The 72,089-nt window shown below is 36.7% G+C and overlaps 2 protein-coding genes across 2 annotated transcripts in view; both read left to right on the top strand.

Moving 5' to 3' along the window:
• The first annotated feature begins 33,455 nt into the window (after positions 1-33,455).
• On the top strand, positions 33,456-37,969 carry LOC142611053 (putative protein kinase At2g41970). The gene is made up of 8 exons (XM_075783066.1): positions 33,456-33,628; positions 34,001-34,172; positions 35,208-35,464; positions 35,565-35,691; positions 35,780-36,053; positions 36,780-36,912; positions 37,020-37,106; positions 37,550-37,969. The coding sequence occupies exons 2-8, from the start codon at positions 34,079-34,081 to the stop codon at positions 37,673-37,675; spliced, it is 1,098 nt and encodes a 365-aa protein (XP_075639181.1). The 5' UTR covers positions 33,456-33,628; positions 34,001-34,078; the 3' UTR covers positions 37,676-37,969.
• A 32,797-nt stretch (positions 37,970-70,766) lies between these two features.
• Positions 70,767-72,089, top strand: part of LOC142610134 (uncharacterized) — a 10,441-nt gene continuing 9,118 nt past the window's right edge. Inside the window, exon 1 of the mRNA XM_075781859.1 lies at positions 70,767-71,289. Within this exon, the coding sequence (XP_075637974.1) occupies positions 71,164-71,289 (126 nt within the window). The 5' untranslated portion in view covers positions 70,767-71,163. The remainder of the gene's footprint in view (positions 71,290-72,089) is intronic.

Genomic DNA, 72,089 nt, shown 5'->3' with positions numbered 1-72,089 from the left:
GTAAAACTACGACAAGACAACTAATACTGCAAATAAAATAAACAAAGTTACAGCATAACAACTGATATAGTAAATAGAAACAAAGAAATCACAGCAGAACAACTAAAAAAAAGTAAAACACTACCACAAAATGAATAACAACGGAAATGTCAAATAAACCAAAAGGTACCACTACAGATTAGTGATGACGATTCTAAGCAAGTGTAATAGAGATGGTTTGCTTTCCCAGACTTGGGTTGGATCATTCAGCAGGAATAGGTCCAAGAAAGGAGCCAAACACCAACACGAGTAATCTCATTACGGGCTTTTGCCATTGAAATTACTCGTGTTGGGGAAGGGGCCTAAATGGTTTTGAATTTCGATTTGAAGAGTTTTAGAGAGTGGGAATGTCAAGAGGGAGAGAAAAGATGGTTTACTAATGCATGCCTCTATTTCTGTCATGTTTTCTCTCTTCCTTTTTTACCACTTAGTTTTCTTTTGTTCTCTGGTTCTTAGTTTCTTTCTTAATCTTCTCTCTCTCTCTCTCTCTCTCTCTCTCTCTCTCTCTCTCTCTCTCTCTCTCTCTCTATGTGTGTCCCTATTCATGGTTATGTCTTTTCCTTTTATACTACTTGATTCTATGGGATTTCTTCCTTTTGTCCCTAAAACTTTACCAACAATTTTTGGTTTCTTGTGGCATCTCTCTAGGATTTCCCACTAACCTGATGGTTGCCAAGCCACTACCTCTGCTCAGAGTGTGATTGCTACACCACTCTCCATCTCTAGACAAAATTCCTTATTTTATTTCTCTCCTCTCTCAATATTTGCCTTCCCCCATGGATAAAGATTGGAGGCACTCTCTATACCTATCCCTATGGCATGCATCAAGTGGCCCCAATCATTTGCTTGCCTCTTTTGGGCGAAATGCCATTCCAGCAAGATATTTCCCCAAAAGAAGCCTTAGCAAGAACCCCAGAATAGACCGTCTTTTCTCCCCACCACCAAACCACACCCTCTGAATCTCTTGACCAATGGCTCACCTCTCTTGTATTGGCTGGGTATAAGTAGATGGTGCCCTGACCCTTGTGAGTTCCACTATCCTTTGCGTTTGTCTTCTTTTACTTCCATGCCATTGCTATTCTTGCCTTGTCTCGTTCTACTATGTGTACTGGGTTTGTGCTTATCTCTCACGGTGTGAAGAGTGCGTGGGCTTTTGGACTTGTATTGCTTCCTTTCATTTCCTCATGGACTGGACATTGTTTGGGCATAAGTTCCCGCCCTTCCAGCCCACTAGGCTTCCATTTCTGTTGCTCATTTTCCTGTCATACCCATGGGTCTGCTGGCTGTCATTTCTGCCATGTTGGCCCATTGAATTTATTACCTCCTCTCTTAGGCTTCCCCGACCCATTTACTTTACATTTACCTTTTATTGTGCCCATGAGCCTATTGGATGATTGGGTTTATTACCTCTTTCCTTGGACTTTCGACCCACTTACTTCACTTTTATCTCTTATTGCGCCCATGGGCCTGTTGGCTATCATTCCTGCCACTTTGGCCCATTTGGTTTATTACCTCTTTTCTTGGGCTTCCTCGGTCCACTTACTTCATTTTTACCATTTATTGCGCCCATGGGCTTGTTGGCTATCGTTCCAACCACATTGGCCCATTGGGTTTATTACCCCTTTTCTTGGGCTTCCTTGCCAATTTTTTTTCACTTTTACCTCTTATTGTTTCCATGGGTTTACTGGTTGTCATTCTTGCCATGTTATCTCATTGGGTTTATTTAACTTACTTTTACCACTTATACTCTTTTTTCCTCTCATTTTCCTTATTGTTAGGCTTCTTTTGCCATTGGGCCTTTTGTCAAAAATGGGCATCAACAGATGTCAAATATTTTTGGATTGTAAGTGGGATAATGGGATGTATCATGTATGTTTAAGTACTGGGAAGTTTGTGAAGAAGTTAAAGATTAAAGAGTGGGAGTTTTTCAAGGGCAGATTTGGGTATGTAAATTTTGCTTATACCCTTTGTCATATTTTAGAAGTGAAATATGGAAAAATATATTGCAGGGTTATTTTTCTCATTTTACCAACAATTACTTTTATACCCGATTTCTTTGTGATGTGGTTTAAAAATCTTGGGGTCAATTTAAGTATTAAAAAAGACAATAACAAACTTTCTAAATTCTCTTAATATATGGAGAAGAGATATTAGATATATATATATATATATATAGAGAGAGAGAGAGAGAGAGAGAGAGAGAGAGAGAGAGAGAGAGAGAGAGAGAGGTGAAAAAATAGTAGTGGATAACTGGATATTCTTTTAGCTACATGAGATTATCTCATAAAAATAAATAAATATGTTAGAGACATATTTATGTAATTGGCTAATCCTTTGACAAAAAGCATTTTACTTGTAATTGGGTAGATCTAGGATGGGTTTAATACTTCAAGAAGTAAGTTTTCAAGTTAAGTATTGAAACCATGCAAGTCTAACCAAGAAACAAGTGAAGGAAGTGTTGTTCATTAAAACTTGACAGAAGTCTCGAGAGAATCATTTCTATCGAGATTTAATATTGAAGCTCGACATAAGCTGTATCTGTCGAGAGTTACAAAATTAGACTTTTCAGATCTGATTACATGCATATTCCTATGTATTTGTGTAGAGTTTCTTTTCTCTCAACCCTAGACATATATAAAGATTATTTTAAAGGCCATCGCACATGTATTGTGTGATTGAATGCAAAAAGTGACCTAGTTCATCATTCTCTCTAAAGAAGCTACTGCATCTGTATGCTAAGGGTTTTGTGACCAAGGAGCTTCCTAATCTTCATTGTTAATGAAATGAAGAACTTTGCAGCCAAAAATCTTATTCAAGTTGGTGATTTAGTCACGTACTAGGATCCGTGCATCATTGGTTAGTCACGTACTGAGATTCATGTATTGAACAGAGAGATTGCCACTACAATACAAGTCCAATTAGGTATTGGAGTATTGGTTCAACTGTAGATTGGTATTTTGGGATAGGCCAGAGGGTTTGGTAAGATTCCTTATACTTGTAACCGCTTGTGATTGATAATAGTGGATTTTCGGGAGTGGGGACCTTAAATTCACCTGGTGGAGTTTTGCCTCGGTAGTTTTCCCCATTCGTAAACAAATCACCTGTGTCAAATTTATTTTCTGCTACATTTAGTTATTTGGGAATTTGTTTGTGCTACCATGCTATTGCATTGGGTAATTAATTAATTTGTAAGGGGTTAATACATTTTAACCCAACAAGTGGTATTATAGCAGGCACACTTTGATTATATTTTAATCTTTGCTGTGTGATCCATTGACCCCTGTTTGTCATGGATAGAGTACAGTCTCTTATTATACCTCATTTATTTGATGGCACTAACTATGCATACTGGAAAGTACGCGTGAGAGCTTTCTTGCAGTCTTTAGATGAGAAAGTGTGGCAAACTGTGGAGATTGGCTGGACTAAGCCAAAGGAAGCGCTGGGTGATTGAGATGATGCAAAGGTCAAAGCGGCAAACTTCAACAGCAGAGCATTGAACGCCATATTCAGTGCGATCACGAATGAAGAGTTTAAGAAAATATCCTCCACTGAAACTTCAAAGGAAGCATGGACCATTCTCCAAATGACATATGAAGGAACTAAGGCTGTTAAAGATTCCAAGCTTTAAAGGCTTACTCAAGCTTTGAGAAGACCAAGATGAAGGAGGATGAGTCATTCTGCCAAACTCAAGGACATAGTCAACTCAGCCTTTAATCTCGGGGAAACTATTTTCGAACCCCAGGTTGTGAGAAAGGTGCTCAGATCTCTCCCTGAGAGATTTCATGCCAAGATAACAGTGATTGAAGAATCGAAGGACATTGACTCCATTCCTTTAACGAAGTTGATTGGCAACTCGCAAACCTCTGAATTGGGTTTGACTAAACTTAGGAAAGGAACCAAAAGTAAGAGTCTAGCACCAAAGGCCAAAAGTAATGAGACTGATAAGTATTCAGATGATGAAGATTCCAAGATGAAGTCCTACATCACTAGGTAGTTCAAGAAGTTCATGAAGAATGCTAATGTGAAAGGTTTTGACAAGGACCGTAAGCAATCCAGTTCTTCTCAATTCAAAAGTCAAGATAGAGGGAAGAAGGATGTTAAGGATGGTGGTCAGTATACTATTCCTTCCGGACCAAAGTGTTTCGGATGTCAAGGTTTTGGACACATGAAACAAGAATGTCCAACATATCTCAAGTCGATTGGGTAAAGTAAGGCTCTTGCTGCTACCTTGAGTAATACTGAGCCCGAGATTGAGTCATATGATAGTGATGACGAGGGAATCTTGAGTGCTTTCATTGCTACAGTGGATCCTAGTGAGGGGATCATAGAGGCAGTGGATAAAGAAAAGGACTTGGTGGAATCCAAATTTGAGAAAATGGACGATCAAGATGACATCTACACAGCTTATGCTACGTTGTACAAGGTTCCGGTAAGCATGAGAAACTGTATAGGCTGGCCACCAAGAAGATGAGTGATGTGGAACTAGAACGAGAGGAGCTCTCTACCAAGGTTGATGAAGCCAATCAAGTCATTGGAGCACTGCAATTTGAGAACAATTTCTTGGCTAAAAGAATCAAGAAGCTTGAAGCAGAATTGTTCCAAGTTTGAGCTCAATTGGAGAGGACTTCCAGTGCAAAATTGGATGAAATGTTGAACCTCCAAAAATCAGCTTCTGATAGAACCAGCTTAGGGTATGAACTCTCTAACTCTTCTCATATTGCCTCTTCTAGTAGAACTGTCTCACTTGCTAATAGTGAAAATCTTAAAAATAATGAAGCTAAAACTGAAATAGCTAGTGAGAACATAGACAAAAGGCAAATCTATTCTAGGAGCACCTTCTAAGATAGAGAAGAAAGAGAATAGAAACCCTAAGAACAATAAGGCTAAAAATAAGATGTCTCAACCTAAGAAGCCACATTTCTGTCATCACTGTAGAGCTTTGGGACACACTCGTCCAAATTGCTATAAGTGGTTAGCCACTCAACAGAGCAACAGTGTGTTATCATCTGGTGGTCAAGGTTAGATCTCACCATCTTTGGGTCCTCTTGGAGATCTTCTCAAAGCCCTCATGTTCTTTTAGAACTTGAATGGTTTCAATTCTTCCTCTCTCCTCAGGATAAAAGGTTCACACAAAGGAAAGGTCCTTCCAAGGTGTGGAAGGAAAAAGACTCAAAGTGATTCAGTCATTTTCTCTCTCTCTCTCTCTCTCTCTCTCTCTCCCCCCCTTTATGTTTATGCATTACTTGTTTTTTTTGCTTTCTAGCTTTTGAGTCAGTCTAGTTTATACTTTGTGTGTTTCTTCATGTTTTTGTTTGGTTGCTTTTCAGTGTTTACTTTATTTGTTTTTCATAAAAAAAAAAAAAAAATCAGAAAAATGCAAAAACAGTGTGTGTTTGTGTATATTGGTACTTGTGTACCCTGGATGGCCATTAAAACAAGGTTTTCTAAATTTTGTATCTCTTGTAACTTAGATGAACACTTTTATGCACAACTAAGCAAGTTAGCTTTGTGGCTCGTGTTTGTGATGAGTATGATTATGTAATCTTCCACACTTAATACTCATATCACTCTTTTTGACGAGAATGATTAGAAAATCCTAAGCAAAATACATAAATAACCATCTCACCACTGAAGCTCGCCAATCATGTATAACATCTGTGTGCTTCGGCATAGCAAAATTGTGATGTTTTGGCTTACATAATCGGGTATTTTCTTTTCTCTCTATATATGCCCATGCATGATATTTTCAAAAAGAAAATACGCAAAGAATATAAAAGAAAAAAGAATCAAGATGCTTTTAAATATGGTTGCAAGCGTGTTTCTAGGTGATGTGGAAGTTATAGGATGTACCTCGAAGGTGATAGTCCCCATCAAACAGTTATGATTGTGTGTATGTGTATAGATGTTATCATATCTAAAATTTTCATAATATGAGAAACTTGTGCACACTTGTTATGTTCTCACACGCAACATGCAAAAATTCTTTGCTACTTTTGATACATGTGCAGGAACAATGTGATTTGGCCATCACAGGAGATACATGTGTTGATATATGGTCATTAAACTGTCTTAACTTGTTTTTGAAATATAAAAATTGGTTAGACTTGTTGTGTGTGTGTGTGTGTTGTTGGATCTATGGATGCTTTGTTTGTATGTTGAGAGATGTTTTAAGAGCTTAATATGTTGCTTGGATCTTTGTTTGAGTAGCTTGCTTGTTGCATTCATCTTTATGTGTTTTTACTCCTTTCAAGCTCGGCAGCTCCTTGATAGATCCTCGACAGATTCCATTTCTATTGAGCTTTCTTTCTTTAGCCTCGATAGAATCTTGACAAATCTTCGATCCATTGAGATTTTTGGGTTTCTTCTCGATAGCATCTTGACAGTTTCTCGATCCATCGAGCCAAATTTCTGAGCATTTTCTTTGACTGACAGATTCTCGATAGCTTCTCGATCCATCGAGGTGTTTTTGCCGTTGAAAGATCCTCGACAACACCTCGACAGATTCATTTTTGTTGAGATTTAGTGCTCGACAGATCCTCAATATAATCTTCAATCCATCGAGCTGCGTTTTATATTTAAAGCTGAGGCGCGATTCAGACTTCACTCGTCTCATTCTTTCTGGACAAAACTACTTCTTTCTCACCCCAAACATTATCCTTTCACTTAAATCTCTCTACCCACTCAAGTTTCGGCCTAGATCAAGCTTAAATCACTTGGTAAGCTTCCTAAATCCCTTCATTTTCATGCATTCATGCATTTTTAGACCTAGGTTTTGGTTTTTTTGAAATTTTTTGGGGTTTTTGAGTTTGTTGTGAAATTTTTGGGTTGGGTTATGTTGATTTGGTGATATATGCTCATGCATTGCATTCTCATTGCTTTATAACAATGTTTCATGCATTTTAGATGTGTGATTGATTATTGTTGTTTGAGTGTTAGTAGGTTTGGATTGGGTTTTTACCTATGGTGTTTTTAATTTTTGCACGTCACATGTTCATGCATTTTTCATGTATACGTTTCTTTCCTTTTTTCTTTTTCTGAGTTGTGCTGTGTTTTGTTCTCTCCTTCTCTCTCTCTCTCTCTCTCTCTCTCTCTCTCTCGGATAGACTGCGCTATGGCACTTGAAGCGTGCAAATCCACTCCAGCTCGGAATCCTCTTCAAGGTTCCGGGTCTTCTTCTTCTTTTCCCCCTTCTCACATTCGGTTCTGTGATGAGAAGGCCTAGAAGGACTTCTTTGAGAACTTCCAAAAACGTGGCATTCATCTGGAATGTCAGGTTATCCTGTCGGATTTTGTCGACACTCCTCTACCCGATTTCATTCGGACTCGGGGATGAGATTCTCTTTGTGAGACCCTTGAGGTGTTCCATTGTGTTTATACAGGAGTTTTACTCCAATATACATGGAATCAATACCACTGTACCTTGGTTTGCTACCACATTCAGAGGTACACGTATCATAGTTACTTCGATTCTTATATTCGAGGTACTACATGTTCCCAGGGTAGCGCATCTTGACTACCCTGGCTGTGAGTGTCTTCGGACAGTGTCTAGAGACGAGCTTCTCTCTCACTTTTGTGAGACTCCTTCCACATGGGGTGGTAAGCTAAACACCCCATGCTCGAGCTTTGACAAAGGCCTGAGGTTCCTTAATATGGTGATGGCATTCGCTCTTACTTCTTTGTCTCACTATAACTCCATCACTGAGCCTCGTGCTCGTTTTCTTCTTACTTTGATGGAGGATCTTTCTATCGACTTTCCCTCTCCCTTCATTACATCTATTCTAGATTTATACTGGGACATTGCTACCCGTGATAAACTCATCTTTCCTTCGCTATCACGTGGATCTTGCAGCACTTTCACATTCCCATTCATTCCTCTCATTTCCTCACCACCATGTGTGCCATCAAAGCGGGTTCTGTTCGGCGAAGCGAGGCCTAGCTTCAACCGAAACGGCCACGAGTGGAGACGACTGATCCTGCAACTTCTGTTGTTCCTTCTTCTTCGGCTCCTTCTACCTTCGCAGCTGATGGATGACTCTCGAAGCCATCATGGTGCAGCTTCAGCGGATGGAGGCTAACTTTGGTGGTTGTCTTGACTATCTTACTGATGAGATATGTCAGATGAACACCCAAGTTGGTCGCATTGCCTGCAGACAGGTTCGCATGGCTAGCTTTGCACCTTCTCCCTCTCCTTCTCTGGAGGCGTACGCTAATGAGGGTGATGTTGCTGATGATGATGAGGATGATGCTAGCTCTTTCAATGATAATAAGATGACAACCTCTTAGTGACTTGCCCTTTGTCATTCGTGACAAAAAGGGGGAGTAGTTTTGGGTTTGAGAGTAGTCTTGTATTTAGGGGGAGAGTTAGTATAGGACTTTTTTTTTTTGTTAGGGGGAGTGTATATATCTTTTTGAGGGATGTAGTGAGATTTATATATACTTCTCTTTCTTTTAAGTTACATTAGACCGGTGTACAAGTCTTGTGACCATTTTATTATGACATACATTGTACTTTTATGTTCAAATATATGATGATGATGTATGTTTTTCGTCACCTATCTCTATATGTGGTGTTTCTTTTCTTTCTTTATCCACATGTTTCTTTATGTATGCAATCGTTAGTTCTGTTTCACATATGATGCCTTGATGAGTTTTGTTTAAGTGTTTCAGAAAGACAGGTTGTGAAAGTCTATCTTCCCATGAACTCTCTTCTTGCAAAGTTTTTCAAGAGTTTATGTTAGGATAAGATTTATGTTGTAATACAACAAGTGGTTATGAGTTTAGTGATTTAGGACTTCTCTCATGATTAATTGTTTTGTTGTGATTTTGTCATGGATTGCCAAAGGGGGAGATTGTTAGGGACATATTTATGTAATTGGCTAATCCTTTCACAAAACGCACTTTACTTGTAATTGGGTAGATCTAGGATGGATTTAGTACTTCAAGAAACAAGTGTTCAAGGTAAGTATTGAAGCCATGCAAGTTTGACTAAGAAACAAGTAAATGAAGTGTTGTTCATTAAAACTCGACATAATCCTTTCTATCAAGATTTAGAGTTTTAATGTTGAACCTCGACAGAAGCTATATTTGTCGAGAATTACGAAATTAGATTTTTCAGATCTGATTACACGCATATTCCTATGTATTTGCATAGGGTTTCTTTTCTCTCAACCCTAGAAATATATAATGATTATTTTAAAGTGACCTAGCTCATCATTCTCTCTGAAGAAGCTACTACGTCTGTACGCCAAGGCTTTTGTGACCAAAGAGCATCATGATCTTCATTGTTGATGAACTGAAGAACTTTACAGCCAAAACTCTTCTTCAAGTTGGTGAGTTATTCATGTACTAGGATCCGTGCATCATTAATTAGTCACGTACTGAGATTCGTGCATTGAATGGAGAGATTTTCGCTACAATATAAGTCAAATTGGGTATTGATGTAAGAGTTCAACTGTAGGTTGGTATTTCGGGATAGGCCAAAGGGTTTGGTAAGATGCCTTATACTTGTAACCGCTTGTGATTGATAATAGTGGATTCTCGGGAGTGGTGACCTTAAATTCACCCAATGGAGTTTTGCCTCGGAGGTTTTCTCCATTCGTAAACAAATCACCTGTGTCAAATTTATTTTCCGCTGCATTTAGTTATTTGGTGATTTGTTTGTGCTATCACGCTATTGCATGTAATTTGACTAATTAATTAATTTGCAAGGGATCAATTCATTTTAACCCAACAAAATAAATAAATAAAAATTAAATAGGATGATGGGATGGGGATAAAAGTTTTTTTTTTACCTATTTTTTTAATAATAGTGTAGAAAAACTTGCGGCAATTTCATTTTGGAAGTTAGGAAAAAGAAAGAGTACATTAGTACTGGAAAAGAAGTAGTTTTATTTTTATTTAAAAAAATTTGAATTATCTATACTACTAACTACTAACTAACATGAGAGAGTTTTCTAAAAAAATAAAATAACTAATGTGAGAGAGAATTGTCACATACCAAAAAAAAAAGTGAGAAATTTGTGGAGGTGGGAGAAATGTGGTTAGAAAAAACTGAAATTTTAAATTTAGCTAAAATTTAGGATTTTTTTTAAATTAGTAATTTTACATATCTAACCCTATTCTTTAAGCTTTACAAACTGGTAAATTTGAGGGCATTTTGAGCATCAAAATTGAGGATCTCAAACAGGAGAAGCCTCTTAAATAGTAGTAATATAGAAAAAAAAAAAAAGCATGAAATATATGTTTGGTAGGATCAGCTGATCAAGTTTGTACCACTGAACAATGTTTAAATTTCCATGAATCAATGGGTTGGATTGCGTTTTTTACAAAGCTTGGATTAAGTCGGGTTCAAGTTGGAGAACTTTTTATTAGAGTAACTTGACCTAACCCAAACTGTTGATATTTCTAAAAAACTTGGTAGTTTGATTTATTATAAATATTGAGATTGGGTTTGGAATTGTTTGCTTGATTTATTATGAAATTTTGAGACTTTTGATAAAATGGTAATTTTAGACCAAATTATGAAATTTTTTTATTTTTTATTCCATAATTGGTTTAAATAATTGAATGTAAAGCTCAATTTTTTCACAAGGCCTAACAAAATGACCTAACCCAATCCCTATAGGTTGGGTTAGTATTTTTCAATCCAATCTGATTTAACCAATGTCTACCCCTACTTATAACATTTTGGGCTACAAACCCAATCTAACTCTTAGGGTTAGAAGGCCTAAGACTAAGCTACCATTAGTATTTTGACTTAAATTGAGACTTTTGGTTGTATAAGCATTTCCATAACCTATAACCATATGAAATGAGTGAAAATATTGGGTTTTTTTGTTTGTTTATTGGTGTTGTGTAATAGGGAATGATACACACACACACACATAATTATTATTTTTTCCTTTTACTCGGTAGGATGCATGGTGTAATGTTTTGGCGTTTGTCCTTTTGCTTGGCAGAATGCATTATTGTTTGCATTGATGGAATGATGCACCATATTGCATAGTGGAATGATACACAATATTGCATTGTGGAATGTAGATGGTGATAGTGGGATGTACTTTTTGCAGAATGCATTATAGGAGCATTAGTATTGGTGGTGCTAACAAGCTATATTGCTATTTTTAGCACTACCAATACTAAAAAGGATGCTACGATGGTGGTGCCATAGTTAAATTTTTTTAGCTTTTTGCTACAGTGCATAACCATCTATAGTTGTGCACTGTAGCAAAAAAGCTAAAGTAAAAAATTGTATTTTATTACACTTCCAGCTCTCTTTCTCCCTTGCACGCTCTCATCTTTTCTTTTCTTTTCTTTTTTTGCCTCTTTCTCCCTTGCATGCCATTTTTTAGCCAATGACTCTCAGCTTTCTTCAGTTTTCAGATTTGGTATGTTGGTTGTTTATGGGTTTTGTAAATTGGAGTTTTGTGAATTTTCTTTTTTTGCAAAGTTGTGTGTTAGTGTGTTCAGATTGGAAGAAAAATAGAAGGCCAAACCCACTGCAATAGTGGTTGTGACGGTTGTTTATTGTAGTTAATAGAGTATTTTATTGTGTTGTTTATATTATTTATTATGTTGAAAGCTAAAATAAAACCACTGATGTTGGGTGTTTTGTAAAGAGAAAGTAAAATAGATAAAATAGCTTTTTGTAATGCCAAATAGCTAAATTTATAGTTCCACCATTGCGGATGCTCTAATGCATTATTGTTTGTAATTTTGCATTGGTAGAATGATGTACTGTTATTGTCTTGTTGTGTCAGCATACACCATTCAAGTACATGTGTGTGTGTGTGTGTGTTTAAGTTAAGTTACACATGGTGTAACTTAGAAAAGTTACACTTTTTGGACCATAGACTTTCAAGAGATCTAATGGTTAAAAATATACTATTTACCATGTTAGCAACTAATCTTTCTAGTTAATGTCATTTTGAGAGAGAGAGAGAGAGAGAGAGAGAGAGAGAGAGAGAATATTTATATGCCATGGATGAACAAAAAGATTTCTTCACCAATGAAGTTTTACCCTGTCAACAAATTCATCTATAACCAAGTTAAGTTACTTCCTCTTACTAACATAATTCACATGTAGTTGCAAAAAAGAGAAATAAACAATAGAGTACTCAATCAAATAGAAAAAAGCATGTGTTGGAAATAAAGGAGAGATATTACCTGACTTTTCCTTGAAAATTACACAATATGACTTTACCAAAAGAGGTGGCGGGAAATGAGGTGTGGACCAAGTTATTGTCTTGAGACAAATCGTGCTGTCTACGTTATATCCAATGTAGTTAAACAAATAATTTCTACACGTTGTCCTCATAATACAACAACACAACCATCTTTGCTGATAAATCACCAAAAAGATACTAGGAAACTAAAATCTTATTATCCATTTAACTATAAAAACATACAGTAAGAGAAAGTATTAAGTGCTTGGCATTTAACAATCCAAGAGAAATGCATAAGTAGAGGTAGTAGAGTTAACAAATGATAGAACATTATTTGTTGTGTACAATCAATTTGTTAAGGAGAGAAGGATGGTGGATGAAGATAGGTTCAAGTGATTGCAAATAATTAGGTGAGCAAAGATACATGAGGTATAATTGAAGAGAAGAAAAATTATCTTCGTCCTTCATATAGCAAAAGAAGAGATAAATTACTCCCGTCTAGGGGCAGCGCAACACTTTGTTTAGGGGGTTCAAATGAACCCCCTGACTTCAAAAGATAATTATATATATTTAATATATTTTTCTATTAGTTTAATACATTATTTTTCTTAAAATATTTTTGCACACCTTGACTTAAATCTTATACACACTTATTATAAGTATTTCTGACTTTAAGAGTAAGAGTAAGTGTAAGTGTTTGTGAATTGTAAGTGTCACTCTTTATTATAAATTTATATTATATGTGTATGAGTATGTCTAATATTGATTGTGTACATTATTTTTTGTTATAATGTTATTTGTGAGTACAGTATAAATATAATATAACTTTATATAATTTAATAATTAGAAATAGAAAGGGTTTGTTACATGAGTGTGTATAGTTATCACGTTATAATAACTTTTTGTCATAAAGCTAGAAAAATTCATGGAAAAAATTGCAAAGTTAGTGATTATTTATGCATTTGATTGGTTAAGTAAATACGTAATTAATTATTTTATATATGAATAAGTGTAATTGTGCTCATCAATAATTAATATTAAGCCAATGAGTTGAGTTTAGTCATTTAGTTTAAAATAATTTTATAAAAACAATGGCAAATATATAATAATAATTGCATAACAATAAAAATCTAGATAAACTTAACAAAATATAATGGTCATTGCTACCGACATTGACAATAAATATTCATAATGAACTATCGTGTACCAGTTCAAAACTTGAAAACTTATAGAAGGAAATTGTAAAAATTCATGTATTTTTTTTTTGGCTAAAATGTGAAATTGACCCTCTAAGTTTCACCTTTTGTCATTTCAGTCCTTTAAGGTTCAAATTTTGTCAATTCAGTCCTCCGTTAGCCTTCTGTTAAGTGCTACCGTTTACTAACCAAAACAACGTTGTTTTAAAAGATTTTTTTTAAAATTTCTTAATTAAAAAAAAAACTGAAAAACCTTAATTACCACAAAAAAAAAAAAAAAACTAAGGGCTCAGGGAACTACGTCATTCCCCTAGCCCCAAGTTCCTTCTACAACAATGGAAAGAGGAACTTTCTTACACCTATTTTGTTCAAGTAAAGATGATAGTGCTTGAATTCATTTTCTTGCAATTGCTTTTCAAAAGGTGTAGAGTAAAATACTTGAATAATGAAATCAATAACAAATACCATTAAAGAGAAATCCTATTACTAACAATAACTATAGATTTTTTTGTTAGGATGTGTGCCCTTAAATCCTATTGTATGATGCTATATATGACATTATATATGACTTAATGTTGTATTAATAAAGTTGTTTTATTATAATCTAAAATAATGGTAACATGAATATTTGATATTATCATATAGTCCATGAAATGTATAGTATGTGATTTATGTGAAAAGTCACAGAAGATCTAAATCACAAGTTCTTTGTAAACTCAGAATTATAGTTCGTAGTTGGTGATGAAATTGGACATTTCATCTGCGAAAACCATAACGTATCAACTAAGGTGATTTGTATTGATCATGGAAGTGAAGACTTCTAGTTGGTATGTTGATATGTTTTAAGAGTTAAGACATATTAAACTGGACCGCTGTGAGATTTATTATTCTCTTAACGATTGTCAAATAAATAATAAATCTCACGACTTTTATTTACATGAATTTTTAATCCTGAGAGAATAATGGACCTGATCATGAAATGTAGGTTGCTTTGATATATCAGGAGTGAGATCTAAAGACACGATCAAAACCTCAATATGTTGGACAGCCACATTTAGTGTTGATGGAATATATATTCTCAAGATGGAATTCAAAGTCTCTTAACGAAGATACAAAATATGCACTTGAGATAAATTTAATGGATTTGGTTATTTAGAGTATTAGGCCTAACTACTTTAGTAAGGAGTTACTAAAATATATATTTATGAAATTTGATTTCATAAATATATGATAAATAACATAGAGGATTAAACTGGGTACTCAAGGATTAAGATATAGTAATTTACAAAGTAGCAGTCTACATTCATGACATTGTATTACTACGAATATTTTATAAAAAGGTTGCATGTATAATAAAGTCTTGGGATATAATTTATAAATAAGACTCAGAGTGCAACTATATTTATATAGTGGTATTAAATATAGTTAATGGTAACTTTGGACTTGTCAAGAGTTGACAGAAAAACCCAAGGCCTATTGGAGCTAGTGTCTTATTGGTCTTTTTTGGTCTCACTCCAAGCCACATACTAAAACCTAATTGGAAAGGCCCAAAAGCCTAGTTCAATTAGATAATCAGTTATAAGGAGAGAAACACACAGATTTTTTGTAAGAGAACATGAAATGGTGTGTATATGAGTGTGAGACACTCTCTTATTCTCCTTTTGGAAACTGATTGAGAGACCACACTTCTTGGGCCTAAAGTGGAATTGAAGTGAAGATTAAAAGTGTTTCCAAATACTTTTGATCTTTTGTTTTGAATTTCACCGCACCTAGGTACACTCTCTTGCTCTTGAATCTTGAAATTTACATAGTACATGTTAACAATTGCAAATGAATTAGATCCGTTAATTTTTCGTTGCTATGTTTTGTATGTGATCCAAACATGTATTTAACCAACATTTTTATCACGGGAATTTCGTCGAGTAGGTTGAGTGCAAACCTTTTGTTCTAGTTTTTGCCACAGTTCATTGGAGGAAGCCAACTTTGCTTGCAATTCCTGTAACTTCTTGCCATATTTTCCTCTGTTTGCCTTTGCTTTTGTATCCAAACGAACACCAAAATCTAACTTTTCCAAGAAAGTAAAAAAACCTCAAGTATTTAGACAAATTCTTAACTAAGCTGCCAATACGGCTCTGAACCGATGGCAACTTTGGGAGCTCATAGGCATAAATGTGGGACTTAGGCATGCTTTGAAGGCCTTTTGGTCTCACATTTTCCTTTGGTTTCGGGTTAATGGTTGCTCTACCATTATTAACATCTTGTTTAGTGCCTCTAACGGCGTAGTTCCTAGAGCCTTTAGTTGTTTTTTGCTTTTTGTTTTGGTTTTGTAATTAACATTTTTCAGTTTTTTTTAAATTAAGAAATTTATTTTTTTTTAAAATCATCCAAAATGCCGTCATTTTGGTTGGTAAACGGCAAAACTTAATAGTAGGCTAACAGATGATTGAATTGACAAAATTTGAAACTTAAAGGATTGAAATAACAAAACTGAAACCTAAAGGTTCAGTTTTGTATTTTAGCCTCTTTTTTTTTGTCGATAACTTGATATATTTAAATTCTCTTTTTATTAAATTTTTTTTAATTTAGATTTCTTAACTATTGTTGATGCCCATTTTGGCAAGGAGGCCCAATAGTACGAAGAAGCCCAACAATATGGGAGGAAAAGAGTTAGTAAATTGAGAAGAAAACAATTAAACCCGAATAACAGGAATAATGGATCATAGGCCTAGAAAATAGAAAATGGACCTCAAAGAAAGAAAACAGGCCTAAAGGAGCCCATAGAAAGAAGTAATAAACCTATGGGTATTATGAGAAATAGAAAGTAAGCAAGAACGAGTCAAAGATGTCCGAAGTAATGAATTAAGTGAGTAAGGGGTTGATGGAAAGCCCATAAACCCTAAAAGTAAAGGATATGGAAATTCGGGCCAGGGAAGCCCAAAAGACTTAGTAAAGGCCCATAGGAGTAAAGAATTGGAATAGGCCGAAGATGCCCAAAGAAAGGAAATGGTCCAAGGATGCCCAAAAGGATGAGATGGGCCAAGGAAGCCTGGAAGCAATGGAATGGGCCAAGGAAGTCCAGAATAGCATGGATACTAGCCCAATGATAATATTGGGCTACTGGGAAAGTATACAACAAGCCCTAAAGAGGCCCAGCAAGCACGAGTCAAACAATAGCATAGTATGAATGACAGAATGGCATGGCAGAAGTGCTAGCAGATCCACGAAAAGGGAAAAGAATGAATTAGAGAAGGAATAGCCTATAATCAAGCAAGGCACAGCCCAGAAAGGAAGTAAGACATAAAGAATGAAGGCTCAAAGAACCATTCACGCCACATGAGGTCAAGAATGAGCAACATAATGTATAGATGAGCCTTCAAGTCATGGAAAACGCATGAGCAGCAGATAAGCCATGGACACACATGGAAGTGGAGCACGCACAAGGCTCAAGCACCACCAACCAACATAGGAATGGTGGGCCATGGGTCAGAGGTAAGAGAGAATATGGTCTGGTAGTAGGGAGAAAGGGAAAGCTTATTCTGGGGTTCTTGCTTAAACTCTTTTGGGGGAAATGTCTTGCTAGGATGACATACCACCCAAAAGAGGGAAAGATGAGTTGAAATCACTAGGTGCATGCCATGAGGGATAGTGAGAGAGAATGCCCACCCTTATCTGGATGGGAATGCCACGGTGAGCAAGCAAACAAAGTAAGACTCTTTGTCTGGTAATGGGATGTGGCATGGCCAGCACAGGTAAGTGGTGATGGCGGGGTAGTTGACAGACTGGTGGGTGGTCTAGAAGGACATCCACACCCTGACAAAAGAAGGTTAAGGGGTAAAATAGTAAAAACCCATCACGGCAGGCAGTATAAAAGGGTCCTTCGCCATGCACAGGAATGAACAATGAAACAAGAACAATAGGAAGGCATGAGAGAACATAACAACCGTATAAGAGAACAACAAAAAGAAAGAAAAATAGAGTAGAAAACTTAGAAGGAAAAAGAAGGAGATAGAAAGAAAAACAAAGAGTAGGCAAGATTGTGATAGCAGGCATGCACCGATAGGCTAATCCCTTCTCTCCCTCTAAAAGTCTACCCTCTAGTAAGGATTAAGGAATTTGAGCACAAGCCATTTAAGCCCATTCTCTCAAAGTGGGTAGTTTCCATGGCAAGATCTCCCTGTGAGGTTACCCAAATTGAAGAAGTGGCTCCCTTCTTGGACTTAACTCCGTAAGATAACCAAGCATGGCAAACTGACCATTCCTTCTTTCATTTTATTGATTAAGCATTGGTGTTATTTCCCTTTTATTATTATCTTATTTATACTGCATTTATATTGTTGTACTGCTCTTTTGTTTATTTCATTAGTATTCCCTGCTTTTTTGGCTAACAGTAAGCATATTTCCTTTTATTGTTGTTATATTATACCTACCTACAATAACTCTTGTGTAACAGTGTCTTTTGCCATGGGCATGTCACCAAAGTTCTAGCAAAGGGACTTTAGTTTGCGCACAAGCCGGTTTAAGGTGTGTTGCAGTCAAGCCGGTCTTGACTCTCCTACCTAGAATCATTGGGCCATAGCGCGACAGTAGGAAGCCCAGACCAAAGTTGCAAAAAGGGCCACCACAACTATCCTATGGACAAGGATAGTTAGCATTAAAGGAGCTTCCCATAAATGACACGGGTAGTAGTTCACTTGACAGACAAGCAAAAGCGTAACAGACGGACCAATGAGCAGAAGAACATTAAATCCTATAATGCCCCAGCGTTTATTCCCAACAGATACAAGATCATTATGGTCAACATTTATCCCCAAAATGAGAGGTAAAGACCTATAAAAAGGCACAAAGAACTAGAACAAAGGTACTCAACTCTTGTGCAACATTTGCACTGCAATTCTCTAGCCAAATAGCAATTCCTCTGTACAGTTAAGCTTTGATCTTACTGATTAGCTCGTCGAACCTTATCCTTTTTTACAGGATCTCACAACCGCTGTGTTGACGTTGTCCATCCAGATAGACGAAGAGTTCAACTGAGGATTTTCTGTATCATCAATAATCATAGGAAATTAGGAATATGATGCATGAGGTATAATTAGGTGATTGAGCTTGCTATGTTTTAGTGGTACCCATGGACTAATCAGAAAGCCCAAATAATAATGTTCCATAGAGCATGAGAGGTGATGATTACATACATGAGCCATTTTTTCTCATTTTGTCCAACTCCAGATATGAATGCGGACAAAATGGTCTTGTGAGTCATGTGAGTTGAAATAGGTCCCCAGCATCCTACATATAAACCATCAAATAGTCCATTACATTATTTACAATTGATCTAATAATGCAAAGTGTGTTCTTTGCGGGGATCATTATTGACTTACTCCTGTTATATACTTTCAGCTATTATTTGGCAATTAGGTTCAACACAAGAAGCCAAAGGCTTCGACGTCAATGGGTGTTTTTCAATTTAGTATCTGGTACTTTCCTAGAAAGTGTTTAGTGATGAGTGATGACTAACCTATATCCGTGTTATTTCAAATTTCAATTTGCCCAAACTGTTGGATGCACTCCGCTCCATCCAACCCCACTTTGCGCATATATCACATGATTCATATATGATATCAATTTTCAAGTAGGTTGGAAAAATTCTACTATTAAAGCAGAGCGTTGGGTTGGTTGACAAATCAAGTTTTTTATTTTTATTTTTTTAAATTGTAAGGCCTAACCCAACCCCCCCCCCCCCCCCACACACACACACACATATATATATATATATATATATATATTTATCTCATGTCAGATTAAATTTTTTATTATTTTTTTGTTAACACCATGATTTACAAATATTAATAAGAAAAATGAATGTTACTTTCCTAACAAATTTGTAAGCATACTTAGGGTTCATTTGAGATCTGCTTATTTTGTTGAAATTGAAAACTTTTTGCTGAAAGTATTGTAAATAAATGAAAAAGTTAGTTGAAATAGTACAGTGGGACCCGTGAATAGTACTAGAAATAAGCTGAATAGTAAAATAAGTTGGCAAAAATTATTTTTGCCAAATGAACACTTAGTGATGTGATATGGAACTCGTAACTTTTTTTTTTTATACCCTTAGGTTAAAACTATGGTTGTCCACGGGTCGAGTTTGTGCTTAACCTGAAACCAACCTAACAACTTCGGGTGACAGGAAAGCTGACCCGTCACCAACTGTCGGAAGCCATGAGTCGAGTCAATTTTGGTTAAAATTGATGGAGCAGCAGCAACGGCCAGATCTCAACAGATCTCATCTAGAACTAGCCGAATCTTGACGGATCTTGACAGATTTCGTTGAGATCTCACTGGATCTCAACAAGTCTCGCCGGATCTACATGTAAGAAAGTGGGGGAGAGAGAGATGAACGGTAAGCTTTAGAAGGGAGGTTGGCTGGCCGGGTCAGTTAGAGTCAGTTTTTCATGCAATTACCCGCCGGCTTTAGTTTTTGAAAGTGGAAATCCACCACTGATGTCAAGTCGGGCGATTTTCGATTCGGGTCAAACAGTTTGGGTGAGTGGGTCTAGTGGCAGGTCAAGATGGACAGCTCTAGTTAAAACATATGCACTTTAATCTATGTAAAAGTGGGCTGCTTCCTATGATTTCCTTCAATGCTTTAAATGATTTAAAGGGAATGCACCTTAAATTTATCCACAAATAGTAAAATAAATTTTAAAGTTTAGTATAAAACACATTGGCCTACACAAAAAATCAATTTATGTTTTGACTTGATAATAAAAAGAAATTATGAGTGAATTCCAGTTAGCTCAACTAGTAAAGTCTCTAATGGTAGAATAAGAGATCTAGGATTCATTCACAGCCTACACCAAAAATCAATTAGTGTCTTAGTCTAATAATAAAGAGCTATCATTTGTAGTGGACGTCATAGATTGAAACTCTCTCTTAAAAAAAAAAGCTATTATAAGGGAGTGGACCTAATATGTTGAAATTCTATCACTGCCCAAATTTTCTACCAACCTACCATTTTTTGAGTTTGATGGGTTGGCGCCAGTTTGGATTTTCTCCAACACACTAGTTTGAATAGCACCACATCGACCTCAAGGTGCTATGGTTAACTAGGGTTATAACTTTCTTGGCAATGCAGCGTGTGTGTTGGTTTTAATTCAAGGAAAAACCAAACCTCCCAAAAGACAAATGTCGTCTGTGATAATTTTCTGATTAGTATTATTTTGCAAAGCATTTGGTCATTAGAATTACAAAATCCAAACTAAAAGAAAAAACTAATAAAACTAAGTAATAGATAAGAATAAGCAATGTCGTTATCAACTCTTACTTAAAGACTTCCTAACTTACAATAGAAGAAATCTAGGTTTAGGCGACGTTTGTAAAACGTCACTAAAAACCCAAAAAAGTCACTATGGACACAAATGGTCTATAGCGACGTTTTTCGTTTTGCGACGTTCAAAAACGTTGCAATAGAGCGGTCGCTATAGATCAATTGTGACGTTTCGAAAAATGTTGCCATATGTTATTCTTTAGTGGCGTTCAAAACCTTTTAGTGATGTTTTCTAAAACGTCACTAAATAATATAACATTTCAAAAGCATTTGTCCTCTTTCTTTTTAGTGACATTTTTAAAACGACACTATAGGATTGATTATTTGCAGCGTTTTAAAGGTGTCGGTAAAAAGGATTTCCTCTTACTTTGCGAAAACCTACTCATTATTATTTTTTAAATATTAAAAATGCTATATAAACCTGCTTAAAATTCAACTATAACTAACACAAGCTTGTAATAGATCAAATATACCTATTGATCATCAATATTCCACAATAACACATTAACCATAGATTCAATATATATATATATATATATATATATATGTGTGTGTGTGTGTTTAATACCAATACATGTATCATCTTGAATTGAAAAAAACACTTGTCTACCTACAAAAAAGAAAAAAAAAATCACCTAAACTATGACAATATTAAACAAAGTACAACACTTCCAAAATAAATGTGGTTGTAACAAAACACTTGTCTACCTATACCCAAAAAAAAAAAAAAAAACCACCCAAACTATGGTAATATTATAAAAAAAGTACAATAGTTCCAAAATAATTGTGGTTGTTCAAAACAACTATGTAATAACCCATGGAGTTCTTAAAACACTGCATGTACCACTATATGCTAGTTTTTTGATGAGATAAAGCCTGTGAACTGTAAGGAGTTAGAGATTGATGATCTAAACCGAAACCACCTTGAATACAAATCAAAATATCTAATAAGTTCATAAAGAAATCATTTCGAGTAACAAAATAATAGTTGTTATACTTAAAAAATTTAAAAACCAAATACATTCTTAAAACATTAAAATTTAAACAATAATCCATACAAAACTAATGTAAACACTTCCAACTCAAAATATCCATAAAAAATTTTAAAAAATAATAAACACTTCCAATATGAATGTAAACCACCTTATAGCACCATGCAAGCCACCCGCTTGCTCCAACTCAACAATCCGCCCCAACATAATTATCATAATTACAAATATAGAATGCTTACAAGTATTAAGTCCAAAAATTAATCAAAAAAATATAACTCCAATACAATTTCTAAATTTAATAAATCCACCAATAAAAAGGAAAAAAAAAATCAAACACAAAGAGAGAGTAATCACTTTTTATGTTGTAGAAAAAACATGGAATTAATGAATAGGAGAAATTTATATGAAATAAAAAAAAAAGGAAATTTATATAAAATAAGATGGGAAGAAGAAGAGTCAAAAAATGGAGACGAAGAATCGGAGGAAAGTTAATTATGAGAAAGAAGAAGAATTAAGAAATGGTGAAGAAGGATTGGAAGAAGTGTAAGATTAGCAAACTTAATTACTTAACCTTTATTCTTATATATTGTATAAATATTAACATTTCTTTATATTTAATATTAAAAAAGGAATTTTTTCATTAAAAAAAAGGAAATTTTGTTAAGTAAAATGAGTGATATAGATGATGAGGTGGTGCAAAACTCAAAAAGAAATATTTATATTCTTTTTAACAGATAAGAAAAAAGAAATTTTATTAATAGAGAGAATGTTTCAGTAATTATATGATAAAGCTACCATTATCCAATGATGCCAATACAAAAATGTAGCTAGTCACTAAATTTAGATTTTATTATCTTCCTCTCTCTTAAGAATGTTTCTAGCTAATCCATGAGTAGCATCACATTGAAATGTGAAGGATTGACCAAGTTTACTATTGGCATAATTTTTCAATTTCAGGGATGAGGTGGGTTTTGCAAATAACCAAAGTATTCAATAGTAGAAAAGATGTTTGTGACAAACGAATCTTTGTTCATAATTGGTAGTCATTATAATTATTTTAACTTTTGCAAATTTGGACAAATGAGTATTAGTTCATAATTGTAGTCATGGTAATTAGTATAAGTTTTGCACTTAGACACTATGCTCCTCTTAATACGTTAGAAATACTCTATCTTCTTGTTTGATTGAATTGAAACTTTTTAATAATTATTATTATTTTGAATTGGTAGTTGTTTTATTCCTTGTTTTGTTTCTCATTAAAAGATGCTAGAAAGACTTAGTCAAGTGTCAACCATATCCATCCCAATTTTCAAATTTAATAAACACTTCTAATATCAATTGCAGCAACCTTATAACACCATGCAAGCCACCCGCTTGCTCCAACACAACAATCCACCCAATATAATTATCATAATCATAAATATAAAATGCTTACAAGTATTGAAGTCCAAAAAGTAATCAACATATATAACTCAAAAATATCCATCCAAATTTCAAAAAATAATAAACACTTCCAATATGAATGTAAACCGCCTTATAGCACCATGCAAACCACCCGCTTGCTTTGACTCAACAATCTGCCCCAACACAATCATCAACATCTCAAGTACAATTTTTTGAGCAAAAATTACTTACTATGCTCAAGCCAAGCATGCACCTTTCCAAAAATAAAAATTTCAAACTTATCACAATAAGTGAGTGGTTAACCTGAAAAATAAAAGAGGACACTTAAATGATGTGGAAGGCAAATAAGGGTGTCATTGCAAAAAAATTTAATGAGTCGGGACTTGGTACAATTATGCAGAAAAATTAAAGACTACTTTGCAAATAATATTTGAAGTTTAATTGTATCCAAACTTTGTCATTTGGTACACATAAGAAAACTTACCCATTATGCCTAAATGTCCCAACTGAAAGAGGTGCTCCAAATCAACTCCATATACAGTCACAAACAACCTTTTACTGCATTCAACTAAAAAATAAAAAATAAAGCAAGCATACACTCACACACACATATGTCAAATAATGATAACACATTGAAGATATAATTTTTAAGCAAAAATCCTCATTTAATGGAAGAATCTCCTTGTAGACATTAGTGGGTGGTTGGCTCTCTTTAAAAATTAATCTCAAGCTAGCTAAACCACAAAACCAATAACCAAAACAAAAAAAAAAAACAAAAAAATGAAATCAACAAACTATAGAAAAATTAAGTAGAAAAAAAAAGTACAAGATTTACATAGTACTTCTTAACTTGTAGTCAGCCACATATAAAACCGTCCCATTATACTACCCAAATCATCAATTTTTTGTTTCTAATTTAATAGTTCAAAAATAGAAACTTTTTTAACGTTAGTAGCTTTAATTTTAAAAGTTAAAAGTGTTTTGTGACAACAAAAAGAAAGAAAAGAAAAGGAAAATGTTCCCCACCTCAAATCCCTTGTTTTTCAATGATTAGACTACAAGTTTTTTGTTGACTGGATTTTTCTACTCTACTAAATATTAGAAAATGCAAAAAAATGATTTCTTAGAAAATATTTTTTATAAAATATTTTTTGTTGAATCGGATAGTGTTCATCATGACTAAACTTGCCATCAACTAGGAGTCTAGGATCCTTTTGGACATTTTCATCAAGCTTTCACTTTTTCCACATGCATGGAAAACACCTAGTTTATAAATAATTATTAGGAGGCACTTTTTCCACATGCATGGAAAACACCTAGTGTATAAATAATTAATAGGAGGCACTTTGTTGTAGATATTGAAAAAAAGAAGAAGCATCCTAGCTATTGATAAGGATCCATCCCTTGCCACTGCTAGAAGGTATAATATTGAAAAACAAATGCTTACACTCTAAAGAAATACTTACAATGATTCAGCCCTTGATCCTCAAGTTCTTTTTCCTAAGAAGCCAAATCTGAATAAGAACTTTCTCTACTAATTTCCAACCAAAATAGAAAAATAGCAAAAATTAGCACAAAACTCCATAACCCATTAAAGAAATACCAAATCAAAGCAAACCCATAAGCCAAAAACAAATACTTGCACTCTAAACAAACTTGAACAACAATAACTTTCCAACCAAAACTGAAAAATAGCAAAAATTAGCACAAAAGCTCCATGACCCATTAAAGAAAAACCATACAAAAGCAAACCCATAAGCCAAGAATAAAGACTTACACTCTAAAGAAACTTGAACAACAAAAAAGAGGGAAAAGAGTATCGTGGTGGCAGTGGGTCTTAGTGGAGGGTGACGACGACCGCGGTGGCTATGGCGGTGGCAATGGGTGGAAGGGAAAAAAATATGTGGTGGTGTTGAAGTGGGGTCACAAAGAAAAGAGGCAATGAACAAAGAAAAGAAGAATGGGACAATGAATAGTGAAGTTAGGAAAAGAAAATAACAAAGAAGTGGGACACGGATAAAAGAAAAAAAAAAAAGAGGGAAAAAAGTGTGGGAACTGAAAACACTAGCAGAAAGGTCAAAGATTAGAACATATAGCAACGTTTCGTAAAACTTTTTTTTCAACCATACATTGCATACGCTAGCACATTTTCTTTAATCACTATAGCGACTTTTTAATATTTGTTTTTTCAACCATATGTTGCACATGTTAGCACATTTTCTTTAATCACTATAGTGACATTTTCTAGAACGTCGCTATAAAGTATTTCTGGGAAAGTAAAAAAAAGTGGGAACCTTGTGCAGGAAACTAAATTTTTGAGAAAGCATATAGCGACATTTTAGAAAACGTCGCTATAAGCCAAGTAAATGCCACGAAAACTAAATTTTCTGCGATGTTTTATAAAACCTGCTATTGATCTGTGATATAGCGACATTTTCTACAGAACGTCACTATAGCATCACTATTTAGCTACGCTAGCTTGAAACGTCACAGTAGACCATTTATAAAAACGCCGCTAACAGAAACACCGCCTAAACCCAGATTTCTTGTAGTGTTAACCTATTAGGGTAATTTCCCACATTATTCATAATACGGAGAGAGTAAACTCTAGTGGAAGAAGAGAATGGCAACAGAGGAAAGAGAAAACAAAAATGGAAGAAAAGGGGGAAAAAAAGAGAGAAGAAAAAGAAAAATCCCAAATGGCTGCTACATTGCTTATTTTTATAATTAAAAAATAAAAATCTAAGCACTAATAGCACAAGTTGGCTGATTTTGGAGTTATAATATTAGACCATAGAATACTGAAGAATCAAATTAATGAGAAATTGTAATTGATACTGTGAGCATGCAAATAAAGACACATGTTGTTGGATATTTTTACAAAAATGTCATATTTTATTTTAATACTCATTTATGTGAATTGGGGAAATCAATTATCCCTTAATGATAGATACGTTGATTGCTAAATTTTGAAATTCAAATATAATTCAGAATTTGAATAACTATTGTCAATGGTTTTTAATTAGGAAACTTCTGAACATTAACGTGATATTAATACTATCATTGCCAGCATATTTGGTTTTATTACAAATATATACTTTCCTTCATAAATGTTTTGTATTCAAATGTTCTTATTTGAATATGATACGGTAACATCATATATGGAAGGTTTATTAGTACTTACATATACAACTATTGCTAACTTATTTTATGTTATAATAAGTTATCATTTATACACGTGTTTACTATTTGGTTTAATGGAAAGTGATCAAAACAAATAGCAATATTTGTAATATATATTTTGAAGCTTTTTGAAAGGAATTGTAATAAAGTTCAGCCACGTAAATTATTGGCTATTGATTTGTTTTCAATAGCATTATGATACCATTATTTTGTTCACAAAGTATATAGATTTGGCAAAAGACTTTTGATGTCTGGTTTTAATATTATATATATATATATAGAAAGAAAGAAAGCTATTGATTGTCTATTGATTTCAATAACTTTATGACCATTTATTCGATATCAAACCTTTTGATTCTTTGACTAAAGACAAGTTACATGTCCAGCACTATATATATGGAAAGTGTGGTTACATCCGTCCCTCCTAGGGCTTGTTTTAATGTAACCACTTGTAAGATGCACCTTTGTGGTGTTGGTGTGCTTGATACATACCTTTCTCCACCCCGTGCGATGTTGATATGCTTACCTTACTTGCTTTGTGTCACTCGTTTGGCTTTCTTTGCCTCCTTGCATCTTTGCACGCTTGCCTACATGTTCATGCATGAGTCTGAGTGTCGTCCATACTCCAATCCAATAAAACTATGGACACTCGATTCAAACCTACATTTGTCCTCCTAGTACAACCTTCCTTTTGTTTGATAACATGCCTATTTGCCCTTTTATATGCTTAGCATGCTTTGTGTGCCCCATTTGGGTTTCTTTGTTAGTATGTTCTTTGCATGTTCTCCCTATCTCTTTTGTTTCTTTCTTTGCTTATTTGCTGGCTTATTTCTTTATGTCTTTACATGTACACGCATGGAGCACGAACACTTAGAGCAAAGGTGTGACCTCCTAGGCGTAAGCAAAAAGGGCAAGGATGCAAGCAAGAAGATGCAAGCCCACCAAGGGACAATGTTCAATAGATTAGGGGGCCTAGCCCCTCTAGAGTGATTTTCTCTCTCTTTCTCTAAGTCTCTTCTTTAGGGCATGTATTCAGCTTCCCCCTTTCCTTGTACCCTTTTACTTTTCCTGCTCTCTACTTAGGCCGCGTTCCCTGGGTATGACAATGTCTGTTTTACATTTCTTGTACCTTGCTGGTCCATACCTTTGGATCGTTGGCAATGTCTGATTTACTTTCTTGCTTTGCGTGATAGCATTGTGCATGATGTATGTGGGTGATTGTGCGCTTTGTATGATGGACTCTCGTGGCTATATGAGTGACCTTCTCTAGTCAAGAGAGCTCTTAACCTTGTAGTGTGGGTATGTGCTCAAGGCGACTGTCATAGGTGCATATTCATGTTATATTGTGTCCACGATCATCACAGTGTGATTGTCTCGATCCATGTCACCCAATGACAATGGGTTTCCTTGTGTATGTGATACGCATCAACACGCTTGATGCTTTGGGGGGCTTTGGCTTGTCTCAACATGAGCATGTCAATACGCGCTGTATACACAGGCGCGAAACCCTACAGGTATGCCATAGAGCACCAAACGCAAAACTTTGCTAGATTTTCGCTATGAAAATGGGGCATCCCCATTGCTATATTCTCACGTTGAAAGCTTGGTGAGAATAACGTCTTGTGTGCTACGATGCATCTAAGGCGAAGCACTATCGGATTTTCGCAACGAAAATAAGGCAAAATGCTACCGAATTTTCGCCATGGAAATTTGGCAGTGACTCCACTGGGAGCATTTTTTAAAACTAGACCAAATCGATTGGTTTGAACGGTTCAACTGGGAACCGGGAGCAAGTTAGGTCTGGTAAAAATCCCTAAAACCGATCAAAAACCGAGTTGAATTGGAAATTTTGAAAAAAACGGTTCGACTCTTGGTTCGGTTTTAAAACCATGATTGGGAGAGTATCGATCAACCATACCCATTCTGAAACCAAACCTCAAAGTCCAATACATTTAAAGCCTTGAAAGCTAATGCCAATAGCTTGCTTTCAATTGCCAATGTCTAAAAATTACGATTTTACCAAAACAAAGGATGGTTCTTAAACAGGCGTTGTGGGGTGCTCTGCGCTTAAGGGAAAGTGTTGGAGTCGCCACCTAGTTATATGGTCTAAGAACCATGAATATAGTGTCCTTTCGAGGAAGACCCATTAATCTTACTACCAGAGTATGAGTTTGGAGTTTAGGTACGTTCTTAGGAAGGTGTTAGGTACCCAAGATCACCCAACCCTAAGGTTGGCCTCCCATCATTGTGTCTTACGTCTTAACCTTATTAAAAACATGTTCAACACTTGCATTTATACTCACACACACTCGAGCATACATCTAAGCATACAACATGGCATCTTTCATCCCAAACAAACATACTTAACAATCTATCCAAACAAAAGAGAACCAAACATATCAAAGAAACCCTAGCATTCATCTATTTTATTAACAAGAAAATATATATATATATATATATATATATATATATATATATATATATATATATATATATATATATGAGGATACTGAAATTGGGAGAAAAAAATTCTACTAATACATGTTTGCATCATGGTTTTGAAATCCGGACCATTCAGACTTCAAAGAATCGAAGGATAAAAGGATTCACGGTTTTTAAAGTCGAACTGTAATGACATCATAATTAATTTAATAGTTATTTAATACAAAAAAAATTAAAATAAATGTGTAAAATTATGTAATAGTGACTAAATCAATATTTAAAATTTTTGCTTCCGTCCCTGAGCCGAACCTTCTCTAATGCCTCAGTAGTCAATGGATGATTTGATTATCGTGACAGGTTTTACCTCATAAGCCTCCATGGACTCCCTCACGATTGCATTGACCACCTCATCATGATTTTCATGGGAATCATCTAACGTTGCATGCAGTATGATCCCTCAACAATTGGCAACCTTGGTGTGCCATTTCATCAAGCAATCCTTGATATTTCTTCTCTTGTCAGTTGTGCTTCAACTGGAACATTCATGTTGATAAGCAAAGATGACAAGCGAAAACCATTATCTTGCAATAGCAACTGAACTCACGTTTGGAGAGCTTGTCATGTTCACTTTGCGTGAATCACAATTAAACCTACTTTATTTTATTATTTTAAGCATGATCCAAGCCCATATAACATATATTAGAGGTATTAGGTTTATGTGTGTAGGCCCAATTCTATTGTAAGCCCATGTTTGTTTAACCCTAGCTATCTCTCTCTATATAAACCCTACTTAGAATTCATTGTAATGAATTGATAATACGTGAAGATGTAGTCGCCAAGGATTACTCTCTATGGATGTAGGCCAAATCACATAAACCTTGTGTTCTCTCTCTTCTCTTTATATTCTCCTTCTTCACGCTCATAAAATCTAACAACATAAAATGGAATTTGAAGGAGTGTGATCTAGAGGGTATGAGTAAACCTTTTTTGGACCTTTTGCATGAGCCTAGGTCATGCATATTGCAAAGTTGGCTGAGGACACTTACAGTACCTAAAACTCATGGAATGGGCTTAATACCCAAAATATTCACCTAAACAGAGACTTCTCTTTTCTACTATGGCTGAGTGTTCTGACTAGCCTATTCTTAGATCTTTAACCATGGTGGCCCCTTAGCTATCTTGGGCTGCTGGCTGCCACAAAGAGCAGCTTCCCAAGGAGATGAGGAGCCTGGGAAAAAGGCACCCAATCAAAATCAGTCAAGGCCTTTTCCTAATTGTGCTAAAAATCACTACTCCCTTTTACCTAAATAAAGCAAATTAACTATTAGTTTGATATCACGGGGGACCATGACCTCAGCCATTATCCTTAGACCAGTCCTTAAGAGCATTCTAAACTTGATAAAAACCTCCCCATCAGATCAAACAAGGCCAATCATGTTTCGTCTCTAAAACCACAACTTTAGAGCAAAAACCATCTCAACCACTTAAGATTTACAATATTCTAAAACTTAGCGGTGAAAGTAGTGGTACCGAGAAGTCTTCTCTCTCTCCCTCACCACCTCTCTTAAATTCCTCTTCCTGTTATATGTGAAAAACAGTTCCAAATTTAATGAACTATGTATATTTTCCATCCCTTTGTTGTTTTGCACTATGGTTTCATTCTTGAGATGCACCACTTGCCATTGTACATTCAATATTGGAATTTTGAGCTTGAATCTCTCCATTTAATCAAACTTTAAATGAACCTAAGGGGAATTTTGGGCTTGTTCTACCATTTTGGCCATTGTCACAAAACATCCCCATTTTATTTTTATTTTTTTATTTTTTATTTTTCCAAATTTTGATAAACACAAGCTCAAATCAATCTCCCTATATTCAAATCAAAATTCAGCAAATTCAGATCAACATTAATCAAATACAGATCAGCCTCCACAAATCTCAGTTCTTCAATCCCTCATGTATACGACAATCCTTTGAAATTCGACCATGCTAGTTTTTATTTTGATGACAGATATGGTGGGTTTAGTTAGAGCTAGTCCGATTTAAGGTCCATCCGTACAAGAAGCGATCAAAGAGAGAGGTTTCTACGAGGTGTGATGAGATTCGCCACGATGGTGACAAGGTGGAGTCATACGATGATTGAGGCACAGTGCCAAACACTTTATCGTGGGCTGCATTTGATGACTGTGGGAGGGCAATTAATTTTGGCTTTGGGAAGGATTCAACGGTTAGTGCGAATTCAAGCAAGATCGTGAGGACCCCCTAGATGCATTGATCTAAAAAAGAGACTAGAGATACAAGAGAGAGAAAAGAGCAAGAGAGGAATGAATCTTCTTTATTTAAAAAAAAAAGAAAAAAACTAGTTTTGTATAAGTTAAAAATTGAAACTAAAATTTTCGATATAAAAATTAGGAATAAAGGGCTAAACTACGTCTTTTTTTAAGGAATTTAACAAAAAAATGTCATTAGGATAGATGGAAGGACTAATGGTGACAACATATGTAAACTTACAGGACTAAGGTGACAAAAATGAAATTTAAACGATTAAAATCACAATTGACCAAATTTAACGATATAATTTGCATTTTTTTTCCTAAAATATTTTGTGAAGAATGTTGTGACTGTGACATATTGAATAGGAAAATGATATGGGTTATCACTATTTATCCACAATATATATAAATATATATATATATATATCACTTAGACAATTATCAAACTAAGAGCATTCACATTAGTGGGTGCATAGTCTTCTAAAATACAAAAATCCCTTCATTTTACACATTTTGGCCAAAAAAAACACCCGCATCAGTGGGTGTAAAATTGTGTATTTATATATAATTGCTACAGTAACCATGCATATATGCACAGTTAGTGTAGCTCGTCTATTTGATATTTTATTATTTTTTCTCTCTCCTTCCTCTGACTCTCATCTCAACTCTCTCTTTCTCATTTCATCACAGCTCTCTCTCTCTCATCTAAACTCTGCTCACAACTTTCTCTTTCTCTCATCTGCCTCTCCGATCCAACAATTCGATGAGTGTATGTTGTTCGCAGGAAATCTGAAGATTTCCACTGACGAAGACGAGCATGCCACCAGAGGGGCCAGAGGGCTTAGCGACGAATGTTGGGTGAGCCCTGTATCTTCTGCCCCTCGAAGGTCAGCATTGAACCTTCCGGGTATAGGTTCGCCAGAGCAGGTCGATTCGAATCGAAAGTCCAGTAGTAGTGCTCGACAAACGCCTTCGACACTTCGTCTGGGTTCATTTTTTTTTTCAATCCTCTCTCAAGTCTTTTGGGTTTTGATTGGATCTATGGCTTTTGGGTTTTGATCTATTTTTTATTATTTGTTTGATTAGTGGATTTTGGGATTTCATATGGCTGTGTTGAATGGGTTGATGATGGTGGCTGCTTGATGATGGTGGTTGTGTGGTTGTGTTGGGTCTGTGAGAGAGATGATAGTGTTAAAGAAATGAATATTTTATTTGAATAAATGTATATAATAGACAAATTGATGTGAGTATTTTGTAAAAATGAGAGTGTAAAATAGAAAAATTAGGTTTTAAATGTGTAAAATGGAAAAAAAATTTGCATCGACTGATGTAGTTGCTCTAACCATGCACAATTAGTTTTATTCTTTAATGGTAGGTAAAGTCAGATAAATAATAATAATAATAAAGATCTGGAGGAACAATCTCCATCGAGAGCACTAAAGAAGAAGAATATTTTGCTCTCTTGATAATATGTGCCAAAGCATTATTTTGCCTAGGTGTATGAGAGAAAGAAAAATGCTAAAAAAAACCTAGCCGTAGAAAAAATAGTTTTAATCAAGTGACCAAAAGAAGAGTGCAACAACTCTCTATATCAAAGCGCGTTAAGGTTTGTTAGTCCTTGTTACTTAATTAGTGAACATTTTGTAGAATGAAAGGGAAAAAAAAAAAAAAAACTTCAATTCATTCCTATACTATATAATAATAAAAGAGAAAAGGTAATGGATACTTTAAGTTTAAAGACATTAGTTTAGGAAATTTTTTTATAGCATTTTATAATTTTCATAAAAATAATATTAATTTTTTTTTTAAATGATTCACTAACAAATGCTTTAAAGGCAGCCGGACTAATAACAAAATTTGCATCCTACGCATTGGAGACATGTAAACTGTAACATATGTGTTTGTTTTTTAATAATGGCAGCTTGCCACGTGCATACCCTTGCACCTTCTGAATGGAACCTAACTGTAACTAACATGCTCGTGGGTACATAACATAAGGTTGATATTGTTTGTTTTTGTTTTTTGGTTTTTTGAAAAAGTTGATATGGTTTACAAACGTATTGCATGAAAGCTAATTAGGTGCAACAAATTAACCAGCAACCAAAATGAGAAAAACGAATATGAAGTACTAGAACCTCACTGTACTAGAAAGAATGTGTGTTGACAATTTTTGATTCAATGAACTCTGAGCATAAAAATTATTGGTAAGATATACTTAATTTATATAAAAAACAAATTATAAAATAGTAAAAGTGGGTGTCATAGGATAGGACGTGCAACGTGGGGGGCACTTTAACGTAGGATTGGAGGTTCTAAAGAGGTTAGTTATGGCAGTTTAAGTCTCCAAACCGAGTTTCCCGCGGAACAGAGAACCATCTGCCTCTGCCCCCAAAAACATAGACCAATCAGAGGGAGACGGTGTGTACAGATCTTTTTTTTTTTTTTTTTTTTTGCTTCCTCTGTTTCCAGATCTCTTTTCTCTGTTCATTCTTGATTCTTCTTCTTTTTCTACATTTCCCATTATTAAATAACAATTAATTCTCTTCCTCTTTCTCTCTGTCTCTGTCAATTTAGTATTATGTGTCTTGCCTCTTGTCTGGTCTTTGGATCCCAGGTAAATGCTTATTCTTTTTGCTTTTGTTATTTTTAATAAATGTTGATCTACATGAATGTTTTTAATTTTCATATGGTCTGTACATTGGCAATGTTTAGCATTTTTGTCATTATGAAATTTCCTTATATTGGTGCTTTGAGATTAAAACAGAGCAGGGGAGCCTTTGAAAATTAGAGAAAAATAAAGAAAAATGTAATTGATTGAATTTATTTTACAAGTTTTTTTTTTTTTTTTTTTAATGGTCTTTCTTGGCAACCAAACGGATCTCCATTTATTTGTGTGTGGGTTTTCACTAATTTTCGTTTTCATTTTTTGATAATTTTTTCCATTTTAATATATTAGAGTCATGATTTGATATATGGGTTTTGATAGGAAGAGTTTTGATACTGGAAATCCACGTTCATTGGCTTTGCATGGGTTTTTGAGATTGCTGCATTCAAGAGTTGAATTATGTTCTGCTGTGGAGGTGCAGAGGAAGAAAGCCATGGTCCACCAGCTCACCAATATACTGCACCACCTAGAGGGGGAAATATGTATGGTGGAGGTAACATGCTTCAGTCCCTTTTCAAGCTCTATTTAGTGTTATTTTGTCAAATTTCATTGGCTTGTTTGATTACAAATTAATGATCCATGTTAGTACAAAAGGATAAAATTGCATTACACAATAAAGAAAAATGTTTGAATACCACTGCTCCTCCTTGGTGCGGTGGTTACTCTACAAGTATAAATACTTGTGGGATGTGGGGGCAAGGGCCGGGTTCAAGTCTCCAGGTGGGAGCTTCACATACATATACACTTAGATTACTCTAGAGTAGAAATTCTATCTTGTATAAAAAAAAAAATGTCCGAATGATTTCTACTTTGCTGTCGAGGCATCAAGAAAATATTTTTGTTTCTTATTGTACATTTCTTTAGCTAAAGCATATATATTTTAAGCTAAAATATTGTTTCAATCCCTAAAGTTTGCATGATTTTTGGTTTTCTTCCATTAACTTTAAGAAGTTCATCTTTTCATCACTCAACTTTGTAAATAGATTTTTACAATAATTTGGGTACAAAGGCAGAAGCTTCTACAATAGTTTAGACTTTAGAGATGAAAAATGAACATTTATAATTGAAAATTGAAAATGGTAACTTTTCAATAGTTTATATACGGGAAATTAACTTTGTAAAGTTTAGGGGACAAAAGCAAAATTCATACAAAGTTAAGGACGAAAATTATATTTTAGCCTAAATTTATTTTATACATAAGTTATACTAGCTAATATGCTCTACGATGAATATGCTTCACACAATTATGTACTTTTTCATTGCAAAAAAAAGAAGAAGAAGAAAAAAAGAACAATGTAGACGAAGTTTAGAACTCTGGACTTTCCTATGGATTTTTTTTTTCTTGATGTTTACTTTACAAACTTATTAGTAATGTAGGCAGCATGTGACTCTTAATAGGATCTCTATCATGGATAACAGTCAATTTACACATTAGATACGTTTTCTCCGTGTGCATGTATTTTGGTAAATGGCCTTAGCTTTTCAGATATTTGAATGATGATGAAATATTGTGTTCTGTGAATTACAGGCAGCGGGAGAGGAGAGCCAAGGGGTTCCAACATGGTCAGAACTGGAGCTCCACAGCAAGTATTACCCATAGAAATACCAGCACTATCGTTAGATGAGTTATATAGGTTGACTGGTAATTTTGGTTCAAAAGCTTTAATAGGTGAAGGTTCTTATGGCCGGGTATTCTATGCAAAATTAAGTAATGGTCAGGCTGCAGCTATAAAGAAGCTGGATACCAGTTCATCACAAGAGCCAGATTCTGATTTTGCAGCTCAGGTGAGATTTTAGGACATTCTATATTTTTTTTTGGTGAGGGCAATGTGTTTGGCACTTAATTTTGATGCAACCTCTTTCGCTGCTATAATGGTTCATGCAGTTATCAACAGTTTCGAGGCTTAAGCATGAGCATTTTGTTGAGTTGATGGGGTATTGTTTGGAAGCAAATAACCGAATCTTGATATATCAGTTTGCAACAATGGGTTCTTTACATGACATATTACATGGTAAGCCCACTTCTATTATTAAATTTATTTATTTTCCATTTTCCTTGGTTCACATGTTGTTTGATACAAAATTTGTTTACTAATGCAGGAAGGAAAGGTGTACAAGGTGCTGAACCGGGTCCAGCTCTAAGCTGGAATCAGAGAGTTAAGATTGCCTATGGGGCAGCTAAAGGCCTTGAGTTTCTGCATGAAAAGGTGCAGCCTCCAATAGTTCATCGCGATATCAGATCCAGCAATGTCCTACTGTTTGATGACTTTCAGACCAAAATTGCTGATTTTAACTTGTCAAATCAGTCTTCTGATACGGCAGCTCGGCTGCATTCAACTAGAGTCTTGGGAACATTTGGCTACCATGCGCCAGAGTAAGATTTAGCTTTACTCTAATTTAGAGCACTTGCAACAATGTAGCTAAATAGCTATATAGCTATTTTAGTTCCACCAAAATACCAAAAAGAAGCATGCAGCAGTGGAGCTAAATCTATATTTTTTTAGCTCATTGCTGCAGTGCACATCTATAGATAGATGTGCACTATTCATGAGAGCTAAAAAAAAAATTAATTTTTTATTTTGTGTTCACATTACCTTTTTTATTGTGGTGTTTTTTATTGTAGTGAGATGTATTATTTTATTGTGGTAGATATATTATTTTATTGTGATGTTTATATTATTTTATTGTGTTGAAAGCTAAAATAGATCCACTGCTGCAGCATGTGTGTAGGTAAAATAGATAAAGTAACTTTTAGTAGAACTAAATTGCTAAATTTTTAGCTCCACTGCTGTGGATGCTCTTAGGCTCTCTATTGATTTTACTACCCTTATGTAACTACTATTAAATTCCTTTAAAAGTCTCCTGTTGAATACGAAAAGATGAACAGTTTTGCCTGAATATATGAAAAGCTATTACCTTTATCTGGATTGTATTAAAACATTTCTTGAATGAACTGAACCGACCAATTATGTGTAGACTACAAGTTCCCTACATTTATTTTTGCTCTTAACTCTTCTTATGTGTCCCTAGTGAAAGACTTTATTCTGCCTTTCCTTTTTTTTTTTTTTTTTCTAAATAAACATTATTGCTTTCTGTTCAGGTACGCCATGACAGGGCAGATAACTCAGAAAAGTGATGTTTATAGCTTTGGAGTTGTTCTTCTAGAGCTCTTGACAGGCCGAAAGCCAGTAGACCATACAATGCCCAAAGGGCAGCAGAGTCTTGTTACTTGGGTATGTTTCCTGTTAGTTTGGTCTAAGTATCATTGTCTACCAAATTTTGATTTCAGTTGCTTTTGCCCACCGTATATACGTCTGTGATGGGTGTTCTAATTCTACAGGCAACTCCAAGATTGAGTGAGGACAAAGTGAAGCAATGTGTTGATCCTAAGCTGAACAATGACTACCCACCAAAGGCAATTGCTAAGGTTTTCTTCATTATTCTCTTTTAACATTATTGTTTTACAACATACGAGTATTTTAAGGATGTGAAATGTGTATTGACTTACTATTAGGATAACCTCCCCTCCTAGGCTAGCATGTCAAAAGTTTGGCCGGATAGTTAGCAGACTTTTAATTACAGTCATTGCAATTGCAATCTTTAGTTGATCTTGAAATGCAGACAGACTTGCCTGTATTCCGAAGTACCTTTTCCATTTTAGTTCATCTTGATATAGTCTGAAATAATCTCTAACTGTTTTTTTGATTGTATATGAGATATGTTGCTTTCATGTTGCATTCATGTTACATTCAAACGTTAAATTCATCCAACTGATGTGCTTGAGGCATGTTATTTAAGCAAAAGTTCAAGGTGCTTTGTTTTTCAGAAAAGCGTTAACGTTCTTACCTTGCTTTCATGTGATTGTCTCAGTTGGCAGCAGTTGCAGCACTTTGTGTTCAGTATGAGGCAGACTTCCGGCCAAATATGACAATTGTTGTGAAGGCTCTCCAGCCACTTCTTAACTCAAGACCAGCAGGCCCAGACTCTCATGCGTAGAATAATTACCACAGAATCAGAGAAACCTGTCTTCTTTAATTTGTAACTTTTCCCCTCTTTCTTGTAATTGTATTTTCATTATTCTACAATTCACTGAATTAAGCACAGCAGAATCATGTTCTGCCTAAGATCCTGTGAAATTAAAAGCATAATGTACTCACACCTTAGTGTGTAATGCACGTACAAGGACTATAGCTCATATTTGTTTCCCATGTATGAGAATCGAAGACTAGAGTACTTCAAACAGATCATATGAACGTTTGAGCAGCTGGTGGTTTTTTCCCATTTGTTTCTGTGGGATGTACAACAGTACAAGTATTCATTACTCAATTCCAGTTATGGAAGGGGAACTTCTCAAGTCCTAGTTAGATCATTGTAACTCTTTATGTTAAGGCACCGAATGAAAGAATGATACTGTGGTGCTATCAATCATACATAGGCAATTGTCACCCCTGATGTGGCAGGCTGCAATAGCAGTGGGTGACACATTGGCACCTCCAAACATGTCAAAACGATATTATAGGTGTCCAATGTGTCAATGAGGTGGACAAATGGGTAGAAATAGAGACCAAAAAAAAAATGATGAATTTTTCTTTTGCGTATAGTCAATATATTGATCAATGGCACAAAAGACGTGAATTTGTGTCTTAAAAATTAAGTTATCACTAGCCCTATTCAACAACTGAGTTGTCACAGTTTGAGGGGAATTTCAGGTCCCAGGGAAACACCACATGGATAATTGAAGAAGGAAAAATCTAATAATGTGTTCGATAGTGTGTGTATTGATGGTATTAGCATCAAATATCTTTATTTCCATTAAAAATTGTCGGCATCAAATGAGAATAGTATTAGTAGCATGTTTATGTTTAGGGGAGCATGAGAAAGAGAGAGGAAACCTGCATATCTCATCACAGTTTCAGACCTTTTTGAGGTTATGTAAACCCCAATTTTAATTGCATCAACTGGGTCTATCCACCAACTGAATTTATCTTTAACAATAGCAGCAGCCAGGCCAGCTGTATCAATTTTTGCATTGATGTAATAGTTCTAGTAATTTTCAATAAATTAAACAGAATTACCATATACCCTTAGTGTGTTAGTCACTCCACAAGTAAAAGTGCTTTTGGAGTGTGGAGGGCAAGGGCTGAAATTCAAGTCTTAAATGGGGAGCTTCACACACATATACACTTAGATTATGTTAGAGTAGAATTTCTATCTTGTATCAAAAAATAAATATATAAAATTGAACAATTCTCCAACTAGGATTTTTTTTGGAAGCAAAGTTTCAACTAGGATTGGACACATGTATGGGACAAAAATGAAGTACAAGTGTCATAAAAACTTAGAAAAATGTTATGTTCATAACATTTTCACAACAAATAATAGGTGATTAGTTGTTATTGGCTCTAATTTGAATCTATCACTAAAATTACTTTTCTACCTCACTAATAACAACTCGTAACAACCTGTCACATAGGATTTGTTGTGAAAATATTGTGAAAATGTTGTGGACATAGCATTTCTCAAAAACTTAGCATCGACAATGTGGATCTTGCTTTTAGAGTTCCTGCAGTAAATCCAAGGTACACGTTTCACCCCTGCACCATTCATCACAATTGCAAGCAATCAAATAAATTGCTCTGAAGTCAACTTCTTAGAAGGTTAAAGGTTTCACCTGTTAGGAAATATGGAATCAATGTAATAGTACATCTTTATAAAACTTGACTTGAGTTAGATAAAGATAATAGAAGAGAGTTTAAAAACAACGAAGGATTTAAATTGAATACTATAAAATTTAAAGTATTCATTGTTTTATGGATTTATAAAAATCTAAGCTTAAGGGTTGTAATGTTTTTCATTGAAGAAAGTGCAAGACATCAAATCGTTTGCAAGTTTAAGACCATTCTATTCAAATTTTAATGCAAGTATCTTGAGTTTGCATAAACATGGATCCTGTTCATATTAAATATTGTCCATAATGGAAGTAATATGAAGAGGAATTCCTACATTTTCTTGGATTTCTTAATTACGTTGACTTTTTTTTTTTTTAATAAACAGTTAAAATGATAATGTTAAGAAATAGCATCAAGGAATTTCAATCATTGGCATTATTTAAAAATTTTGCAGTTGGAGAACATTTGCTCGCCTGAACATGTTCCAACACCTTTAAAAAAAAAAAAAAAACAGGTGACAACCAGTTCTTGGGGCTACCCTCTCAATATTTGCTAGCCTGGACAATAAGGCTTGCCAGAAATCAAATATTATTTGAAAATTTATCATTCATCTTGTTCAACAAGGTTATTTGAAAATTTCTTTAGCTAGATGAACAAAATCATCTTCTGATGTATCACCGGACATTCTTCGTGCACTTCAGGCTGATTTTTTTTTGGCTCTTGAGTAATTACTAATTAGTGGAATTTTAGTGATGTTTCTAAATTTTTTTTAAAAAGGGTTAATGCACAGAACCGGTGGACCCAACCATTACTGCACCACCAGATTCGGTGGTAATGGCTCAACAAATTCAAGCACTGACAATTAATGTGCAAGAATTGATGAAACAGAATGAGACTTGAAATGGAAGACACGTCTAGAGGGCACGAGTATGTCGTAGTCTCGGTGTAACCAAAATGACAATGACGATGAAGCCCATAGCCTAGGGAATAACAAAAGAGAAACTTCTAAACACACCGCACAGTCAACTCGTGACAATGATCAAATAATGAAGAACATGAGGAAGGGGTTAGGTGAAGTCAAAAACGCCATGAAGGGTAAGACAGCAATACACCTTGATGGCATGATCAAAAGGACAGACTCAGTATTCACAACCAGCGTTTCGGAGTGCCCCTTGCCTCCTAAATTCTGTCTCCCTCAGTTGGAAGTTTATGATGGCATGAAGGATCTCCTGGATCATATAAGGGGCATTGAAGACAATTCCTAGCCTCTAGTAGACTCCAGATGAAGTCATTTGCAGGACATTCCCGGCAACCCTTAGGGGAGTAGCAAGGGTGTGGTTTAGTAAGCTGCCCGCGACGTTTATTGCAAATTTTGATCAACTAAGCGACTCATTTGTCAATCATTTCATTGAGGGCCAACGCCATAAGAGGCCCACCTCTTATCTGTTAATTGTGAAGCAGCAAGAAGGGGAAACCCTAAGAGAGTATGTAAAACGTTTCAACAAGCAGTACTGAAAATTGACGAAGCAGATGATCAAGTGATAATGACGACCTTCCAAGCAGGGTTGAACAATCCTGACCTCGTCTTCTCTCTAGGGAAGACTCCTCCAACTTCAATGACGGACCTATTGTTCAAAGTGCAAAAATACATGAATGGGGAAGATGCACTGACTGTAAAGGGATTAATGGGTAAACAAAAGAAGGAAGAAAGCACTGAGTCATAGGGTAAGAAGAGGGATCATAAGGATAATCTCACTGATGCCAAGGACAGCAAAAGTGGTCTAGAAACATCGTCGAAGAAAAAGTTGAATTTCACTCCTTTGATGATGCCCATGGACAAAATCCTCATGCAAATAAAGGACGACCCTGCACTGAAATGGCCCAAACCTTTGAGCTTGTCCTCAAAACGGAGAGATACAAAGAAATATTGCCGCTTCCACAAGGACCATGGTCATTATACTAATGAGTGCTGAGATTTGAAAGAATAGATAGATGAGTTAATCCAAAGGGGAAAACTTCAAAAGTTTGTCAAGAAAGATTATCAAACTCGCCAGTGAACAGAAGAGAAGTCTACCGATGACCATAAGGAAGAGGATCAGGACAATCCCAAGCAAATTGTGGGAGAAATAAGGACAATCATCGGAGGACCGGTTGTTGGGGGATCATACAAGTCCCTAAGAAAGGCAGTCCAAAGGCAAGTAAACAGTGTTCATATCAAACACCCAATAGCAAAACATCATCAATTGGGAATAACGACATTGTTTTTTCTGAGCAAGATGTGAAGGGGATCAAACAACCATACGATGGCCCTCTCGTCATTATGCTAACCATTGATGGGTACAACACCTAAAGAGTGTTGGTGGATAATAGAAGCTCGGTAGATGTAATGTTCATGACAGCTTTCCAGCAGATGAAGTTGGATCCAAAATGCCTCAAACCCTTCAAATCCCCATTGGTTAGTTTCAGTGGAGACCATGTTTATCCAAAGGGCATCATTTCATTGCAGATTACAGCAGGGACATACACCCATGGTTGTCAAAATCCTGATCTGGATCCTACGATTTTAATATCTTACCTGCCCAAAACAATCCAGATCTTTCAAGGATCTTTGCGATCGTTCAGAATCGGTAGGATCATACGATTTTGACGATCCCAAACAACATTGATTTCTTGTAATCTTCTTTAATTTGTCAGAATGTTTAGTTGGATCTAAATGAAAAATAACATTGGTTGTCAAAATCCTGATCTGGATCCTACGATTTTAATATCTTACCTGCCCAAAACGATCCAGATCTTTCAAGGATCTTTGCGATCGTTCAGAATTAGTAGGATCATACGATTTTGACGATCCCAAACAACATTGATTTCTTGTAATCTTCTTTAACTTGTCAGAATGCTTAGTTGGATCTAAATGAAAAATAAAATCTCAATAGATCAAGTTTTTCCACTCTAATGTAGAGAGTGTCAGTTAGACCCAAATAAAAAATATCCCAATAGAGTGTCACATTTTGAGATTTTTGGCTTCTTTAAATAATGCTTACAAATGAATGTACTGATGTATGATAATTGTATGATAATTATATCAATGAATGTATAATTTATGTGATTATTTAACATACAATAGTGTATTTTTTGTTTTTTTTTTCTCAAATAATGTAGAATCTTACGATCCACGATCTGATCTTACGATTTACAATCTCACCTACCTCCCACAATCCTACGTAGGATCCTGATTTTGACAACCTTGCATACACCGCTCAGGTGACAAGGTTGGTAGACTTTCTGTTCGTCGATTGCCCTTCATCTTATAATGTGATTCTTGGACGACCAACCCTTAACCGCCTTAAGGATGCAACTTCCACATATTGCTCGAAAGTAAAATTCTCAACCCCCCATGGGATTGGAGAAATATGTGGAGACCAACTTTTATCCAAGGAATGTTACCAAGCAGTCTTGGAGTCCAGAGTGAATCACACCTGGATGGTAGAGGAGGAACCACCCAAGCCCATGGAAGAAGCGGAAAACATAGAGCTGGTGGAAGAAGAGCCATCCAAAACTACCAATATAGGAAAGGAGCTCTAACAGTCCTTAAAGGACGAGCTAGTGAAGTTTTTGAAAAAGAACCTGGACGTCTTTGCATGGAGCCATGAAGATATGCTAGGGATTGACAAACAAGTGATAGAGCACAGTCTTAATGTCAACCCAACAAAGAAACCTGTCCAACAGAAGAGACGAGTATTTGCCCCAGAACGAAATAGAGTAGTTATGGAAGAGGTGGAAAAGCTCTTAGCCATCGGATTTGTTTGAGAGGTTTACTACCCCGAATGGCTTGCAAATGTTGTCATGGTAAAAAAGTCTAACGAAAAGTGGAGAATGTGTGTGGACTTTACAGACTTAAACAATACATGCCCTAAAGATAGCTTTCCCCTTCCTAAAATTGACCAGCTCATTAATTCGATAGCTGGTCATGAACTGCTAACTTTCATGGATGCTTTTTCAGGTTATAACTAGATCCTAATGAAGAAGGAAGATCAGGAGAAAACTGCGTTTGTCACTAGCCAGAGCCTATATTGCTATAAAGTCATGCTGTTCGGACTAAAGAACACAAGTGCCACATACCAAAGATTCGTGAACCAGATGTTCAACAAACAAATAGGCAGGAATATGGAGGTCTATATGGTCGACATGCTCGTAAAACGCATGGAAACCAAAACCCACTTGGAAGATCTCCAAGAGACGTTCAATACTTTGAGAAGGTATAGAATGAAGCTCAACCCTGTGAAGTGTATTTTCAAGGTCTCATTAGGAAAATTCCTAGGTTTCATGGTATCTCAGTGAGAAATTGAGGCAAATCTAGAGAAAGTCAAAGCCATACTTGACATGACTTCTCCAAAGACAGTTAAGGAGGTGCAAAGGCTGACAAGGTGAGTGACAACTTTAAACAGGTCTGTCTCGAAGGCCACTGATAAGTGTCTTCTCTTCTTTTAAACTCTTAAACAGGTCTTCCATTGGACAGACGAGTGTGAGGCAGCCTTTTAGAACCTCAAGAAGTACCTAGCCAAGCCTCCATTATTGAGCCCATTAGTAGAAGGAAAAGATCTATTTTTGTGTCTAGCTGTGTCATAAACGGCTGTCAGCCCGGCGTTGATTCGTGAAGAATCCAAGGTACAACAGCTCATGTACTACTCAAGTTAGGCTTTTCAGGGTGCCAAAGCAAAGTACCCACGAATAGAGAAGATGGCATTCTTGCTAATCGTGGCTTCAAGGAAGCTTCGTCCATACTTCTAAGCTCTTACTATCATGGTAATGACGAATCAGCCAATTCGAAAAGCAATGAGCAAACCAGATGCTACAGGGCGCATGATCCAATGGGCTGTCAGCTAAGCCAATTTAATATTGAGTACAAACCAAGAACAGCAATCAAAGCTCAGGCTTTAGAAGATTTTATCGTAGAATTTACTCTTCCAGACCCAGATCAAGTTGCATAGTATTGGACGATCTGTGCAGATGGCTCGTCAATTGCAGGGCTTGGAGGCGTTGATATCATTGTGACATCACCTGAGAAGGACGTCCATAAGTATGGAGTTCAAAATCAATTTCCAGCAATGAACAATGAAGTAGAGTATGAAGCAGTCCTTGCTAGCCTGAGAATTGCAAAAGCCTTGGGGATAAAGAATTTGAAATTGAGGACTAATTCTAAGCTGGTTGTCGGGCAAATAACCAACGAATACAAAGCAAAGGAAGAGAGAATGAAGAAGTACCTCAAGCTGACAACTCAACTCATTAACAAATTTGATGAAGTCAAGTTCGAGCAAATCCCAAGGGAGAACAACTCAGCTGTTGATGAGGTCGCTAGACTGGCTTCAGTTGAAGATGCCTCAGCGATGATAGAGTTGCTCATGGAAGTCCAGACAATCCCTAGTATTGACAAATTACAAACCCTCTCAGTCCAGAGACCTAGCACTTGGATGGACTCGATCCTTTCTTACATCAGAGACGACCAACTCCCATCTGGCCCGTCGAAAATAAAGAAGGTTAGAGTCAAAGCAACCAGGTTCACTATCATGAATGGTGCACTTTACAAGAGAGGATTTTCACTGCCATACTTGAAATGCCTGACTCCTAAGGAAGCAACATATGTGTTGTTAGAAATTCATGAAGGTGTATATGGAAACCATTCGGGACCTCGTTCTTTAGTGCGAAATATGATCAAGATAGGCTACTTTTGGCCAATTGTGCAGAAAGACGCAGTTGAACTTGTCAAGAAATGCGATAAGAGTCAACGGTTCGGAAATGTGCAGCATATACTTGGAGAATTATTGATGAGTATCTCCTCACCTTGGCCATTCTCCACATAGGGGGATTGATATCGTTGGTCCACTCCCTTAGGGAAAGAAGCAGGTGAAGTTCTTGCTCGTTGCCATTGATTACTTCACCAAATGGGTCAAAGCAGAACCATTGGCAGTAATCACAGAAGGCAAAATACAGAGTTTCGTTTGGAAGAACATTGTCTGCAGGTTTGGTATCCCAGGGACGATCATCTCTGATAATGGTTGACAATTTGATAGTCAAGAATTCAGAGAATTTTATGCATAATTGAGAATACAAAACCACTATTCATCACCTGGGCATCCACAGGCAAACGGGTAGATAGAGCTAACAAATCATACTTTGCTCAAACTCATCAAAGCACGACTTGAGGGGGAAAATGGTGCATGGCCAGAAGAGTTACCAGGGGTATTATAGGCTTATCAGACAACTACGAGAACACCAACAGGAGAAACTCCATTCAAGTTGGCCTTCAGTATAGAAGCAGTCATTCCTGTTGAAGTGGGAGTATCTAGTCTTAGGCGATCTCACTATGACGAAGGTTCAAACAATGACGAGGTGAGACTCAACTTGGATTGTTTACCTGAAGTCAGAGACGAGGTAGCCTTAAGAATGACTCAATATCAACAGATTAGGGCAAAGTACTACAATCAAAGGGTGAAACTTAGAAGGTTCAACGCCAACGATATTGTACTACGAAAAGTCTCACAAGCTACTGAGAACCCAGCTCAGGGAAGTTAGGCCCCACTTGGGAAGGTCCATATAAGGTCGTCTATTACTTAAGAAGAGGAAACTACTACCTAAAGGACCTCGACGGCAATCCATTGCCATGTCCCTGGAATGTGGAACATCTTAAGAAGTATTATCAGTGAAAATTACTTGGATTAATAAGCTCTGTCTATAGGAGTACCTCGCTTGACGATGCATCAGATAAGCGAGATTTCATTGTTATTTTTTTTCCTTTAAGAATTTTCTCCTTTCAACTATTCTAGTCAAGTTATTTTCAGTAATTTCCTTGTAACCCCCTCATAAATGAGGGTGCATGAAATAATAAGGCTCTATAAGCCATCTCTTTTTTCAATAAGTTTGACAAAGTTTCAAGGTTAAGTTCACAGATGAGAAGGAGATATCCATGACCAAATGGTAAAAACTCAAATGACGAGTTTAAATCATAAACATGGTAAAAACTCAAATAACGAGTTTAAATCACAAACATGGTAAAAACTCAAATGACGAGATTAAATCATAAACATGGTAAAACACAAATTATGAGTTTAACTCATGCACATGGTAAAAACTGAAATGACGAGTTTAAATCATAAACATGGTAAAAACTCAAATAATGAGTTTAAATCATAAGCATGGTAAAAACCCTAATAACGAGTATAAATCATAAATATGGTAAAAACTTTGATAATGAGTTCAAATCATAAACACAGCAGGAATTCCAAGGGTAAGAACCACAGAAGTACATTATCAATGACGAAAACTTCAAGTTCAAATCATGTATTCCCAAAGGAATACCATGTAATAGTCAAAAGAACCTCAAATAACAAAGTCCGATATTTTGGTGAGAACTTTGAGGTTTAAGCCATGATAAAACTTCTTGAGCAAAGGCCGAATAAGTAAATAAAGCCTAAATAAGGGCATTGCTTATAAAAACAAAAGCCTCAAAACGGGAGGCACATATTGTCTTTGATTTAAAGCCACAAAACATGAGGGAACTAGAGTCTTAAAAAAAAGGGTTATTTAAAATCTTCTTTCAAGGAGCAATGACAACCTCCTCAACATAACCCTTGTCCATATGAGCCTTGTCCATATGAGCCTTGTCCACAACTCCACTTGTGGTAGTACCATCTCCTTCAGCAGCATTGGCAACAGTCTCACCTTCCTTCTTTTTGGTCTCGTCGGCAAGGATCTTGGTATCCATGGCTTCGAAATCAAGGTTTGTAAAGTCTGCTACTTGGCTATGATACTTCATCATCCACCTACAAAGAAGCTCGAAGCCCTTGAAGTACTGGACGAATTAAAGATCAGAAAAGCGATCAGACTCAAGAAATTTGGCGATCACCTTCTCACGTTCTTCATTTGTCTTTAGAAGGGCAGCTTAAACTTCCTCATCCTTTTGAATGAAAAGCTTCTTCTCCACTTTCAGTGCATCCTTGAGTCCCTTCACCTTCTCCTTAGCCTTCGTCGCTTGGTCCATTGCCTCAATCAAATCCTTCCCCAACTTCGAGCTCTCAGCCTTAATTGAGTCAACCTTGGAATTGGCTACCACTACCTTCACTTCATTGCTCAAGTAATCTATCGTCAAGGGCAGGGATTCACCAAGAACCTGAAAAATGAAAGAAGATTCAAAACTTTTAACAGATGTAAATACTCAATAAGCAACGAAAAGTAGCTGAGTAAAATACCTGCACTAGTTTATGAATGTGACGGCTGACCAGTTTGTGAGAAGGGATGGATGAGAGACCTCTAAGCTCATCGTTAGTAATAACATTGTGAGCTCGTCCAAGGGCTGTGGTAGGATCTTCCTAAACACTCTTAACAACCTTACCCTTCCCTTTGGAGCTAGCGGATAGAGGAGTGAGGGTCATCATCTTGAGGTAAGGCGTGGGAGAAGATGGGGTGCCAAAAAGAGACAAGGGGGCAGGAGTTTTGTCTTTTCCTTCATCCAGCTTATGTTTCTTTGATCCAGGGGTAAGTTGAGACAAAGGCTCGTTCTTCAAGTTTTTCACACGAGCATATTTATCTTTGCTATACCTAGTAGCCATTAAACAAAACAGAAAGTCAAAAAACCAAGTTCCTATAAAGAAAAGGGGAATAAGAGAAGAAAAGGTAAAGTTAAACATACTATTCTCTTCTCGAGCTATCTTCTTTAACACAAATGTAGAGGGCTCATGACCAAGACAACAGTCGTACAAATGACGAGGATCTACTAGGTCGTCAAAGTCTTCAATTGTAAGGGCAAACTCAAGAGTAGTTTAAACTCATCCTTGATAGTGGTCTTCCAACTTTGGATGATCGAAAATTGCAAAACATGTTAGGGAATCAGAAAATGATAAGTAAAAATAGTTGGTCTAACAGAAAGGTAGAGGAACGCACCAAGAGAAGGGATTTCCCATTTCCATAGCAACCACGGGACCTCACCCCATAGGTCGTCAGTTATAATTTCTCATCCAGATCCAAAGACAAAAAAGTATCGTGATTTCCAGTCACAAAAAGAAGTAGGAAAACTATGAACGGTCCTAGATTCCTTACTCCAAGGCAAAAGTTCAAAATACCCATAGTGGGTAGAAGGTTTCAAACGGTATAAATGAAGGAATTCATTCATGGTTATCATGTCCCCATCAAGGGTAGATACCTAAACTGACGTACAACCAATAATCATCCTTCAAGCATTAGGGACGAGCTGTCCTGGTGCAACATTAAGAATAAAAAGAAGTTGCATGATAAAAGGGTGAACAGGGAAATGAAGGCCACACGAAAAAAGTAGCCTCATAAAAACTCACCTTACCATGGGCAAAGGAGCAGGCTTTTTCATTTGGATGAGGTAATCTTGTGACAACCCCTCTAGAGAATGGAAATATTTTTCTTATAGATTTCAGGTGCCTTTACTCTAAAAAGCAAGATTCAGAGAGAGCATGGAAAGGGATTGAAGACGAAGAAGAGGAGGGCTTAGAGGAAGACGAGGGTTTCGATACCACAATTTCAAAATCTCTATCGATAGATTCACCACTTGAAGACAGACCAGTCTCGAGTTCGCTAGACCTAACATCGGTGTCCCTTTACTTTACGGTAGTCATCTCTAAGTGATGAGCAATCAAGGAATGATGAATTAGAGGAAAAAAGAGTGGTCAAAACAGGTTTGAAAGCCCCCCAATATTGAGGTAAAATTAAACCTACTTGAGGACGATGCCCCCCAGAGAACTCTAAGAATACCCCTAACCTAGCAAATAATAATGAAATGGAGGGAGCTTCCTGCCTAATGAAAGCAAAATCAACCATTAATGGAGTTTGAGGAAAAGGAGTCTTACTGTACTAAATGTGCCAGAGCTCTCTTTTTTGTTTCAGACTTCAAACACAGCCCATGTTGAAGAAGAAGAAGAATATGAGAAGTTTTTTCCGAAAAGGGGAAGCAAAATCAATGCACGAGAAACATAAGGAAACACACACATGCGACCAATACAAAGAGAGAAACGTAGCAATCACTTGATGGGAATATTGCCTCACAATAAATGTGATGAGACAAGAATCTCGGGGCACAAACAAGCTAACTCGCCAAAAAAGACTTTTCATATTCCTTTGCTCGTCCAAACGAATGACGACAAAGGAATAAAGGGGGCAACTGACGAGTAGCATATAAATGCTCATTTGTACTTGCAAACCATCCATAATAATGACGAGTAAGAGTATGGACGAGCATAAGTGTATTAATTCCAGATAGCATTCAATGATTGAGTGATAAATGATTGTGAAGCCGTTACTACTGTCCAATAATGTGTATTTAAATAACCATTACAGACAGTAAAAGGCTAAGATTAAGTGGTCATCATTAAGCTATATTTTCCCCTGCTATAGTGCAACATTACACAGAGCATTAATTCACACAGAGGCTATATAAAGCCAAGAGAGCCAAGTAAATGGGGGACACATACATATATACACATAGATCACTCTACAGATTACTTATTTCTAAAGAGTTCAAGCTAATTTAAGCATCGGAGGGTCCTTAGTAGGCCCCAAATCGGTGTCATTATCCACTTAGTGTTTTCTTTTACAAATAATCTCCAAGTGATCCATCGTACTGACAAGGAACATATTGATGAGGCAAAATCGTGCTTCATCACCAACTATCTAGAGAATTTATGGAGTAGGAGATTCACATTTTTTTGAAACAAATGACTCCTCTAAAAACCCGAGGCCCAATGGTATGCCCCTCCATTTTTTTAATCATAACTATTGGCATTTGGTTAGGAATGATGTAACATGCTCAGTCCTACACTATCTCAATTCGACTACTCTCCCTCAACCACTAGATCACACATTTGTTGCCCTCTTCCTCAAATTGTAAAAAAAAAAAAAAAAAGCCCTGAATTAGTCTATGAATTTCGGCCTATAAGTCTTTATAATGCGTTACATAAAATCTTTTCGAAAGTTTTGGTTTTTTTTTTTTTTTTGATGATATGCAAGATTTTATTGAAGAAAACAGCAAAGCAACACAACAGAACAATACACAGAAGAAGGAAGTCTTGCCTCCACCCTAATAACATTTTCAAAATAGGGGGCAATTGCCAACATCAAAAGAACCAAAAATTTTATTTTAAAGGTTTTGGCTAATTGGGTCAAGAGGGTTCTACAAAATATTATTTCAAAGCACCACAGTGCCTTTATGATGCTCCAATAATTATTGTCATTTTTAGCATCATGGGCCTTATAAATATGGTTAGGGGTTAATGAAGCCATTTGCGGAGCTCACACCTCTTCTGGGCATGAATCCAAGTAATTACCCATAATCATGGTTGGCAACCGGTGGCAAATCCATGATCCTCGCATTGCTATTGAGGTCGTCTGTGTCTTTTCTTGTGGTCTTCCATTGGCATGTGACTTCAAATCTTATCCGATCCTATAGCGTGGCAAACTATCCAAGTGACATTTCCAAATGGATGATCTTCTAGCAATTATCTACAATTTAAAAAACTAGCTTATAATTTTGAAATTATACCAAATAAATTATGAAGCTTTTTTTTTTTTTTTGAGAAAGAAACATTCATTTAATTATAATAATGAAGCATCATGATACAAGGCTGCCAAAGCTGGTGGAGGAGAATCCTCCATCCAATACAAATCATCATCTAAATTTCTAGCATGTTGGGCAAGAACATGTGCAACTATATTCTCTCCCCTCATAATCTGATTAAGCACAGCCCAATGTAACCTATGGACCAAATGATGAATATCATCCACCACATAACCATGAAATGAATGGTTAGGCAGAGATGAGGGGATGGCTTGTATGAAATTGACATTGTCGCCTTCAATAATCAAGCTTGTAAACCCAGTATCCACAACAAACTCCATAGATCTTCTACAGGCAAGAAGTTCAGCTTCCTCACTGTTTTCTATAATCGGCCCAACAGCAGGCATTGCTGCCATAACCTCCACCTTGTCATTGCAAATTATAGCTCTTATCCCTGTTTCCTCTAGCCCTGAAAAAACTGCAGCATCAAAATTAAGCTTATAGACAGATGATGGTGGTGGTGGTTGCCACACCTCGTTGCTGGTTTGCTCGACCCGAGTGACTGTCAAATGCGCCTGAGCCTGCTTAAACTCCTCAAGGTACTCCTCTGCTCGCTTGTTAAGGCAGTTCGGATCCTTCAATTTTCCCCCATGCACCACACAATTTCTTTGGTTCCATATAATCCATGCCTGCGCCCAGAATAGCTCCATTTCCTCAACCAATAATCTGTCCACCAGAAACTCCATCAGCTGTAGTGTTTCCCGAAAACTAGAGCATCCTTTCTACGATTTCAAAATACTACCAACCCATATGTCTTGCACCGCAGCACACTCCCACAATGCATGAGTTGTTGTCTCCAATTCTCTGGTACATAATGGGCATTTATCTTCAGTTATGATCTTACGGCGTGACAGATTGTAGTATGTAGGCAATATATCATGGCAAGCTCTCCACCCAAGTACTTTAATTTTATTGGGATTCGAAGCTTCCACAAAACCGGCTAAACCTTTTTCCCGACACAGCCACTTGAAGATTCTGCCCTATCTCCATTACATTGAGTCCTTCTTGCTATCTTATAGGCTGATTTGATAGAAAACTTCCCATTCTTATTGTGCAGCCATATAATAGAATTTGAAACAGTCCTTCAGCTAAGAGGAATTTTGCATATTGCTTCAGCGTCTTCTCTATGAAACATTGACATAACTATATCACTTCTCTATGCATGCAACTCCGAGTTAATTAAATCTGAGACAACCAATTCACCAACTAGCTCATGACTTGGATGAAGAATTTTATTTGTGGGATGGTTGGGGATCCATCTATCCCCTAATACACTTATTGAAGACCCATTGCCAACCCTCCAACAATACCCTGATCTAAGAATTGGTAGGGCAGCCATTAAACTTCTCCACACATAGGAACAGCCAGGCGATTCTTTAGCATCAAGAAAAGAAGATCGAGGAAAGTACCTTGCTTTAAATCACTTGTATAACAAGGAATCATTACCTTGAATCATTTTCCAGCCTTGTTTAGCCAACATAGCTAAATTAAAATCTCTCAAATCCTGAAATCCCATACCACCCTCCATCTTTGAAGTTGACATCTTATCCCACCTTTTCCATTGGATTTTCCTTTCATCACCTACTTGACCCCACCGAAATTTAGCACACAAGCTATCTAGTTCATCACATAGTTTCATAGGAAGTTAGAAAACACTCATAGTATATGTAGGTATAGATTGGGCCACTGCCTTTATTAGGATATCTTTTCCAGCTCTAGATAACAACATACCTTTCCATCCTTGTAGCTTCTTCCAAATTCTGTCTTTCACATAAGAAAAAGTGTGATACTTGCTCTTCCAATCAAGGTTGGCAACCCTAAATAAGACTCAAACCTATCCACCTCCTTTACCCCCAAGATCCGCATAATCTGTTGCCTTTGACTACTTGTTGTATTACTGCTAAAATAAACTAATGACTTCTTCAAATTTATACATTGCCCTAAAGCCTTGCATATGTTTGAAGAATTTCCACTATAGCTTGCCCTTCATTTTGTATAGCTTGACAAAACAACAAAGAATCATCTGCAAACAGTAAATTAGTAACTTTGGGTGCCCCTTTACAAATAGAAACCCTTTTTATCCTCCCTTCCAATTCTGCTTTTGCCAACAGAGCAATGAAGCCTTCTGCACATAAGAGAAATAGATACGGTGACAATGGATCACCTTGTCGTATTCCTCTTGATGGATGTTTCATACCATAAGGTTTACCATTCACTAAAATAGAGAAAAATGGAGTAGTGACACAACTCATCACCCTCTCTATCCACAATGTTGGGAAGCCTATCTTTTCCATAATCCCCTGAAGAAACTGTCATTCCAGACAATCATAGGCTTTGATGATATCCAATTTCAATGCCAAGGTCCCATGCATTTCATAGGCCACCAACACATTATCAGTGATCAATCTCCCCGGTACAGAGGCACTTTGAGTAGGCAAGACAATATATGGGAGTACCTATTTCAATCTGTTTGCCAAGACTTTGGACATAATCTTGTAAATCACATTGCATAAACTTATAGGTCTAAAATCAGATATTTCTTTTTGGATTTTTCACTTTAGGAATAAGAACTCTGTTTGTGTGATTTATCTCAAGTAACATATTGCCATTATTTAAAAAATCTAAAACAGCTATAACAAGATCATCACCCACTATGTGCCAGAATTTTTGAAAGAAAAAGGTGTTCATACCAACAAGTCCTGGAGCTTTTGTAGGTCCCATTTGTAATAAGGCCAGTTTGACTTTGTCTGCAGTAAACTCACCAGACTAAGCCTCCTTCATTTCTTCAGTCACCATTTGTGGAACAGCATCCAGGCACTCCTCCATCTAATCACTTGCTCCTGCATGAAAAAGGCTATCAAAATAAACTAAAGCTACTTCCACCACCTCCTCTAATTCCTCCACCCACTACCTTTAGCCATTTTTAATACCTCGAATATGATTCTTTCCCCTTCTTTGTAATGCCTTTGAGTGAAAAAAACTTAGTATTTTTATCACCATGCTTCATCCATGAAACTCTAGACCTTTGAGTCCAATAAATTTCTTGTTTTTGGAGAAGCTCATCAATCTTTTTGTTCAGCTCTAAGTATTCGGCCTTGCTGTCATCAGTCACCTCATCCTCATTCAATTGGCCTTGCTTTAAATTTCTTGTTTTTGAATTTGTTTGATGGCTTCTTCATCCGGAGTTGTCCTTGCTGAGCCCCACTTCATTAATTTTGATCCACAGACTTGTATTTTCTTCATAGTTGAAGCTAATCCCAGTGCAATAGCAACCTCACGGCCCCAAGCCTCCTTAACCGTAGCTTCACAATCCTCCATAAGCAACCAAGACTCCTCAAATTTAAAGCCTCTTTTGCGTCTTTGTGGAACAAAAGATTGCACATGTAACATAATAGGTAAATTATGAAGCTTCAAAAAGTAATAAATTAAACTCTATAATTTCAAAATTAACAAAATAAAGCCTCAAACATATATTAAACCCCAAACACCTTCCATTTAAATGGACTAAAGCTAAGCTGATTTGTTACTTTGAAATTGCTAATTTTAATTTTTACTCGTGAAACTATGGCTGCGTTTGTTTCAGGTGTAGACAGAATTCGAAAAATATTTTCCACCACCAGAGGTGTTTGGTTTGGCCGAAAAACTAAGTCAAACGGAAAATCATTTCTGTTGACTGTAAAATATGAAGGCTTGAAGTGTAAAATAGGTTACACTTCTATTTTACCTTCAAACCATTTCCAGAAAAAAAAAAAAAAAAAAAGAACCGAACCAAGAGAGGGAGCCACCCACTGTCAGAGAGAGAGAGAGGCCGGTCACCTGAACTTGAGATCGACTCCACTGCCGTTTGGGCCGTGCCTCTCACTGCCGATCAAGCGAAGCTCGACTCCACCGCCGATTTGCCCTGTTTCTCTCTTCCTCCCTTTGCCACCCATGTCACCGATCTACCCTTTTTTCTCTCTACCTATGTTGAGCAAACCACCACAAGACGAGTGACCCATTGTGACCCAGTCGCCTCCACTGCACGATCTTGCCTCCACTGCCTCTAGATCGAACACAGTCGCCTCTCTCTCTCTTCCTTCTTCTCTCTCAATTTGACCGGAGTTGATGAATTTTTTTGTTTGGTTTTGTTTCTTTTGTGTTTATCTATTGAGAAATGATATTATATATTTGTTTGGAAGCTAAGAAAATGTGAGCATCAAGTAGAAAATGTGTTTTTTATAGTATTTTCAAGAACACAACCAAACACTAAAAAATATTTTTCAAACTATTTTTTAAAATGCCACCAAACGCCTAAAAATATTTTCTTTTCCAAAAAAAATTTTCACCTGAAAATATTTTACACTTGGAAAACATTTTACATAGAACCAAACACAGCCTATATTGTTCAAAATTTCTTACTTTTTAAAAAAAACCTTGGATTAAAATTTTTTTTTATCCAAAAGAAAAAAAAAAATTGTTAGTGATGGATCACCCAAGAACATTAAGACTTCGTGTCAAACAATCTGGTCTCGACATTTATAAATTCGGCACCACCTCATCCTTGGACAAAATGACAACACTCTATCCCATCTTCTTCTGGCCGAAGGAGAAATAAAATGACAACACTATCACCACAAGGGACAACGTTACGTTACAAATATTGCATAGCACAAACACATTGCTCTTCTTTTCTTTTTATTTGTTGCGTATTCGGCATATTTGCTCTTGTCATCAAGGAATAGTCAATTACAAGGAACAAATAAACTTAGTTGAATGAGATTCCAAATTGATCGAACAAGTCATTTCCCATGTGATCCCTCAATTAAATTTCATTTTTTTATAAAAATTAAAATAGACATTTAAGTTCTTCTGAATTATTCTGATAACCAAACTTTTGAGGAGTTCCAGTTAACAAGAGCCAAACTCAGGCATCAGTCACCATTCTGCTGACTTCAAAGTCCAAAAGCCAAAAAAAATAATAACCCAAAAGGTAAAAATGAAAATCGAAGGTCATTAGCTTTGTAGGTACCCAAAAGTTCAAACATGTAAAGGGAAAAATCAGTATTAGCAAATCCAGTGTACCTGTGTACGTATCGTCGAGGAAACTTCTGTGCAGATTATTGAGCTACAAAACTACAATATTTGTCGACAATTTTATACCTTAAAGTCTGATTTCACGTAACTGGGCCTGTACTCCTTCGGTAACAAAAATGCAATTCATATGTAACCTTAAAAAAGAGCATTTGAATTGGTTCGTGTAAAGTACTCAAGTTATGTATTTTTTTTATTTTTTTTTTTTGGTTTCAGCTAATTTACATTGCTACAGTAATTATGTATATGCATTTTTTATTCATTTTTTGAGTTTTTCAAATATGAAAGAAGATAGTGGATAATAGTTGTGATTTGTGAAGAGATAAATAAATTAAAAAAATATATCAAGAAAATTGATATTTTAATAAAATAGATAATTTAATATGAGTGTTTTTAAAATTTGGTTATGTAAAATAAAAAAAGTAAATTCTTAAGTTAAAATAGATGGAAATTTTTGCACGAGCTTTTAGTTGCACAACTGTCATACAAAAATTTTCACACCACTAATTTGTTTTTAACAAAGTCCTTAAAACGAGTAATTCTAAAACTGACGGCTTGTCATTTTCATATAGACTTGCTATTCTTTTCTTCACCATTTACAACCTGCTACATCAAAATTGTGCCAAAAAATGATACTATACGGGACGTTATTCCTCTTGAGGCCCAATACCCACGAAACCCATTACAATAATGCCACGTGTACAAGGCCCAAAACTCGTTAGGCCTAGAGTCCTAAAGTGTCATGTGCGGAGTTGTTGCTTTTTCTTGTGCAAAACGTGGACGTATTCGCTTGGAGTCCATACGAGGTGCCCGGGTTGACCCCGAATTTATAGTTCACAAGCTTAACGTGGATTTTTTATGCCTTCCTAAGAAGCAGAGGTCGAGGAGATTGGCTAAAGAGCATGTCGAAGTCGTCAGACAAGAGGTTGGGAAGTTGAAGGAAGCCGGGGCCATAAAAGAAATGTTCTTTCTAGAATGGCTTGCAAACATTGTGGTAGTAAGGAAGAAGAACGGAAAATGGAGGGTCTGTGTTGACTTTACCTATTTAAACCAAGCATGCCCAAAAGATCTGTTCCCAATGCCGAAGATTGATTAATTGGTAGATGCGACGTACGGGCACCCAAGGATGAACTTTTTGGATGCTTTCCAGGGTTATCACCAGATCGCCCTAGCCGTCGAGGATCAGGAAAAGACCGCATTCATAATGCCTTACGCTAATTATCATTACACTGTGATGCCGTTTGGATTGAAAAACGCGGGAGCCACTTATCAACGAATGATGACGAGGATGTTTAGAGATAAGATTGGGCGTACAGTCGAGGTATACATTGATGACATGGTGATAAAAAGCAAGCAAGAGAGGCGACATATTGACGACCTTAAAGAAGTGTTTGAAATACTCCAGCGACACTAACGGCATCTCAATGCCGATAAGTGCGCCTTCGGGGTAGGGTCCGACAAGTTCTTGCGCTATTTAATCACCAAATGGGGAATCGAAGTTAATCCCGATCAAATTGAAGCCATGAAACGTCTAAAACCGCCTAGCAATCCGAAAGAGGTTCAGAAATTGACCGGTATGTTGACTGCCCTTAATTGATTTATTTTCAAGTTCACTAATCGGTGCTGACCATTTTATCAGATTTTGAAGAAGTGGAAGGGGTTCCAGTGGGACGAAGAGTGTGATAAAGCCTTCCAAGACCTAAAGGACTATCCTGGGCGGGCGCCAACGTTGACAGCCCCGGAACCCGGGGAAGATTTGTATATGTACCTCTCGGTATCCGAGCATGCAGCAAGCATAGTGCTGTTGAAGGATAATGGCGTACAGCTGCCAGTTTACTACATAAGCAAGACATTTGTTGACACTGAAACAAGGTATTTGCCACTGGAGAAATAGGTGCTAGCACTCATGCACTCCACTTGAAAATTGCCCCACTACTTTCAAGCTCATACCGTCCATCATCTGACTGAGTATCCTCTACAGTCATTGTTGAGGAGATCTGACTTTACGGGAAGGATAGCTAAGTGGGGAACTCGGCTGGGTTCTTTTGACATCAGATACAAGACAAGGAACTCGGTGAAGGGCCAAGTACTCACAGACTTCATTGCTGAGTTTTCACCAAAAGGGACAGAGATGGTTTGCCTTGTAGGAGTCAACCCATGGAAGGTATTTGTAGACGGTGCATCGAACGTGGCAGGGGCAGAGGCTGGAATCATGGTCATCACCCCGAAAGGAATAAAGCTGGAACATTCGTTCAGATTAGGCTTTAGAGCCTCTAATAATGAGGCCGAGTACGAGGTTCTGCTAGCCGGACTAAGGGTTGTCTCGGACTTGGGAGCTAAGGAGTTGGAAATCTACTTGGATTCTCGGCTGGTAGTTAACCAAGTGCAGAGGAGTTTCGAGGCCAAGGACCCCCAGATGGTTGAGTATCTACGGGTGGTGAAGCAGACTATGAGCTACTTTTCAAGTGTGAAAGTGGAGCAAGTTGCTAGAGGGCAGAACTGTCACGCCGACTCACTGGCCACGTTAGCATCATCAATAGCTAATGAGGTGCCCCGATTAATTAGGGTGGAATTGATGGCTGAACTGAGCATCAGTGCAAGGCCGGGTGTTTCACAAGTCACCACAGTCGGGAAGTGCTGGATGGATCCTATAGTCGAATTTTTAGCTGAGGATCGAGTACCAAAAGACGAAAAAAAGGCGGCCAGAGTACGACGGAATGCTTCTCGGTACTGGCTATCTATAGATCATAAGTTATATCGGAGGTCTTTCAAGGGCCCGTACCTGCAATGTTTGCACCCTAGCAAGACTGAGGAACTGCTGGCCGAACTACATGAAGGTGTGTGTGGCAGTCACGTTGGTGGATGTTCATTGGCTCACTGAGCAATAACTCAGGGATTTTGGTGGCCGCAAATGCGAAAGGACGCCTTCGAATATGCACGGAGGTGCGAGTAATGTCAAAAGCACGCCCCAATGATCCATCAACTTGCTGGGAACCTGAATCCTATTAGTAGCCCGTGGCCTTTCACTCAGTGGGGGCTAGACATAGTTGGACCTTTTCCCCGTGCAACGGGCAACCGAAGATTTGTATTGGTAGCAGTGGATTACTTCACAAAATGGGCAAAAGCATAGGCGCTGGCAAACATCCGAGATGTTGGTGTCAAGAAGTTCATATGGAGGAACATTATAACGAGATTTAGAGTGCTAGAATCTCTCGTGTCGGACAATGGGCTGCAGTTCGACAACGAAGCTTTCTGCGAATTCTATAGCAACCTTAGCATCGGAAACCGGTATTTCACCCCGGCATACCTGTAGAGTAACGGCCAAACTTAAGCCACCAATAAGGCCATCGTTTACGAATTGAAGAAGAGGTTGGAGGGCGCCAAAGGTAAATGGGCAGAGGAATTGCCAAGCGTCCTATGGGCGTATCGAACAACCCCAAGGAGATCCATAGGAGAGACACCATTCTCTCTAACTTTCGGAGCAGAAGCTATCATTCCAGCTGAGATAAATCTATGCAGCGCCAGAGTTTCAGGTTTCGCCCCAGCCGAGAATGAAGAATCGATGTACAGACAGCTAAATTTGTTGGAAGAGCACCGCGAAGCTGCGACCATTCGGCTGGCAAAATATCAGCAGAAGCTTGCCCGAAGGCACAACAGAAGCATGAGGAAAAGGGAGTTTGCCACGGGGGATCTAGTGCTTTGTAAGGTTGTTAGGAATACACGAGACATCAATACAGGGAAGTTAGCCCCGTCCTAGGAAGGGCCTACAGAGTGACTGCCATTGCAGGTGTAGGAGCATACTACTTGGAGGATTTGGAGGAGAGACCGCTTCTCCGACCATGAAATGTTCACAACTTAAAGAAGTTTTATCACTGAACGGCTGTACGTTAGGGTACGAATTGAATGTGATCGTGCACATGTGTTTTACATGTTAATATGATGGTATTTATCCATGCAGATGCATTTAAATCCATTGTTGTTAATTTATTATCGCCGGCCAACAAATATGGAGAAAATTGAGTAGGCAAAGACAACTTATAATACTCTAAGGACAGAAATCTATCCTTGGTTCGATCTTCATCACCGAGCAGGTGGAAACCTTAAGCTATAATACTCTAAGGACAAAAACCTATCCTCGGTTCGATCTTCATCACCGAGCAGGTGGAAACCTTAAACTATAATACTCTAAGGATAGAAACCTATCATCAATTCGATCTTCATCATCGAGCGGGTGGAAACTTTAAGCTATAATACTCTAAGGACAAAAACCTATACTTGGTTCGATCTTCATCACCGAGCGAGTGGAAACCTTAAGCTATAATATTCTAGGGACAAAAACCTGTCCTCAGTTCGATTTTCATCATTGAGCAGGTGGAAACCTTAAGTTATAATATTCTAAGGACAGAAACCTGTCCTCGGTTAGATCTTCATCGCCGAACAAAAAAAAAAAAAAAAAAAACCTAAGCTAGAATATCCTAAAGGCAGAAAATTGCCCACAGTACAATCCTTATTATTGAACAAGTGGGCGTTATAAACAAAACAGGGCGAACCCCGAAACGGATTCCCAGCCACCATGAGTGAGAAAGTAAGGTATGATGAGCAAATTAACAAGATTAATTAAAACACAAAAGTTTCCGCCTTAAACAAGATTGATTAAAGCCATTTAAAAATTAAAGAGATTGTTTTATCACCACAGCCCGGTGATCTAGGCACACCAAACGTTTAAAAAAAAAAAAGAGACTAAGGGTCCGTTTGGATAGAACTTATTGCTGAAAACTGAAAACTGAAAACACTGTAGCAAAATAATTTTTAAATGTGTGAATAGTATTGTGGGTCCCATTTTTAATATTTTTTTCTGAATAAAGTGTTTGTGGGTCCCATGAATAGTACATGAACAGTATTAAACAGTAATATACAGTGCCATTTGCCGGTTAAAAGTTGAAAAACCTGAAGAAAAAAAAATGAAAATGAGCTTAAAAGGGTTGAAAAGTCAACATATGCGGCTACTGTTCATGCTACTGTAGCATGAACAGTAGCATCTGTCCCTGACGCCTGCAGCAGCAGAGAAGGGAAAAAAAAAAAAGAAAAATGAAGAAAACGTGAAAACACTAAACGCAGCAAATTTAATCTGTATCCAAACGGATACTAAGTCTTCACACATCGGGGTGGGAAGGAGGAATCTGAGTAGGAGGTTTCCCGGGTATATCCTTGGCAGACTGAGTTGTAGGAGGGGTCTGATTTTGAGCGCCTTCATCTTTGGTACGAATGTTACTTGTGACCTCTAGGTCGACCATTTCTACATGGGAATCAATCGCCAGCACAAGGTCCCCCATGCTTGGCATATCCTCCTCATCTTCAGCACCAGCTCGACTTTAGACGGGGGGAGGAGGGGCCGGATAGGGAATCTGTTTGGGATTCCACAGTGGAGAATCCTCAGCCACTCCCGTTACTTGAAGGGCGGCCAACCACCCTTCCCCAAACCCATGATGCCAGGCTTGATGGATAATAGGCTCCACAACATTTTTCGCCTCCGTGAAGCCTGCGTTATACCATTTGTCCTCGTAGGCCTCAAGAGCATCTTTTAAACCCGCAATTTGGTCAGCTTGGGCCAAATTTAGGCTATTTGTCGTTGCCAGTTTGAGCTCGGTCTCTCCCAGTTTAGTCGTCATAGCTGTTAGCTTCTTCTCTGCCGCCAACCGAGCTTTCTCGGCATCTACTACTTTTCTTTCAGAAGCATCGACAGCTTCGCTTTTCTCTTTGGCCGTAGTCTCAGCAATAGCCTTCAGCGCCTTCTCCTGATCATTGATCTCGGCGGCTTCTTTTGGTCTCCCATCCATGACGCAAGTTAGCTGCGCGGCCTGAGGATGTAACAATAATAGAATGATTAGATTAGAAAGATGCCTACATATCGCAACACATGAAAAAGAGATGGGAAATTACCTCGATGGTGTGCCATTGCGGCTGTCTAGCAAGCAACTCATCGTCACCGTCTGAGAAGAAGTGAACATCCTCGGGCAGAAGGAGGCCTTGCGCCAGACTCTGAGCAATTCGTCCTCCTTCGCCCTGCGCTCACATTCGAACGGTGATGGTTGCCGACAGAGGTTTGTCGCCCAATCTAAAGACGGGCTGCCAACCAACCTCGGGTTGGGAGGAAGATGCCACATTTGTCTTGACCTGGGTTGCTGGTTGAATAACGCCTGTTGTCTCTTAGGTCTTGGGGCCAACTTTTGCGCACAGTGGGGTCTTCGGTGGAACGTCACCCAAGACGGGAGTGATTTTCTCCGCAGCTCGCTTCCTCTTTTTGCTTTCACCAGTGGGAAGAGCCTGCCCCTTTCCTTGGGCGGATTGAGGTTGGGCCACGGGGCTGGCCTCTGGTAAAAATCGAGTGAGGGTCATCGTTCTCTTGTTTACTATTTTCTCTGCTGGGCCAGATTTGGCGCCCGAAATGTCGATCGGCTTAGCTGCTTCTCCTTCAGCTACTTGGACTTGGGCCTCGTTCCCCTCAATGGGAACGTGTCCCTGCTCTCTAAGAGCCCAGGATACTCGCTCGGCTGACTCGTCCCTGACTGGGGCAAGGTCTTCAGCAGTTATGTAGTAAGGACCGAGATCTCGGGCTTCGCCAATAGTTAAAGAGGGGGGGAGGAAGTTGGCATGCCGGACATCGATATAGGACAGCAGTGGGTTGTCTACTAAAAGGGCTTGGCTAAAGGGTTGCCAAGTCTTGTACACAGGGGTGCAGTCGAGTATGAGGTGCAATGCCCAGAGCTACCCGTCGGTGTGAACGAATATCTCGGACCTAAGCAAGAAATTTAGGTCTCTTACATTCACCACTCTAAGATCCTGGGTAAATACTTTACTGTCTACATAAAAAAAAATACAGTGGGTCAGTATCCAGATAAAAAACAAAAAGAAGGGAAAAACGAATTAGTGATTGGTACAAACCAACTTCGCGCCACGAGAGAGGGCAAGGGATGTCACCGGTAAACCAATTGCCGTGCACCCGGACGAACTCTTCGACGGAATTCCTGTTAAAATTAAGTAGGCATGAAATTAGTTGTACTCGCGTATCTCTGACCTTCAAATAATAATTGGTGTCCTTATTCCCACACAGGCTGTACATGTAGTTTATATCATGATGGCTCAATTTCAAACCGTATATTTGGCTCAATTTACTGACGTAACTAACTACCCGGTAAAAATTGGGAGGGAGTTGGTCCAGACACAAACCATAAAACCTAAGGGTATTGAGTAAGAAAGCATCCACATGGAACCTAACCCCACCCTCTAAGATTGACATTAAAGGGAAAAAAGTGGTGTTAGAACCCTTATAGAAAGCAATTTTGCTTTTATGGCAGTACGCCACATTCACATCCTCAGGGATGTTGAATGTTTGCCTAAAAGTGGCTAAGGACGCCTCAGTATTTAGAAGGTGAGCATAACCCATCCTAGACTCCAAGATTGAAGAAAGAAATTAAAGTAAAAGAGAGAGGTAGAAGACTTACTTTGGGCTCTAAGAGAGATGGGTATTCTGGGCCGAAGGATTAACACGCAAATGAATGCTAGGCAGAGAGGAAACATAGAGAATAAAGATTGTAAAAGCGAAAGAAGGATTCAGAGTGACTTATTTATAGGAACCAAGAGGGTAGAGATAAATGTTGTTTAATAAAAAGAATAGTGGGAAATCTTGCGGATCCCCATATCAACTGCCATGCGCGTGTCGCCTTGGTTCACGAACCGTCAGGCAATGATGACAGCTGAGCTAGTGGTCACATACCACACGCCTTTTTGGGAGCACATTAATGAATCTTCTGAACTACCCTACGCCTGTCCGTTCAGTGTCTCGGATAGCACTTGACTCTCATCCTTGACTCTTGCCCGGGAGCTGGGCACGAATCAAGGGGGGCTATTGTACGGGACGTTATTTCTGTAGGCCCAATACCCACTAAACCCATCACAATAATGCCACGTGTACAAGGCCCAAAACTTGTTGGGCCTAGATTCCTAAAGTGTCATGTGTGAACACATACTCTATCGGGTCCACGAACATGGTCCGGGTGGTCCTTGACATCCACCTCAAATACGAAAAATGCTATGAAGCTAGTTATGACATAAACCGCGAAGGTAAGATCCTGCTTGTTTGGGGAATGCAATTTCCCGAGGAGATGAGTCCTCGTAAGCTCAGTAAAGCCTAGGGAGTATCGCTGTCGGGCAGTCCATCCAGCGGTGGAACCAATTCCAATGCCACTCTCACCACCTCCCATTCACAACTAAACATCCACTTAAGAGTAATAGTATTGGACCTTCCTTCCATTACCTAGGGAGTGCTGCTGCAGGGTAGTCTTTCTAACGGTGGAACTCGTTCCAATGCCATTCTCACCTCCTCCCACTTACAACTAAGCATCTATTTAGAGGAAACAATATTGGACCTCTCTTTCCACTCACCAGGAAAATAATCATAGCCTTTCCACTAACCTTAGCTATAAATAAGAAAGGAAAATTTGGTACAAGGGTTGGCAGTTTGAGAGAAAACACGGAGAAAAAGGGTGATCATTCTGGAAGAACAGGGAGAACAATTATGAGAGGACTGGGAACAAGGGTATTTGGGTTGCCGGGCATAGGACCACCCATTGTAGGAAATCCAAAAGCCCACAATATAAATAGATTGTGAGTCCAAATAGAGTTTAAGCCCACAATATGAACAGTGGTTTTCAACCTTACAGTTACTCCCAAAGACTTCAGGAAGGTGCTGATGGGATAAGGATCAACACCAGCAATCTGATCTACATGTGGAGGTTAGAGATAAAAGGAGGAAGATAGTATAAAGTAGGGAGAGGACCCTAAGGGAAGGGGATCGGAGAAGAAGAAAGAGAAAAACACTGTAGAGTTAAGGACAATACTTGTAATCAGTCCCCAAAAGAATCAGATATAAGAATCAATCTCCTCGGATGATTTTCTTTAGATAAAATCAGTTAATCTTTATTCTATTGTCATTTTTGATCACTATGATCATTGTCTAATCTCATTAGAACCTAGTTTTCTAACCCACTCTCTACAAATTCATTGTATTGGGCTCTTTGAGCCTACTCCCTTTCTTATTTTGGGCTTAGGTACAAAAATTGTGGCCTTACAGTTGTGATAAAAGTTGTATTTTTAGGGAATATATATATTGAGAATCAAATACAGGATTATTTTTATATAGAATAAAAAGTCTACTCTAGTTTAATCTAAATATATATACATTTTTTAAACACGTGACAATTTAGAACATGGTATTTAGGGTGTATTATCAAAATGTTGTACGTGGTAACTTTCTTTCTCCGTTGCAACAGGAAGACAAAAGCCACGCGTTGATATCTTGTAGACTAGTACGGGACAGGGCAAGGCAGGACAGCGACATCTAAGCAGGGAAAGAAATTTATACATCTGTACTGTTCATTGTTTTTTTTATTAGGACCCGAGTATATATTTGACAAATCGAGGTTGTTTTCGTCTTTTAATATTATTTCATCATTTTATCGTGACTGCCTCCACTCCAGGTCAGAAAATTATTAGGTACTCCGGGAGTACACAATAATTTTCCCTACAAGTCAGTCTATTTGAGCCATTGATTACCAAAATATTCTTCTTTTTAACATGTCAAACTTGAGCTTTACAAGTTCCTCAATTTTTTTTTTAAAAGCTTGAGTTTTACATTAAAATAAAATAAAACAAAAACAAAGAAAAGAAAAAATCGTGTATATATATATATATATATGAATTAAAAAAGGGAGTTGTGGTTAATATCTCTCACCCATTTAAACTTTATTCTTGTATAGTGGGGAATAGTTGCAGATAAGGTTTCTCTTCAAACTAATTTAGAAGAAATATTTTCAAACTCTTCTAATATTTTTTTTATTATATGTGAACTTCGTTGAATTGCATACTTTTTATGTTCTTAATATACATGTTAAATTTCATTCAAATCGGATGTTATTTACTATTCGATAAATAAATTACTAAGTTTTTATGTCTAACTTTAGACCATAAAAATTTGAAATATAACAATTTAATTGATGACATAATTATTGATATTTAATCTTCTCAAAATTTCGCAAGTATGGAGGATATAACAAAAATATACAATCTAATGGTTAATTTTTCAAAATTCATATCCAATGAAAACATATAGGTTAAATTTGAAGATTTTTTTTTTAAAAGTTAATTTGGAAAGAAATCTTCTTTCAGCAATAACAGGATTGCACATTTAGAGCATTCCCATTAAGGAGCGCATACGTTAAAAGATGCTTTTTTTTAGCATCTATAACCCAAAATCCTGCTTTATCAAAGATTTCATATACTAAAAATTTTGCAATACTGCTACAGTGCACTCTCATTTTTGAGACCTCACTGTAACACAATACTATCATTTTTTAATACTTTTAATTCTCTTTCTCCTCAGACTGAGACTCAGACTCCTTTCTCACTCTCACTCACTCTCTCCATCTTTTCTCTCTGCTTCTCATTGAGCTAGAACCTGAGACTTCGGTGAGAAATTTTTTCAAATATGGGTTTGTGATTTGACTCTGGTGACTTAGATTTCCAACCTTCCAATTTGTTGAAGATGTCGGAGGCGGAAATCCATTCCGAGATGATGAAGCGGCATTCTGGGCCGTCAATGGGTTTTGTTATGCTCCGGCTCGGCGTACACCGAACTCCAGTAATCATCTGTGTTTTGTTTCTTTTTGTTATTTCTTTGTTGGATTACTATGGGGATGGTGAGACTTTATTGGATTACTATGGAGAGGGTAATCAATCTGGGTTTGGTGGTGTTGATGTTCAGACGGAGCTTGGTCGTCAACCATGGAGCACGGGTCGGAGCGTGGATCGAAGGCGTCGAGGTCTGATTTGGTTGATTTGGTTTGTGGGTTTTTTTTTTTGCTGTGGGTTGTGGTTCGATTTAGCCGTGGTTTGTGGGTTTTTTTTCCTTTTTTTTCTTGCTGTGGTTGGTGGTGATTTGGTCCGATTGCTGTTGATTTTTTTTTTTTGGGTCCGACAGTGGATGTGGATGTGGTGGGTGTGGTGGGTGGATGTGGAGGTTTTTTTTTTTTTTTTTTTCTTTGCTGCTGTTTGCGGTTGATCTGGCTAGTGGCTGGTGGCAGCGATGGTGGGTGGATGTGGTGGTTTTGGTATGGGTGGGTGGATGCGGCCGGTGGCCGGTGTGCTGAGAATAATTGGGTTGAGAAAGAGAGAGACAGAGGAGAGAGAAGGAAAAATAAAAAAATAAAAAAAAAAGGAATATTTAAATAGAATGTTAAAAGAAATATAAGTTTTGATGGAAGAGATATTGTAAAATGATGTATTATATATTATAAAATTAATTTTTGAAATAATAAATGCTAAATTTTTTAAAATTGTCAATGTGAATGCTCTGATATCTCAACTCAATTATGTAATAAGAAAAAAAATGCTCTGATATCTCAACTCAATTATGTAATAAGAAAAAAAAGAAACAGATGCTTTGACGTCACTATTTCAGTATATTCATTGCCATTAATTACCAAAATGTCATTACTTTTTTTTTTTATAGATAAAAGATAGAAAAATGTCTACTGTTTTTAAGGTCCGTTTGATACATGTATTTAAAAATAAAAAATTATTATTTAAAAATATTTATAAAAATATGTGTGAATGAAAAATTGTGTATAAATATGTATAATATTATTTAAAAATTAAAAATTGTTATTTGAAATCATAAACCAAACAATCCTACTTTGTAAAACTTGGAGTTTGCCTTTCGGTCCTAAACTTGAGTCTACCAAAGACAGATCTATATATAGGGCAATTATAGGAAGAAAGGGCTAATATAACTGGAACAACTAGCACTGTCACATCTTTAATACAATGCCTTCTCGGGGAAATAATAATAATAGTAATAAGACAAAGAAGCAACAGAAGATGAGTCAATGTGCTCATCCTTATCTTAGCCTAATTACCCTTGCCAGGCTTCATCTAGAATCACGTGTAGATCTTTTTTTCTTTTTGGCTAAATAAAATAAATATTATATTAAACAAAACCAAGACTTTTGATCGATGTTATTGCTTTTTTTTTTTAATAAAAAAAATACAGTACGTAAAGGTACAATGCCTTCCTCAGGTAAAAATTGAAAAAGAAGAAGAAGAAAAAAAATCTTAACTCATTTGGATCCCCTAAATTCAAAAAAATCTTACAATGCCTTTCCTTTTTTAATACTGCTTGGCCAAATCATCCAGCTCGTATCACAAGTGGAGTTCATAATAGCGCAATTTTCTTAGTTGCATCAAATGAGAATTGTATTAGGGTCTAGACTCTATAAGGGAGCGTTTGTGAAAATGAAAATACTTTTCAATTTGATGTAATTTTGCTTCATATCAACATTAAAAGGCGAAAGTATTATGGAAGAGTGCCCCGTTATTAGGACTGACAATTCGTGTTCTCGTGTCGAATTTGTGTCATGTCGACTCATAAGTATTAAATTATATGGGTTAATACTAATTCGACACGTTTATTAAACAGACTAAGATCCCTCAATCCTAAACATGTTAGTTGTGTTGACCTGTTTATTAGATTTTATCAAAACAAAACAAACCAACAAACAAACAATAATACAAATTTTAATATTAACCAAATTGATCTACATTATGAAAAACCAAACAAAAAATTTCTTATACTATAAAATTTAGAACTAGCGAGTAACTACATAACAAATAATCATTCAAAATTAAAGTATATCTCAATATCACAAATAATCAATTAAAATATGTCAAAAAATATAAATCACAACAACTAATAAACGTCTATAACTTTGATGCTTAACACTACCTATTTGCAAAACTTTCCCTCTAAAAAACCTCATACTCTGGGGTCAGAATTCCTAAAAGAGGATAGAAGGTCATTTTTTTGACATAAGTGGAGAAGCATGTGTGACATAGATAGAAAGAAAAATGCAGGGAAGGAAAATGAAATATGAAATAAAAAAGATGCTCTAGGAGGAAAGCAGCAAACATTAGAAAAAGTTCTGCGACTCCATCTTTTATATTGATATTGCGGTTAAATATGAATTGAGATGAAACCTTTATAAAGCCTTTTTGTAAAGATCCCGATCTTCCTATACTTAGAGTTTTGAAGGGTATATTAGTAAAATGACATTTAATTAAAGATCCCGATCTTCCTATACTTAGAGTTGGATGCGAACACAACACGTTTATTAAACAAGTCAGTCGTATTAATCCGATACGAACCCATTAAGTCTCAAGACTCTCAACTCATAACTTACTAATTTTCATGTCATATTGTGTCAGGTTTGCAGGTCGTGTCGAATTTTTGTATTAATAACAAAAATTGTTCATTCAAAATTTGGATTACATGACACTAAAAAAAAATTAAATTACATTACATTCTTCTCAAATGCTAGGTAAAAATACAAATGCCATTTTATTTTTTCACAACAAATACATATATTTCATTCTAGATTTTTTTTTTTTTTTTTTTTTTATAAAAAAGTTACGATAGGATAAAAACCTATAAATTAGATATTCAAAGAACTCTCATTCTCAAAAGAGATAAAAGAAAAAAAAAGAAAAGAAAAGAAAAGCAAAGAAAAGAAAATGTGAACTTATAACGTGTTTTATATGATACCACCAAACCAAGACTTTAACAATTAGTTAACTTGAACCACTCTATTCCAAATATTTGAAAGTAACACAAAGCATGGTTTTAGAAATCCGATTAGATTGGCTGATTTAATAAAGAACCAAACCCTAATTCGGTATGGTAAAAATAGTCAAAATCGATGGTTTAATTGGCACAAATCAGGAATTGGACATTTGTTTTTGGTTTTTTGACCACTCCAATTTTTAAAACCACGATACAAAGTGCTTTTCTTCTCTATTAAATAGAACCATGCAAAAAAGAAAATTAAAATAAATAATAAAAAATGTTAATAAATATTAATACTTGATATTTTTTTATACATACGATATAATTTCAACATATAACATTTACTTCATGATGATTACTTTTATCATTAGACCCAAGACATCAATTGATTTTTTATGTATGTGAAATTTGAATCACAAATCATTTATTTAACTATAAGAGATTTTATCAGATTAACTAACTAAAACCTATTAATATTTGATATTGAAAAAAAAAATAACTCGGCAAGCTTGTAAATTTGAGCTGTGGGTTAACAAAAATAACAAACAACAGCAGTGACATATATAGAGCATTCACGTCAACTCATGCAAAAAAATATTTATATATTAGAATAACAACCTATTTTATCTATTCTACACAAATACTTTTTAAAACAATACAAATTTACACACTTAGGGTAATTTTGGAGTTTGAATATGTAAAATTGAGCTATTTTTCTACTTTGTATTATCTAATAAAATTGCTCAACAGCTCAAGTAAATATATATATATATATATATATATATATATTTTTTTTTTTTTTTTTTCCATTTTTGAAATATAAAAAATACAATTTTTTTTTTCCATTTAGAGAAACAAAGAAAATATGAGAGTCGGACCATTTATAAACATAACAAAAAAGAAGAAGAAAATAACCCGGTGTTGAATTGATTTTATTTTAGTTTTACCGGTCTCCCCTGAGTCATTAGAGTCACGTTAATTTTGTAATGCAATAGTTTTCTCAACCTCTTTCTTTTAACCGTGTTGCCTTTGGCCCCCTTAGTCCCTTACCCAACCCCCAACACCTCTCTCCCTCGGATTACCACTCTCTCTCTCTCTCTCTCACATATATACATTAACCAGAGAGAGAGCACCAAATCTCATCGTTTTTTTGGACCAAAAAGCAAAAACCCCAACGTCGTCTCTTCTCTCTTTCTCTCTCTCTCTCCCTCGCAATTCTCAGCCCTCCCTAGATTCACTTCTCTCCCATTTGGATCCTCGATCCAATCTCTAATAACTTTGGCTGTTATATCCAATCAAAATTGCGCATTCAATCCAATCCAATCCGATTCGATTCAATTTATTGCTATATCGATCGGATTCGATCCAGCTATTACGTTACTGAGAGGAATGGATTCATATTTTAACAGAGCCTGAAAATTTGACACAAATTGAATATAATATGCCCGGATTAGCGCAGAGGAATAATGACCATTTTACCAATGGTTCTACGGCGTCGTATTCGCTCTCCGCCAATGGCTTTTGGTCCAAGCATGCCGATGATGTTAGCTGCACCCAGCTCCAGAAGGTTCTAGATTCCTTTCCTCCCTTCTTTTCTTTTCTTCTTCTTCCTTTTTTTATTTAATTAAAAATAAATTAATTTAGATCTTTGCTTTGTATTTTGTTTTTTTTTTTTTTGATTGGTTGGTTCAAATTTGATTGGATGTGTGATTGTTACCTAGAGGCTTTGTTTTGATTGGATTATGCGTGTTCTCGATTCCTCAGATCCATTTTCATAGTTTAGCTCGTGTTTTATTTATTCACATATGTTAGAAAATCAGGATTTAGCATTGGTTGCAAAGAAATCTGTGGGCAGAGACTAGGAAAATTAGAATTCTGATTATTGTGTCTATAATTGTCTGGAATTCTTTGGAATTGGATTAATGAGGATGTAATTTGAGGCCGGATTTCATTTTACGTCCGGCCTGTGCTTTATCCGCTAGAAGGAAAACAAAATATATAAGCGGAAATGAATGCACTTATGAAGTGGAGATTGAAGAGTTTGCTGTTTCGTCTTGGAGTGCCTGCTGCCATTTCCGAACCATTGATTTAATCTTTTAATGTATTGATGATTGTAGTTAAGATTGCCAATGAACTCTAGCTCACTAGGGAAGTTTTTTAACCTAGGAAGCACGGACACGGATACAGGTTCGGGTACAACACCCCAAAAGAAGTGTCTATGCTTCCTAGCCTAACTTACCAGTAAATGAAAAATGCTGTTAAACTAGCTAGTTTTGGATTAATAATTATGAATTTTGATTTAGTGTATGCATGTTGCGTTCCAGTACGTGTTTACTTAAGTTTGTGTGGAACTTATGAGATGGTAGG

Source organism: Castanea sativa, chromosome 9 (assembly GCF_040712315.1).
Source record: "Castanea sativa cultivar Marrone di Chiusa Pesio chromosome 9, ASM4071231v1".
Taxonomy (NCBI): Eukaryota; Viridiplantae; Streptophyta; class Magnoliopsida; order Fagales; family Fagaceae; genus Castanea; species Castanea sativa.
This window is presented reverse-complemented; position numbering and strand designations above follow the sequence as displayed.

Excerpts from the sequence above, each read along its gene's own strand:
- LOC142611053 (XM_075783066.1), top strand. The coding sequence starts at position 34,079 with ATGTTCTGCTGTGGAGGTGCAGAGGAAGAAAGCCATGGTCCACCAGCT. Across the intron at positions 35,465-35,564 it reads ATTCTGATTTTGCAGCTCAG|TTATCAACAGTTTCGAGGCT; the intron begins GTGAGATTTTAG and ends TGGTTCATGCAG. Across the intron at positions 36,054-36,779 it reads TTTGGCTACCATGCGCCAGA|GTACGCCATGACAGGGCAGA; the intron begins GTAAGATTTAGC and ends CTTTCTGTTCAG.